Source organism: Eriocheir sinensis, chromosome 8, assembly GCF_024679095.1.
Source record: "Eriocheir sinensis breed Jianghai 21 chromosome 8, ASM2467909v1, whole genome shotgun sequence".
In the NCBI taxonomy this organism is placed as follows: domain Eukaryota; kingdom Metazoa; phylum Arthropoda; class Malacostraca; order Decapoda; family Varunidae; genus Eriocheir; species Eriocheir sinensis.
In genome coordinates, this window is record NC_066516.1 from 3,466,105 (window position 1) to 3,535,031 (window position 68,927).

At 45.3% G+C, this 68,927-nt stretch overlaps 2 protein-coding genes and 2 long non-coding RNA genes across 63 annotated transcripts in view; 3 read left to right on the forward strand and 1 right to left on the reverse strand.

Moving 5' to 3' along the window:
• The window catches only part of LOC126995384 (DDB1- and CUL4-associated factor 10 homolog), a 10,277-nt gene extending 4,089 nt beyond the window's left edge, over window positions 1–6,188 (forward strand). The window contains 3 exon segments of the mRNA XM_050854890.1: window positions 2,724–2,893; window positions 3,237–3,446; window positions 4,891–6,188. Of these exon segments, the coding sequence (XP_050710847.1) occupies window positions 2,724–2,893; window positions 3,237–3,446; window positions 4,891–6,120 (1,610 nt within the window). The 3' untranslated portion in view covers window positions 6,121–6,188.
• Window positions 6,189–38,398: 32,210 nt separating this feature from the next.
• LOC126995386 (uncharacterized) lies at window positions 38,399–39,957 on the reverse strand. 11 transcript variants are annotated; one of them, XR_007750281.1, is made up of 6 exons: window positions 39,837–39,957; window positions 39,701–39,768; window positions 39,022–39,157; window positions 38,818–38,885; window positions 38,614–38,681; window positions 38,423–38,545 (listed from the first exon to the last, which is right to left on the reverse strand). It is a non-coding gene; the product is annotated as an uncharacterized LOC126995386 (long non-coding RNA). The 11 variants fall into 11 exon arrangements; XR_007750276.1 differs by having other exon boundaries at window positions 38,614–38,749; XR_007750284.1 differs by having other exon boundaries at window positions 38,818–38,953.
• On the forward strand, window positions 38,407–41,067 carry LOC126995385 (uncharacterized). Of its 50 annotated transcripts, XR_007750241.1 has the most exons (8): window positions 38,451–38,581; window positions 38,718–38,921; window positions 38,990–39,125; window positions 39,194–39,261; window positions 39,329–39,402; window positions 39,607–39,668; window positions 39,737–39,804; window positions 39,873–41,067. It is a non-coding gene; the product is annotated as an uncharacterized LOC126995385 (long non-coding RNA). The 50 variants fall into 50 exon arrangements; XR_007750243.1 differs by lacking the exons at window positions 39,329–39,402; window positions 39,607–39,668 and adding an exon at window positions 39,471–39,532 and having other exon boundaries at window positions 39,194–39,267; XR_007750228.1 differs by lacking the exon at window positions 39,607–39,668 and having other exon boundaries at window positions 39,329–39,396; window positions 39,669–39,804.
• A 432-nt stretch (window positions 41,068–41,499) lies between these two features.
• Window positions 41,500–60,071, forward strand: LOC126995332 (protocadherin-15-like). Its single transcript, XM_050854811.1, has 5 exons — window positions 41,500–41,527; window positions 42,939–43,367; window positions 43,884–43,969; window positions 57,184–57,346; window positions 58,541–60,071. The coding sequence occupies exons 1-5, from the start codon at window positions 41,500–41,502 to the stop codon at window positions 58,678–58,680; spliced, it is 846 nt and encodes a 281-aa protein (XP_050710768.1). The 3' UTR covers window positions 58,681–60,071.
• Window positions 60,072–68,927: the final 8,856 nt, after the last annotated feature.

The following is a 68,927-nucleotide window of genomic DNA, read 5'->3' on the forward strand; positions in this document are numbered from 1 at the left end:
GCCAGTATTTCTGAATGCATCAGCACCTCAGTTTGCCTTTTTGAAAAGCCTCCCATAGAAGTTGTTGGGATTTTCATGGAGTGTTTTGTGATCCTTGTGACATGACCTCTTCACCATGAACGGGAAAAACACGCATTAAAACCTGGTCAATCTTCTCTATGGCCTTGGAAAATAGTCGTAATGGGAGCCAGGTACAGTGATACCTCGTGATTCGAACGCCTTTCAATTCAAACAATTCCCAATTCGAACACATTTATCAAACAAATTTTGTCCATTAATTCGAATGCGCGTCGCAATTTGAACACAAACAAACGGCTGCAGACGAAGCCACCAGTGTAGCTAGGTCGGTGAATGTGATACCACAGACTCCTGCCTCAAAAACCTCCAACCCGCAATTGCCATTTTTTCCCGTACACTCCCCTGAAAAATAGCCCAATTGCGCGGGACAACAATGTGTATAACAGTAGTACTTACCACTACTTCATGTAAAATGACACCGGTCAGGAAGAAAATTAAGTGACTTAATGCCTGTACCTAAACAAACTAGTGGATGGCTGTACATCAAACCTGACAACATGTGCAAGACACGCTGTTTCCTTAGTAGACAGGAATCATTGAGGTAAGACAGACCTTCTTCATAAAACTGTTTAACTTCATTTGATTGATAAACACAAACAATTTATGGATAATACTGAAGAGATACAGTATTGAAAAGATTGGTTATTATTCTATATTTACAAGTGCCATTTTGCACTTATCTTTTAACATTCTTACTTTACATATGAGTTCAACAAACACTGAAGCACATTCAAGTTTGAAATTTCACACTTCCTTAAGTTTTAAAAGTATACTAGAATATTACAACAACTAGACTTATGATGAAGAATGATAATAAAGAAATATGATGCATGAACTTCATACCTGTTACCCCTCAGAATGTTAATGTCTCTGCCATGTTAGTTTACATCTCAAAGACAGACTAATTCTGGTAGGTCCCAGCAAATATTTAGTGTTTTAAATGTATTTATTTGAGTGATCTGGCCACAGGGCACAACATAAACCCATAAAAATGTAAAAAAAAAATATGAGGATTTTGGGGCCTGCAACGGATTATTTTTTTCTACAATAATTTCAATGGGATAAATTGCTTCCTAATTCGAACATTCTCAATTTGAACAACCCAAATGAACCAATTAAGTTCGAATCACAAGGTACCACTGTACAGGTAACTCTTGATTTACGCGAGTATTGTGTCCTTGAAGAGGTCGCATAAATCAAAAATAATGTAAATCAAACAAGAGGTAGGTTTCTATCAAAAAATAAATATTCACTTCATTCAGTGGAGAGAGAGAGAGAGAGAGAGAGAGAGAGAGAGAGAGGATATCCACTCAGGCACTCAGTCTCAGCCTCACTCGTGTGAGGAAGAAATGAGGGACATCATGAGCTACTGGCTAGTATTGGTACTGGTACCAAGCAGTCTGGTACCGATACCGTACCGTATAGCTAGTACTGTTAGTATCAGTACTGGTACCGGTACCTGCCCACCCCTATTGTTGAGTAGCGTGGCAGCGTGGGTACTGTATCTTTGTTTAAGTGGCGCGCAGGAAGAACTGAGCTCAGCTGTGTGGCTGCAGCGCCTTGTGAATCCAGTTGTGTGAGACATCTGGTGGCCACTCCATAAAATATCGCGTATAAGTGAAACAAACGTGTAAATTAAACAATTATTTGGATTTTGGACCCTGCGTTATTTAAAAAATGCGTAAACCAAACTCGCATAAATCGAGAGTTACCTGTACGTTAAAGAATATGGACCTATGCATTTCTCTTATGTACAGTACTGTCTCCAAGTTTGCGATAAATAGGTCGATGATGCGGGTCGCAAATGTTGAAATCGCAAACTTTGAACCATTATTCTTATGGGGAAAATGGAAAACTGTTGACATCTTGCGCTTGGCCACCCATCCGGGTGGCTAAGCGCATGTGTGCAGATGGCCCCGGCCGTGCGCTGGGCCCGAGCAGCTGATGATGGTGATGGTGGTGATAAGTGTCGGCATCCTGGCCTTTGCATCGGCGCCGCCTGAACGGTGTTTTTGTCGGGGCCCGTGTGTGTGTGGCTGTGTTTTTGTGGGTTTGGGCTTCTCAATTTGCCAATTCTTGTTTTCCACATGTTGCATGGGACCCCTTTCTTTTCTTCCATCTCTTCTTTTTGAAAAAGAAGAGATGGAAGAAAGGAAAGGGGTCCCGCACAACATGTGGAGAGGAGAATTGGCAAATTGAAACCTGGGCCTAATGGGCACAGTCACACACATCGGGCCCCAGTGAAATTGACGTTTGGGTAGTGCCAATCTGGGGCCATGCCGCTGACACTCATCACCGTTGCCATCAGCCAGCCGTCAGCTTCTTTCAGGCCATCGTGCAGCCGGGGCTGCTTGCACACATGCGCCTGGCTGCCCGGATCCCATTCACCATGCTTCCCGTGGCCAATGGAAAGGCCCAGGGGGTGGGTAAGAGCGAGAATGAGAGTCGAGGACCACAACAAGGTGTGAAAAAAACCAGTTTTAGCAGCCTTTTCCTTTTCCTTTTCCGTTTGGGTCATATCACAATTTCAGTTTTCAATAAAACTCGAATTTTTTGGGTCCCTATCGCAAACTCGGTGAATCGCAAACTTGAAACTCGCAATCCTGGAGACTGTACTGGATGTACGTGTGTTTTTGTCCTCCCAGGTACGGAGGAGAGCCTGCTGCCAACGGAGCTCTTCAAGATGCAGGGGCTGATGCGGATGCGACTGAGCCCAGATTGCAGCAAGTTGGTCATGTGCACCACCGGCGGATACATGGTTTTGGTGCACAACCTGAGCCTTGAACACCTCGCCCAGGACCTTCAGGACTTCAAGGTGAGGGAGAGGGAGGGAGAAGGGAAGGAGAGGGAGAGGTGGTGAGGTAGAAAGGTAGAGAGGGAGATGGAAATATTTATAGAGGTGGAGGGTAGGAGAAAGGTGAAGTAGGAAGGTAGAGAGGTAGATGTAAAGTAGAGAGAAAGGAAGGAGAGGCGGAAAGAAAAAAGGAAGAGGAGAGAAAGGTAAGAAGAGAGGAGGTGAGGAAGAAAGAAAGAGAAGGAGATGCAAATGGAGAAAGAGAGAGAGAGAGAGAGAGAGAGAGAGAGAGAGAGAGAATTTTATAAGTTCATTTGTGTTATTTTCTACTAATCCCCTTCCCCCCCATCCTCTCCCCCACCAGCCGAACATGTACCGCCTGATGCAGCTGTCAAACACGCCGCTGCCGCAGGCCGCCATGTTCACCCACCTGTTCTATGCCCAGCGGAACCGCGTGGAGTTCATCTCGGACTTCCCACACTCCAACGAGGCGGAGGTGATCCACTCCCTGCAGGTGCATCCCCAGGGCTGGTGCATCCTGTCCCGCAACACCTCCATGGAGGACTCATCCGAGGTAAGGCCGGGTGCTGTGTGGTGATGGTGGTGATGTTGGGGTGTTGTTGTTTGGTGGTGGTGGTGGTGGTGGTTAAGGGGCATGCCTGGGTCTTTTTACTGATTGCCCTACAGGTTTGAGATGTTGATATATCATTAACCCGTCCGCTGCGATTGACACCGAACTTGCCTTCACTGGTAGCCTGGTAACATATAGTCCCAGGTCTTTCTCTGCCTCTGTGGTGGATAGTGGAATGTTTCCCCATGTGGTATTGGTGTGCTGGATATCCCTTCCCAAGGTGCAGAACTTTACATTTTCCTTCATTGAATTGTAGCAGCCACTTTTGTTCCATTCCTGTATCTCGGTGATGTCTTCTTGTAGGAAATCCGCAGTCAAGGAGTTAATATACTCAGGTAAATTATTTCAAAAATTTTAAAAGTTGTGTGCTATCTTAGCCATTAATTTTCAGTTTATCAATTATAAAAAAAAAATGCCATAGAAAGCACCATTCCATGTGGAGTGGCGTGTAAGTCATAAACAACAACACAGCGGGGGATTTAAATTTTGCTGTAGCCGCCCTGTTTTTAAAATATCACCGAAATCAGCTTCTTCACTGATAGTTCTCACTGTTCTCTATACGCTGAGCGAAGAAATACTTTTTTGTCGATTTAGAAAAATATTCACCAAAATCACAGCCAGGCTTGGCCACTGAGGGGTGTGTTTGTACCTCTGTCTGCCCTGTTCCTCTTTCTGTCTGCTTTGTTCCTCTCTTCCTCTCTCTTTGTTATTCTCTCTGTTCCAATTTGCTCCTCTCTGTCTCCTCCTCTTTCTCCGTTCCTCTTTGTTCATCTCTTCCTTGGTCCTCTTATGTTCATCTGTGCCTTGTTCATCTCTGTTTCTCTCTTGGCTCATCTCTGCCTTGTTCCTCTTTATTCCTCTTGTTCATCTCTTCCTTACTCCTCTTTGTTCATCCCTCTTAGATCATTTTTGCCTTATTCCTCTGCTCTTCTGCTTTTTCCTTCTTTGTTCCTCTTTGCTCCTCTCTTTGCTCATCTGTGTCTAGTTCCTCTCATTGTTCATCTCTTTGTTGTTTCTCTTCGCTCCTCTCTCTCTGCTTTGTACCTCTTACTGTCTGTCATTCTTGTAACATCTCCATGGCAGACTCCTATTGCTGAGTGCTATAGGTGACTTGATGGCTTAGTGCACTGTGCAGACTCATTGCTGAGTGCTGGGTGTAGTGTGTTGAGTCATTGCTGAGTGCTGGGTGTAGTGTGTTGAGTCATTGCTGAGTGCTGGGTGTAGTGTGTTGAGTCATTGCTGAGTGCTGGGTGTAGTGTGTTGAGTCATTGCTGAGTGCTGGGTGTAGTGTGTTGAGTCATTGCTGAGTGCTGGGTGTAGTGTGTTGAGTCATTGCTGAGTGCTGTGTCGCTGAATCAGAGCTGAGGGCCACTGTTATACCTTCCAGTGGAGCTGTGTGCATGACATCCAGGAGCTCGGTGTGACGGCCTGCAAGGACCAGGATGAGGACGAGGACAATGCAGACACTGGTCCTGCCGATGACCTGCTGTCCTACGATGACGTGCCGCCCGCCGCCACCCCCGAGCCTGAAGTGCATGTCGGGAGCAGCGGTGGCGGCGGTGGCGGGGACAGCGGAAACGGTAACGGCAACCTACACCTCTCAGTCACCTTTAGCCCCAGGATGGAGATAACGCTACGCCACAGCCCCAGGGACGAGGTGGATGACGGGGGCGGGGGTGGGGGCGGGGGCGGGGGCGGTGGTGGTGGTGAGGCAGGAGGCAGTGGCGGCGGTGGTGGTGGTGATGGGGGGGTGGCCGGGGGAGGGGCCGGGATAGCTGGGGGTGGTGGGGGTGGTGGCGGCGGAATTGACATCCAGTTCCGCTTCACATCGATGGATGTGTTTGAGGCGCTGGAGCACATCCGGGAGCGGCGGGAGGAGCAGCGGCTGAGGCAGGACCGCCAGCGCCCCGCCCGGGAGGCCGCCGACAGTGGCAGTGGCAGTGGCAGTAGCGGCAGCGGCAGTGGCAGTAGTGGTAGTGGTGGTGGCTCCTCCTCCAGTGGCGGCAGCAACGGCGAGGCATCCTGGGAAGCCCTCCCACGCCTCAACCGCAACATGACCTTCAGCCTCAGGAACAGGCGTGAGGCAGGCCGGGAGGGCAGCGGCCGGGAGAACACGGCTGCGGGGTCCGGCGGTAACAGCGGCGGCAGTGGCGGCAGAACAGCCCCCTCAGCCTCCCTAGACTCCCAGAACGCTTTCTACATCCGCACGGGTTCAGGCAACCACCGCGCCATCTTGCTGCTGCGGCCAGGCCAGAACTACCCGCGTTACTACCGTACGGTGGACCCAAACCACAAGATTGCGCGCAACATCCCGCGCCTCACCCACTACATCGAGGAGCCCAATGTGGGCCGTGGCTTCATCAAGGAGCTCTGCTTCAACTCTGACGGCCGCCTCATCTGCTCGCCCTACGCCCATGGGGTGCGGCTCATGATGTTCGACCGCAACTGCTCGGAGCTGTCCACCTGTGTCCAGGACAAGCCGCAGACGCTCTACGATGTCTCCACCAGCAACTGCCACTCAAACTGCGTGGTCAGCACCAAGTTCTCCCCGACACACTGCCTTCTAGTCTCTGGCTGCCTCAATGGCAAGATCGTCTGGCACCAACCGGTTCTCTAGTGCCGCAGCGAGGGCTGGTGTGCTGTCGTGTATCTCATGATGGGGTGGGCAGGTGTGGGGAGGGGTGGGGTGAGGCTTTGGCTAAGCATCAGTGTGAGGGCCTGGAGGGGGTGAGTCTGGTGTTGGGATGAGTGAGGCGAGCCACCCTGCCAACAATGCTGTGTGCCGCGCCCAGTGACAGGCTGCCAGACACTGTGTGGCTGCAGGAGTGCCTTGCAGCTGTGTGTGTGTGTGTGTGTGTGTGTGTGTGTGTGTGTGTGTGTGTGTGTGTGTGTGTGTGTGTGCCCCTCCATGACCTGGTGACCCCTGTGCCCCGGTATGCCCCGTATCACTGTGCCCCATAGTGGCCCTAGAAAATGAGTGGCCCTTGTAATGCCCCAACAGCCCCGTGTGTGGGCCCCGGAGTGTCCTTACAGCCCCTGTCTGTGGGCCTCACGCTGCCCCAGGAACAGTGTGCCCTGTGAACCCCTGCCCCCGCCGAGAGCTGGACTCAGTCGTGGGGCTGAGCTGTGAGGAGACGCTGACTTCCGACAGGGTGGGGGAGGCAGTGCCCAGGGCCCCGCTGCTGCCCCCACCCCCTGCCTTCTGTGCCCCTCCCTCGGCCTTGGAGGACCCAGCGCTGCCTGCTACTGGCCTTCACTTCAGACCCACAGCAGCAGCAGCAGCATCTATTTTTGTTCCCATTTTTTTTTTTTAAATAACCTTTGCCAATTTCTTTTTCTGAAGTCTTCCTTTATTTCTGTGGGAAGAGGAGGCGATGAGCTGCCGTGGCCCCAAGTGTCTTGCTCAAAGTGATGCTGACCGCAGCAGCAGCAGCACAGCGCCCTTGCTGCTCCCTCGCATGGCAAAGGCCGAGAGAGGGAGAGGACGCTGTGTGTAGGTGTGATGACGCTGTTTGTGTGTGTGGCAAGCCCATGGAAGTTGTGTGTACGCATGTCAAATGTGTGTGTGTGTGTGTGTGTGTGTGTGTGTGTGTGTGTGTGTGTGTGTGTGTGTTGTTCTGTTCAATCGCTGGCAGAGGAGGATAGGCAAAGGAAGTGGTGGTGATGGTGATGAAGATGGTGATGAGTCTGCTGTTGTATCATGTGTGCAGGAACCAAGCTAAATTTTTACACCAATGAACAAGACCAGAAATCATTCATTATACCCAACTTCATTATTACTGTTATCATTACTATCATTATCATTACTATCATTATTATTATTATTATTATTATTATTATTATTATTATTATTATTATTATTATTATTATTATTATTGTCTTCTTTTTTGCAACATCTTTATAGTTTTCTCATGTTAAATTTATTTAATCGACATTGGCATTTTTATTTCCTTTCCTTGGCATTGTGTGGCTTGGCTGGGTCAGGTCAGGTCAGGGTAGCTGGTGACCTCACGCTGGGGGAGTCATGCATAGACTACTGTACTGATTACTATAACATTACTTAAGAACATCTATGTACAGTTTGAGTTACAATTACTACTCTTACCAAACTCCCACCGACTCGTTTCAATTACTATTACAATAACAATTACTATAACAATGGGCAGGAGTAGTAGATAACAAAGTTTTTTTTTTTTTTTTGGGGGGGGGTATGTCTTATTGTGGTGGTGATGTTGGTGGTGATGATCTTGATGTGGCTGGTGGTGGTGGTGATGGCGACATGACTGGTGGCGGTTGTGGTGGTGGTGGTGATGATGATGGTATAACGTGGTGGTGATGATGGTATAACTGGTGGTGGTGATGATGGTATAAATGGTGGTGGTGATGATGGTGGTGATGGTATAAGTGGTAGTAGTGATAGTGGTGGGTTGTAAGTGGATAGTGATTATGACGAGAGAGAGAGAGAGAGAGAGAGAGAGAGAATCAACCATGGCTGAAAAAGTTGAAAAAAAAACAAAAACGTGAATATGATGTAAACGTGAGTTGATTTAAATGGCTAATTACAACAACAAGGTAGCCTACTTAAATTTACAGTAAAGAACTACCATTAAATCTGGATAATCATCATAATGTATCATCGTAGTGGCGGAGAGGAACACACCACGTAGTAGGCTATCTCAGACGCAATCCACCACTCGCATCAACAATTTCCAAAGGCCAAAAATGAGATCAATCGGGTACTTACGAGTGTTCTTTTAGGTTCCTGGGTTCAGACAAAGGGTCAAACCACCAGAAGAACCATAATACTACCCATGGAAATGTCCACAACTACTCCGAGAGCCTTGATAAAAAAATAATGTAGGGTCAGTCCTTACCAAGTTTAGTACATGTTTGACAAGACTTTCGTAGGAGTTTCGAGCATTTCCAGGGGTAGCTTTATGACCCTGGTGGTGGTTAGACCCTTTTTCTGTACCATGAACCTAGAAGAACACTCATTAGAACCCGACTGGTCTCCTTTTTGGCTCTAGGAAATAGTTGATGTGAGCGGTGGAAAGCATCTTGAGAATGCCGACCCAGCAGCCTCGCCCAAGGAAGTTGCGGAGCCTCGGCCGGAGCAAGACACGGCAAAAGGTAAGATCCCATTTGGATTTTGTTTTACTATATAATATATGGTTCTGTAGTCGTCCGTGAGCTATGTAACGCGACGAACGACATATAGACTTATGGCTGAATGAGCTTCTGAGAATAATTATATGCTGTTTGTAGGAGGTAAGGTGAGCTGATGTGTGTTCTAATGGGAGCGTTGTAATGTCCTTCCTCTGTCTGTCAATATGCCTGTCTGTCTCACTGGCTGAGTGGTTATACATCTCAAGGCAAGTACTATAGAGAAGGTATCGTCATACAGGCGAGAGGAAATCACTCGTTGGCAAATCCTATAGCCTTCACGCTTGGCCCCGCCCCATCCTCGTCGTCTGCCCAAACCGACGACTGCACACACCTCACTCTCACCCTGTTTCCTGACCCCAACATTCATTTTTACGAAAAACTGAGACCACCATCATCTTCCTGAGAAAATTCTGCATCACACGAGCATAAAATTGTAACCATAATGTAAAATTACACATACGAAAATCAGAGTTAAATGAAGTAGGGAATACATATTTTCTTGCACTTATTTCCCTTCAACTCCTTAGTACTCTGCTGGTTTTCGTCGCATCACTTTTTTAAGCACAGATCCTAAATCTACATGCTTTTCTGCTTCTGATGGTGAAGGGTACGTCCCGAGGTAAAAATATACATAGGGTCAAAATCGCCTCCGAACATAAGCCGAGTCGTGACGGGGTTAATTCGCATCGGCTTTTGTTTACTCAAGTCAGACTCGCCGCTCACCTCACGCCGTGGCCTTGGGGCTGCGCCGCGCGTGAGCGGCGAGTCTGACAGTCTGACTTTAGTATACAAATGCCGATGCGCATGAACGCTGTCACGGCACGGCTTATGTTCAGAGGCGATTTTGACCTATTTTACCTCAGGACTACAGCAAACTCAGTAAAAAGTGATGCGAAAAACCAACAGAAAGCAGAAAAGCATGCATATACTTGTCTACCCCTCACACAGGCAGACAGGTGCTCTCCCAATTACTTAAGCTGGGCTCGCTATGGAAAACAGTGCTCCCACGAGGCGGACAGCAGACACAAAGACACTCCGGCGGACACACTCCTTTACACACCACAGAGCACACAGCGAGGCACAATTAAATACAGGGCGGACTTTCTTGGGGTTTACTAAGCAATAGCACGTTGTACAATCCTTATAGTCCAAGGGGGAGGCAGTCAAGGCACAAATCACAGGCGATTAAGTCCTAAGGCACAGAGCACAGGCGAGCGCGTCCTTTGTCTTCTCTACGTCTCCTCTTCCTCGCCGCATGGCGTCCCTCTCAGCCCGCCCCTCAGCAGGGCGCAGTGAACCCTCATTACGTCACGTGGCGCCAATTACAATTTAAACTAAGCTAAGCCTTGGCGTAACACTACCCCCTTAAGCGCAGGCGACCCGCCTCGCCAACAACAAAACAAATAAAACATAACTGGGAACTAAACAAATCATTCTGTATCAAAATCTGTAAGCCATCCTGGCCTCCTCCTCTCACGTCTTGGTCGTCGCGGTGGAGGTGAGGGCGAGGAGAGGCAGCAGGCTGGTCCAGGTCACCAGCAGAGCCGGCCTCCAGGTCGGCGTCTCCACCTGCCTCCTCCTCCACATCATCCGCGACCTCGACGTCCACCAGGTCAAAGTTCTGCCGGTCCTCCTCGTCACTACTGGGGTAGTCAGGGTCCTCCTCAGCGCCAGTACCCCAGGAGTAACGGCCCGGCCCATGGTAGCGCCAGAGCCGGTCAACGTGGACGACAGAGGAGCGTTTGCGGCCCCTCCTGATGCGGTAGGTGACGGCGGACAGGACTGCAATCACCGTGTAGGGCCTCCAGGGACTCTGCAGCTTCGGTGATAACCCTTTCTTCCGGCGAGGGTTATGCAGCCACACTCTGTCACCACCGCATACTTCACGTCCGCATGCGGCGATCGTAGTAGTCCTTCATCGCCTGGCCTGCCACTCTGAGCTTGCCGCGCACCTGGTGATGGACCTCGACCAGGTTCTCCTGCAGCGCGGCAGCAGAAGCCAGAGTGACAGTCAGCAGGCCCACGTCCGGCAGCCGCCCGTCGCCAGATCCACGGGTAGCCTGAGCTCGCGGCCAAACATAAGACGTGCGGGTGTATAATCAGTGGCCTCGTGCACAGCGGACCGGTACGCCATCAGCATTGCGGGCAACTTGACGTCCCAGTCCTCATGGTTTGCCCCGCAATACTTGGCCAACTGCTGTGCAGTGTCCGGTTGAACCGCTCCACCATCCCGTCCGACTGCGGGTGGAGTGGCGTCGTTCGGGTCTTCCGCACTCCCAGCAAGTCGCAGCACTCACGGAACACACGGGACTCGAACTCACGGCCCTGGTCTGAGTGCAGTTCTGACGGCACACCGAACCGTGTGAAGCACTCGTTTACTAGGACAATCGCCACTGTTTCAGCCTCGTGGTTCGGGAGCGCATACGCCTCAGTCCACTTCGTGAAGTAGTCCATCACGACGCATACGAAACGGTGCCCCAGGGCGTCATGGGCAGCAGGCCAGCAATATCTGGCAACCCGCTCCATTGGCGCCCCCACGCTGTACAACTGAAGCGGGCCGATTCCGGCGTGTGGGGCCCTTTTCCTTTTCACTAAACGTCTGGGCCCGACACCACTCAGAAACGTCGTTCCGCATACCGACCAGTAAAGCGCTGGCGGAGACGTTTAAGGGTCTTTCTCGCCCAAGTGGCCACTAAGTAACACCGGCGTGCAACTCCGTAACACCTCAGCACGCTTTGCACGGGTACCACCACTACCAGGCGTCTCTGCCCTCCGCCTAACACCTCCCAGCGCTTTACTAGCACTCCCCACCGGTCCAGCCGCAGCGTCTCCCACTGGTCGACGAGGCGCAGGTGGCAGGACTCTCCGCCGACACTTCTCCCACCGGTCGCTCCCCGCTGGCCCTGAGCCAACACTACAGGAGCAAGAGCGGGGTCTGCGCTCTGTGCCTCACGCCACCAGTCGTTGCCTTCAGTGGCGTTGGCAGGCACTGTTAAGCGTCGGCAAACAGGGTCAGGGTCCCGACGCGCCTGGTGTGAGTAGCTTGCCTCACACGGGCTCTGACTCACGGCGTCAGGTCCTTCAGGGACGGAATGTGAGCTACCTGCCTCACACGGGCGTCGAGTCACAGGGTCAGGGTCCTTGCTAGCACAGTGAGAGCAACCTGCCTCACACGGGCGCCAGCTCAAACTATCGGCGTTGCTGTGCACACGACCCGGGCGGTGAACAATCCGGTAGTTGAACTGCTCGAGCCTTCCCAACCACCTCGCCAGCTGACCCTCCGGCGCCTTCAGTGTTTTCAGCCACTGCAGGGCAGCGTGGTCGGTCCGGACGGTGAACTCAGCGCCGTAGAGGTACGGCTGGAAGTGCTCGAGACTTTTTACTACTGCCAGCAGCTCCTTCCTGGTCACGCAGTAGTTGCGTTCAGGCCTACTGAACTTGGCGCTGTAGTAGGCCACCACGTGCTCCCTTCCATCCTTCACCTGCGACAAGACAGCCCCGATGCCCTCCGCACTGGCGTCGGTGTCAAGCAAATGAGGGCTTCGGGTTGGGGTACGGCAGGACCAGCGCCTCCACTGGGGCCCTCTTCAGGCCGTCGAACGCAGCCTGGCACCTCGTCCCACTCGAAAGGCACTCCTTTACAGGTGAGGCGGTGTAGCGCCGCGATGGTGGCGAAGTCCTGCACGAAGCGACGGTAGTAGTGCACAGACCGTAGCTCCTGACCTCAGCTACGTTAGTGGGCCGAGGCCAGTCTGCTACTGCTGCCACTTTCTGCGGGTCTGTGCGCACGCCGTCCTTGCTGACGACATGCCCCAGGAACGGCACCTCGTACTGGAAGAGGAGCACTTCTTGGGGCTGAGCTTGAGGTTAGCCTTCCTCAGGCGTTGCAGGACCTCCTCCAGCCTCCCCAGCTCCTCCTCGAAGGTGCCTCCGTAGACGATGACGTCGTCGGGTAGATGAGGCCGTCCTCCACTGCAGGCCGTCAGCATCCGCTCCATCAGACGTTCAAAACAGCCAGGGGCGTTGCAGAGGCCGAAGGGCATGACATTAAACTGCCACAAGCCCTGCCCGAAGGAAAAGGCTGTCTTCGGCTTGTCCTCTTCGGCCATCTCCACCTGGTGGTAGCCCGACTTCAGGTCGAGCGTGGAGAACCACCTCGCCCCTACCAGCGCGTCCAAGGTGTCGTCGATCCTCGGCAGGGGTGGAATCCTTCACAGTCACGTCATTCAGTGCCCGGTAGTCCACACAGAAGCGTTGTGTGCCGTCCTTCTTTTAACCAGGACTACCGCTGAAGACCACGGACTGTCGGACTTCTCGATCACCCCTGATTTGCCAGGTCGTTGACGTTGCGCTGCATCTTCTCTCGTCGGGCAGGTGCGATACGTCGAGGTGGACACTTGATGGGCGCGCTGGTTCCAGTGTTGATGCTGTGTTTCACCAGCGACGTGCGGCCCAAGTCCAAGTCGCCCCGGCTGAACACGTCTGAGTACTGCGTCAAGGTGTGGCGCACCCTCTCCGCCTGCGACTCCGTCAGGTTAGCGGAGCCCCTGAGCGCCAGGTCTTCAAGGAAGTCAGGCAGCACTCCCTCCGCAGGCGTAGACGCACTCTTCGACGGCTGTTCAGCTCGCTCCACCTCTTCACATGTGCCTAGTCTGGCACCAGCGGGTAGTCGCCGAGCCTCGTCAGAGAAGTTAGCAACGAGTACTGTCACTAACTCCTCCCCCGCTCCCACGAGGCTCCTCCCGACTGCCACACCGTCAGTCAGGTGCAGGTTTTCTGAGGGTTCTACTATGCCTTCCGCGTCGTGCATCACCCTCGACAGTCGACACTGGACTCGTCGCTCCGTCCTGGGGGCAAGGTGCAGTCGCTCGGCCGTCACTACCTCGGCACAACCGACTTCCGGAAGCCAGGGCACCTCTTGTCCGTGCACCCTCATCCGCTTCCGTCCAAAGTCGATACATGCGCCAGTCTGCACCAGGTAGTCAAAACCGAGCAAGCCCTCTTCATCCAGGTCGGCGGCGTACACTGGCAGCCGCTCTTCTGCGCCGCCCACGCCGACACGAGCCACTACAGGCCCTGGGTGCCACGCAATGCCCGTCACGCCGCACAATCTCTGCGGGGCGTCTGGGAGCCGCTCAGCGTCCAGCAACTCAGGGGCGCACCAGGGTCTGTTCAGCCCCGGTGTCGACTGTCAGGCGGCAAGACTTACCGTCTACGTTGCCCTCCACCTGCACCGAACTAGTGGTATGGCGGCATCTTACACAAGTGGGGGCGTGTCGACCTTGGCAGGCTGGGTAGTCGCCCCCTTGTCCAGCCCGCTGCTGTTTCCCGCCTGCGCCACTTGCTTCGGCTTGGGGCAGGCGCTGGAGCGGTGATCAGACTTGCCGCAGTCCTTGCAGCAAGTCTGGAAGTCCCCAGACTTCGGCCGGTCGAGGAACGCGTCTTTCGCCCCTCGGACACCGGTCGCGTCTGTAGCCCTTCTCACCGCAGCCCAGCAGCAGCCACCAAACTCAGGGCTCGTCTCCTCGACGCCGCCCGCTCGAACTTCGCCTTCCGGCCTCGCACGTCGTTCGAGGCTTGGCGTAGTCAGCAGGCAGCTTGACGTCTTGAAACGCCTCGAACTCCATGGCCCTCGCCAAAGCCACCTGCAGGTCACCAGGGTGGGCTTGCTTTACGTAGATCTGCAGCTGGTGGTCCTGCAGAGCATCTACGAAGGCGTCACGGGCGAGGACGGTCGTCATGTCTTCACCAGCAGCCGGATAAGCCCGCCTCACAAGGCCTCCATCTTGCGCCAGTTGTGACAGCGTCTCGCCCTTCTGCCTCGCCCTCTTCTTCAGCTGAGCCCTGTACCCCTCAGCCTGGTGACTGTGCCCAAAGCGGCGCTGCCAGGCTTCCGACAGGCTGGTAAAAGAAGCTTGCTTGGTGGCTGGAAGGTGGCTGAGAATCTCGAGTGCCGGGCCCCGCAGCGCCGTTGCCAGCTGCAGCGCCTTTTCTTCCTCAGTCCACCCTTGAGCTGTTGCAGGCATGACGAACTGAGCAACGTAGGCCTCCCAAGCTACCTTGCCGTCATACTCAGCCGGCTTACGCCTGCAGTGGTCGTGGGAAGGAAACGAACGAGCAGGGTGAAGGCAGGCACTCAGGGGCAGAAAGGAGGCAGGGTAGGGTTTAGGTGAGGAGGCGAGGGTGGCGGGCTGTTTGGCAACAGTGGCGGGCCGCCGCTCTGCCCCGCCACAGCCCACACCAGCCGCTGAACCCCGACCATGACCCCCGGCCGGACACGCCAGGCCCGGAGGCTCAGAGGAATGCACTGCGTGGCCTCAGCGAGGCTTGACACTGCCCCAATCACACAAGGCTCCTCTGCACTTCCTCTGGGGCAGCACACGGCAGCCTGCCTCGCCTCAAACCTCCTGCACCTCACCTCTCCAGTGCCTCTAGGCCCCTCTGTAGCTCAACCCGGACCTCCTCGCAGGCCTGATCGGTATACTGCCGTGCCTCCTGCCGCACAGAAGCCAAACTTGCTTGTAGTGCCTCCTCAAGCCTGCTGGCCTGTGCCTCAGGCGCTCGGCCTGCTCCTGAGCCTGCTCCTCAAGCCTGCTGGCCTGTGCCTCAGGCGCTCAGCCTGCTCACGGGCCTGCTCCTCAAGCCTGCTGGCCTGTGCCTCAGGCGCTCGGCCTGCTGTGCCTGCTTTTGACCTTGAAGCGTTATTTCTTGCCTCAAGCCAGCCAACATTGGGCAATTAACTCCAGCTGGCCAGGCTTAGCGTCTTCATCAGCCTCAAGGTCACCACTACCCCACCACTCGCTCCGCCAGCCACACCGTGCTCGCCGAGGTCCATTGTGCCCAGGCGTCACTCTTTGTCTGCCCGTCCACTCTGGCACAATTTCCACCCCGCTCCTGACACCACTGTTATGCTCCACTTGTCTACCCCTCACAGGCAGACAGGTGCTCTCCCAGTGCCTTAAACTGGGCTCGCTATGGAAAACACAGTGCTCCCACGAGGCGGACAGCAGACACAAAGACACTCCGGCGGACACACTCGCTTTTACACCCACAGAGCACACAGCGAGGCACAATTAAATACAGGGCGGACTTTCTTGGGGTTTACTAAGCAATAGCACGTTGTACAATCCTTATAGTCCAAGGGGGAGGCAGTCAAGGCACAAATCACAGGCGATTAAGTCCTAAGGCACAGAGCACAGGCGAGCGCGTCCTTTGTCTTCTCTCCGTCTCCACTCTTCCTCGCCGCATGGCGTCCCTCTCCAGCCCGCCCCTCAACAGGGGCCAGTGAACCCTCATTACGTCACGTGGCGCCAATTACAATTTAAACTAAGCTAAGCCTTGGCGTAACAATATGTATTCCCTACTTCATTTAACTCTGATTTTCGTATGTGTAATTTTACATTATGGTTACAATTTTATGCTCGTGTGATGCAAAATTTTCTCAGGAAGATGGTCTCAGTTTTTCGTAAAAATGAATGTTGGGGTCAGGAAACAGGGTGAGAGTGAGGTGTGTGAAGTCGTCGGTTTGGGCAGACGACGAGGATGGGGCGTGGCTTAATTAAGCTCGAGGAAGGGGCGGAGCTTATCGAGACGCCAGCCAATCATCGTCCAGAATGAGATGCCGTGAACATTTCTATTTATATTTTTTATTCACCGACAATTGCTTCATAGGGTATATAACGAAAAATCCACATCTTATTTTATTTTATTGTAGTAGTTTATAACATAAAAAACATCCGAGAGGTCCTAATAAAAAAGCTCATTTCAAAATTTGGTTCTTCACGTTCTATGAGAGTGACGATACCTCTCTATACTTGCCTTGATACATCTGTGTAGCCAACTCTCTCTCTCTCTCTCTCTCTCTCTCTCTCTCTCTCTCTCTCTCTCTCCAGCTGACGAACCAAACCCTGTGCCATATTCTTTTAACGTTTCGGGGTCCAAGCACACATATTTGACATGGTTTTCATAGGAGTTTCAGGTATTTCGAAGGGTAGTTTTAAGGCCCTGGTGGTAGTCTGACCTTTCTGCTGTACCAGGAACCTAAAAAACACGGTAAATGTCCAGAGAGTTGCCCATCTCACTGCGGTACTTATCACCCTAACCATGGGTTAGATCTCATAATTCTATGCATTTTGAACCCCATATACATGCCTCGCAAATTGATAGAATCGCTGCTAGCGATTTTTGAAAAGTTAGTGAGTTTTTTGCGGCCGCCTCGGGGCGTCACTGGGAGGACTGGGATACTTTGTTCCCCCGCCTCCAAAATACGATATTACGCCTCCATATTGTACTTAAGGGACGAAATACATGTCCCTTAACCATAATATGAAGGCGGAAAAACTTAAAAGTAAACAAAAAGTGGTAAAGGTAGTGAAAAAGCATATTATACATATGCGCGATGTGTTTTGCCAACGATCCGGTTAGCGATGGTACGCTAGGTTAGCGATGGTACGCTTAGTTAGCCATTAGCCCGCGCATGTGAGACAGGTCCACCACGCGTGGTTATTATTTTTTAGAACACGCACCTTTACCTAATACTATACCGGCCCAAACCTTCACAAAAGCCTTTGGGTATAGGTGCGTGTTCTAAAAAAAATAACCACGCGTGGTGGAGCTACTAACTAAAGCGTACCAAAGCTGACCTAACATCGCTAACTGATCGTTGGCAACGCTGCTCACATCGCGATGGCGTCGCCATGTAAACACATCGCGTATGTATATGCCTTTCACTACCTTTACCGCTTTTCATTACTTTAGTTTTCCGCCTTCATATTATGGTTGAAGGGATGTGGCTGTCCGCAAAACTGGAAATGGAAGCGTAATATCATGTTGGAGGGTAACAAAGTATCCCAGTCCCCCCGTGACGCCGCAGCCGCAAAAACTCACTAACTTTTCAAAAATCGCTAGCAGCGATTCTATCCAATTGCTTTCAAAAAATCGCTAGCAACGATCTATCGTTACGAGGTTCCAAAATGTATAGAATTAGGAGATCTAACCCATGGTAATAGGGCAGTGAGATGGGCTCTGGACATTTACCAAAAACACTCATTAGACAACCCGATTGATCTCCTTTCCCCTCTCTCTTCCTGCCATCATCTCTTCTCTCCCTTCCATTCTTTCACCTTTTCCTTCCTTTCTTCCTACGTCCCATTTTCTTTCACGTAGCTTATACACACACACAGTTATTTCGTTTATTTATTTATATGGTAAGGGGTCTTTCTCCAGCGGCTGTCCACCATTACACTAGCTCTGTTACATATATTAAATTGACCGTCATCTATCACTCCAGAAAGAACTATTTGTCATACGCTCAAAGTACCTACTATGTGTTTATGCGTGTGTGACCATTATTTTATTTCTTCATGTTAAAAGGGTCTTCTGCCACTCCTTGTATTATTAAACTGAACGTAATATATCATCCAGGAGCTATTTGTTATGCGCTCAAAGTAAGTGTGTGTGTGTGTGTGTGTGTGTGTGTGTGTGTGTGTGTGTGTGTGTGTGTGTGTGTGTGTTACTTTTTATCTTATTTCTTTATTTACTAACTAGCGTCTTCCTCCACCGCTTGTCAACTATTCTTTTCCTTGTTACTTGTTGAATTGAACCTCATCTATCACTCAAAAACTATTTCCTATACGCTCTAAGTGACTATTATGGGCTTCACGCTACGCCGGGACACACACACACACACACACACACACACATAGTAATTTCTGTCTCTGGTCCTGCCTCGTCGATAACAGGGCGGGTGATATTGTAGTCATGTTGTGGTGTCAAAGGATGGCCGGGCTCGTCATCACTTATTCACCGGTGCTCGTCATCTGGGTGGTTGGTAAAGCGATGACTGACTGGCTAGCATTTGTTAAGAAATTGCTACTTCTGCTAGGCTACTACTACTACTACTACTACTACTACTACTACTACTACTTCTTCAGCGAATTCATGGACAGCGATATTAGGTGGGGTTAGATACACGGGAGCTTAGGTTCAAAGGAGCTGCCTTATACAGGCCTACCGTCCTCTTGCAGACTCCTAAGTTCTTATGTTCTTATGTACTACTACTACTACTACTACTACTACTACTACTACTACTACTACTACTACTACTACTACTAGCCTACTGCCATCACTACTACTACTACTACTACTACTACTACTACTACTACTACTACTACTACTACTACTACTACTACTACTACCACCATCACTACTACTACTACTACTACTATTACCACTACAGTTTTTCTTAGCACTCAATAACATATTTTAGTATTATACATATTCAAATGCGTATCTTATTGCTTTGCCTGTTTGTTTGCATATTAATAGATGTTTATGCAGATTAAGATATAGCCTGTTTTTTTTCCTTCTTCTCTTTGATAGACCGACCGACAGACAAACAGACAGGCAGTGAGGTATGTTTTGAATTTATACCCTTTTATTTCTCTCTCTCTCTCTCTCTCTCTCTCTCTCTCTCTCTCTCTCTCTCTCTCTCTCTCTCTCTCTCTCTCTCTCTCTCTCTCTCTCTCTCTCTCTCTCTCTAACATGGTATTATGTATTATCCTTTTACTAACATTATTATTATTATTATTATTATTATTATTATTATTATTATTATTATTATTATTATTATTATTATTATTATTAATTTTATTTTTACGGTAAGAGCTCGGAGACCACGTAGAGAAGAACCGCTATAGAATTCTGCACTGTAATTTATCTCTGAAGTATTTATAAGTATTAGAAAAAAAACATAGTGTTCGATAAATAACTTCTATACTATCTCTCTCTCTCTCTCTCTCTCTCTCTCTCTCTCTCTCTCTCTCTCTCTCTCTCTCTAACATGGTATTATGTATTATCCTTTTACTAACATTATTATTATTATTATTATTATTATTATTATTATTATTATTATTATTATTATTATTATTATTATTATTATTATTATTATTATTATTATTATTATTATTATTATTATTATTATTTTTACGGTAAGAGCTCGGAGACCACGTAGAGAAGAACCGCTATAGAATTCTGCACTGTAATTTATCTCTGAAGTATTTATAAGTATTAGAAAAAAAACATAGTGTTCGATAAATAACTTCTATACAGAGGGAAAAGTTAGAGGGATTCTTTTTTCGTCTGTTCGCGTTAGGATATCTCATTCACTTATTTATTATAGTTAGTCTGATCATCTGTTACCATCTCTTTCTGTTTTCTGTTTCTTCCTTTCTTACGTCAACTGCCTTCATGTCCCTACACTACTTCTCTTCTCCATACCCATCAACCTCCTCTTTGGCCTTCCTTTTTTTTTACCTCTTCCCTGGCAGCTCCATCTTCAGCATCCTAGTCCCAGCATCTCTCCTTTGCACATGTCCAAACCACTTCCAGCATCCTATACCCAGCATCTTCTCCTCCATCACACATGTCCAAGCCATCTCCACCATCTACATCATCTCTCCTCTGCCTACATGTCCAAACCACCTCCAGTTTCCTTCCCCTGATATACCCAGCATCTTCTCCATCACACATGTCCAAGCCATCTCCCGCATTTCTTTTCTATTGCACTTGTTCACACCATCTACAGCATCTCTCCTCTGTACATGTCCAAACCACCTCCAGTTTCCTTCTTCTGATATACCCAGCATCTTCTTTCCTTCCTTCATGTTCAATCATCTCCAGCATCTTTCTTCAGATATACCCTGAAGCATCTCTCTTAACCATGACCAGCATCCTTCTCCTGATATACCTAGCATCTTCTTCCCTTCCTTCATGTTCAATCATCTCCAGTATCTTTCTTATGATATACCCTGAAGCATCCCTCTTAATCATCTCCAGCATCCTTCTCCTAATATACCCAGCATCTCCTCTCCTTCATTCATGTCCAAACCACCTCCAGCATCTCTCTCAATCATCTCCAGCTTCCTTCTCCTGATATACCCAGCATCTCTCTTAACCATCTCCAGCTTCCTTCTTCTGATATACCCAGCATCTCTCTTAACCATCTCCAGCTTCCTTCTTCTGATATACCCAGCATCTCTCTTAACCATCTCCAGCTTCCTTCTTCTGATATACCCAGCATCTCTCCTCCTCCACTCATGTTCATACCACCTCCAGCATCTTTCCTCTTCCACTCATGTTCATAAAAAAGATTAAAAGGAAATTCCGATAAAAATAAAGCCTCCGTATCAAATTAATATCCTGAGGTGTCTTGATGCTCCTCCTCTTGAAAAATTCTTAATTGATAGGAAGGAGGACGAGGGGTGACGTGTGTGTGTGTGTGTGTGTGTGTGTGTGTGTGTGTGTGTGTGTGTGTGTGTGTGTAATTCGACACGACCTGATCACGCGCTCGAATCGTGATCGTCAGCCAGTAACTTATCGAAAAAAATACAAACTTTTGCATGCTGCTTTACTTTATATTTTCCTTTCTTTATTTTCCATTCCTTGACAAGCTTTTTCTGAATGATAATAATAACACTTATACTATTTCCTCTCTTCACACAAGTTTTCTGTTTAAAATGTATATACTACTACTACTACTACTACTACTACTACTACTACTACTACTACTACTACTACTACTACTACTACTACTTCTACAGGTTCTGGCCGGCTCATCCATTTTATTATTATTATTATTATTATTATTATTATTATTATTATTATTATTATTATTATTATTATTATTATTATTATTATTATTATTATTATTATTATTATTATTATTATTATTATTATTTGTTACTTATGATTTGTTACGCTTTTTCTCTTTCATTTTCTATCTTTTTTTTTCTTTCTTTCTTTCTTTGAGAGAGAGAGAGAGAGAGAGAGAGCATAGAAAAATTGTATCTCTCTTTTTAGGTCTTTTGAGAGAGGTGTTATAAAAAGGCAGTGGGGTATAGAATTATTCTCTCTCTCTCTCCTTAAAGCCCTCAAATCACTTAAAACAAATAAAAGTCCTGGACCTGATAAAGTATATCCAACTCTGCTGAAAGAAACAAAGTGCGAAATACTCTCCTCCCTCACAACCGTATTCAACATGTCCTTGCGACAAGGCATTGTCCCTTCAGATTGGAAAAAGGCTAACGTGACACCAATTTTTAAGAAAGGAGACAAAAAAGTACCAGGTAATTACAGGCCCATTAGTCTAACTTCGGTTGTAGGTAAGCTACTTGAGGGCATAATTAGAGACAAAATTGTGAGTTACCTTGAAAGCCACTCATTAATTGGGGACTCACAACATGGCTTCCGAAACAAAAGATCCTGCCTATCAAATCTATTAACCTTTTATAACGACCTCTTCACTGTTTATGACGTAACCAAATCACTGGACGTAGTCTATCTTGATTTCCAGAAAGCGTTTGATAAAGTCCCGCATCATAAATTACTTTACAAATTAAAGCAAATAGGTATTGACGGTCAGGTAAACCAATGGATCGCGAATTGGTTGAGCAACAGACAACAAAGAGTAGTGATTGACGGATTTAACTCAGAGTGGGCGCCGGTCACTAGTGGCGTCCCTCAGGGCTCGGTTCTTGGCCCAGTGCTCTTCATTATTTACATCAACGACGTGGATGTTCGACTCAATAACCGCATTAGTAAATTTGCAGACGACACAAAGATTGGTAACTCGGTTCTCACTGACGAAGACAGGCAAAGCCTCCAAGAGGATTTGCACAAAATTTCAACGGTCGGATAGATGGGAGATGCCCTTTAACGTAGACAAGTGCCAGGTCCTTCAAGTTGGAACGAGGAATAAGAAGTTTGATTACGAAATGCGCGGCGTTAAACTCAAAAGCGTTCAATGCGTCAAGGACTTGGGGGTCAAAATAGCGTCAAACCTCAAATTCTCACAGCAATGCATCGATGCAGCAAATAAAGCGAACAGAATGTTGGGCTTCATTAAAAGAAACTTTTTATTTAAGAATAAAGATGTAATACTCCCGCTCTACAACAGTTTAGTCAGACCCAACTTGGAATATGCGGTACAGTGTTGGTCTCCCCACCATGCAAAGGATATTGCTAAATTAGGAGGTGTTCAGCGTCGGGCAGCGAAAATTATCCCTTCCTTGCGCAACAAATCCTACGAAGAAAGGCTTTCTACCCTTAACATGTTCTCTCTTGAGAAACGTCGCCTCCGAGGAAAACTGATCGAATGTTTTAAAATACTTAATGGTTTCACGAATGTAGACAGATCAACATTGTTTATGATCGATGACACTTTGCGCACGAGGAACAATGGCGTAAAACTCAGATGTAGACAAGTAAATTCAGACTGCACCAAATTTTTCTTCACCAACGTTGTAGTGCGAGAATGGAATAAGCTTCCACCATCAGTGGTCCAGTGTAACACGAATGACTCCTTCAAAAATAAGCTCGACCGTCACTTCCTTCAACAATATCAACTAGAGTAGAAATGCAACGTTTTGGAGTCTTCTGATTAATGTAAAATCACTTAGGTTTAAGGACAGACCACCAAGTCTGGACCATGGGGTCTATGTGGTCTGATTTTCTATGTAAATCTATGTAAATCTCTCTCTCTCTCTCTCTCTCTCTCTCTCTCTCTCTCTCTCTCTCTCTCTCTCTCTCTCTCTCTCTCTCTCTCTCTCTCTCTCTCTCTCTCTCTCTCTCTCTCTCTCTCTCTCTCTCTCTCTCTCTCTCTCTCTCTCTCTCTCTCTCTCTCTCTCTCTCTCTCTCTCTCTCTCTCTCTCTCTCCTTTTCTCTTGATGTTTATGTATGTTTATGAATTGCCATGACAACCATTAGTCTAGTCGATACCTTCTCTCTCTCTCTCTCTCTCTCTCTCTCTCTCTCTCTCTCTCTCTCTCTCTCTCTCTCTCTCTCTCTCTCTCTCGCGGGTGGTTTGCTCATCTTTATCGACCCTTCCTTCACACCTCCGTCCATTATTACTTCTTCCTATGCAATCGTTTAAGACCTCCTCCTCCTCTCTTCCTTTTCTGGTCTCATTTTTCACCTACTCATCCGTCAATTTGTTTATTTGTTGTTGTTGTTGTTGTTGTTGTTGTTGTTGTTGTTGTTGTTGTTGTTGTTGTTGTTGTTGTTGTTGTTGTTGTTGTTGTTGTTGTTGTTGTTGCACTTCTTCTCATAGCTCGTCTTTATCTCGATAAGTTATCGAGATAATTAAACTCTGATAACATAATCGGGTTATCGGCCATCTGCTACTTATTTAAATATATATCGGTATCTTCGTTACTTTTGTAACCAAACCAGCGATAATCGCTACTTTTTTCCGCCTCTCAGAAAAAAAAACGTTGTCTCCTCCCTACTGCGCGCATGCTTGGTCCGGGCGCCCGGTGTTGTATGAGAAAACTTTGGGGTATGAAATATCTTCGATGAAGATATTTCATACTTATATCAACATTAACACACTAGGTTATTTTTTTATGTTAGACTCAAAAATCAATATGTCAAAGAGAAAAATCATTTAACTTTGCCGAAAAGATGATTATTTACTGCTTCAAATTTGATATTCCATATTCGTTTGTGAGCATGCCATGGTATTGAAGGCACCCGGTGTTGTGTTATTTGGTGTCCCATCGTCAAAAGGTGGCGCTTTGGTTTACAAACACTGGTCTTTCGTGAACTGCGCATGCTCAGACCAGCAAGCGTAGCACTGTACATACTCACAAAGCTTTTTAACACATTAAGAGTTGCTGGAAGGCTTAATCAGACATACAGTACATCACTCTGTACATAATTATAAATACAACTCGTACAGAGTGTCGTTCTTGCAACAGCGGGGATGGTGGTAGTGGTACTGTATGTCTGATTCAGCCTTCCAGCAACTCTTCATTACGGTTAAAAAGCTTTGTGAGACTGTACAGGTCTACGCTTGCTGGTCTGAACATGCGCAATTCACGAGAGACCAGTGTTTGTAAACAAAAGCGCCAGCTTTTGACAGTGAACATAAATAACACAACTTACCAATTCAAACGTTCTAGTATTACCGTCCATAGGTGCGTGTCAAGGTGTGGTTTTCAGGTTTTATAAGTTTTTTTTTAAATACCGATAATGAAAATTTGAATTCATCTATGTTTTTTATTTGAAATATCTATATAATATCGTTTTCGCCAATCGGACTTATCGCTAGCTAGTATCGGAATTGTGGATTTATATCGGTTATCGGTTATCGGTTATCGCCTATATTTGTGTCTCCAGTTAACGAATATCGGTTATCACCGATAAGGTTTTCCATTATCAGTTATCGGCTATCGGGAATAAGGTTTTCTGTTATCGTGCCCAGCTATGCTTCTTCTTCTTCTTCTTCTTCTTCTTTTTCTTTTTTTTTTCTTCTTCTTCTTCTTCTCCTCTCCTCTTCCTTTTTTCATTCCCTTCTTTCCTTTCTTCATAAATAGGAGCTAGTGGCCACGCGGTGCAAGTGGTTAGTGAACCCGATAAGGTAGCTACTGTTTGTTTTGCTTATATATGCATTACGTCATTGTACTGTCAGTTTTACGATGGTTTGTGTTGTTAGTGACGTGTTTTATGTAGATCGTTTTTGTTATGGTTGTTGTCGTCGTCGTCATCACCATCGTCATCTTTTTTCTTGTTTTTTTTTCATTTTGCTCATGTTTTTGTTCATTTTGTTGTTGTTGTTGTTGTTGTTGTTGTTGAACAGATCTACAGGGGAGAAGAGATAGAAGAATTAACCGACATCAACATAAGTAGGGAGCTCGTGAGTAGACAGATAGATAGACTTAAAGTCACTAAGGCGCCAGGGCCAGATGAACTTTTCCCCAGGGTAATAAAGGAATGCGAAACAGAGATAAGTGGGCAGTTAACAGAAGTATTTAGGAAGTCACTAGACACAGGGGTGGTGCCTGTTTCATGGAGGCAGGCACACGTTATTCCAATATTTAAGAAGGGAAACAAATCTTCTATGGAGAACTATAGGCCGATTAGTTTGACGTCAGTTATAGGTAAAATGATTGAGTCAATAATAGCTGATAGTATTAGGGACCATATAGACAGACATAGTTTAATTCACGACTCACAGCATGGGTTTATTAAAGGTAAGTCGTGTCTCACTAATCTTTTATCCTTTTGCAATAGAGTATACGAGGCAGCTGACAATGATGAGAGCTTTGATGTTGTTTATCTTGATTTTAGTAAGGCCTTCGATAAGGTACCTCACCAGAGACTGTTAAATAAAGTCAGGGCTCATGGGATAGGAGGGAACGTATTTGATTGGATTAAGGCGTGGATTAGCGACAGGAAACGGAGGGTTACCATTAACGGTAAAAAATCCGAATGGGGTAATGTTACCAGTGGGGTTCCTCAAGGTTTAGGCCTGCTTTTATTCATTATCTACATCAGTGACATAGACAATGGGATAACTAGTGACAGGTAAATTTGCAGATGACACCAAAATAAGACGCACTATTAGGACAGGGGAGGATGGTAGAGCACTGCAATAGGATCTCAACAAACTATCAGCTTGGTCAGAAAAATGGCAGATGAATTTTAACATCACCAAGTGTAGCGTACTTAGTGTAGGAACATGCAACCCATTACACGGGTATAGTTTAGACTCCACAGCGATAGACAGGTCTGAGTGTGACAGGGATTTGGGAGTGTTAGTGAACTCTGACCTAAAACTAAGGAAGCAATGTATTAGTGCGAGGAATAGGGCTAACAGGGTATTAGGCTTTATTAACAGGACGGTAACCAACAGGAGTGCAGAGTTCATCCTCAGACTCTACTTAGCGTTAGTTAGGTCACACTTAGATTATGCTGTCCAGTTTTGGTGCCCACACTACAGAATGGACATCAACTTGCTAGAATCAGTTCAGAGGAGGATGACCAAGATGATTCAGGGGCTGAGGAACCTCCCATATCAAAATAAGCTGAAACATCTAAACTTACATTCACTAGAGAGACGAAGAGTGCGGGGAGATCTGATAGAAGCATTCAAATGGGTCAAGGGTTACAACAAAGGCGATATAAGTAAAGTACTGAGAATTAGCCAGCAGGATAGAACTCGCAGTAATGGATTTGAATTAGAAAAGTATAGATTTAGGAGAGATATAGGCAAGCATTGGTTTAGTAATAGGGTGGTGGGGGAATGGAATAGACTCAGCAATCACATAGTTAGTGCAGGGACGATAGCTTGTTTTAAGAGTAGACTGGATAGCTACATGGACAAGGACGACAGGTGGCAGTAAGGCGTGGATGCAGTAAGGTGACGGGGTTATGGATGCGTGCCTAGTACCGCCGGTATAACGAGGATCAAGCCTCTACCTGTAACCCCTGTAACTACACCTCATCCACCGTGAATAGTGGGGGGGATTCTGGAGCTGCCCTGTGTAGGCCACCCGGCCTCTTGCAGTTTCCCTCTGTTCTTATGTTCTTATGTACTACTACTACTACTACTACTACTACTACTACCACCACCACCACCACCTCCACTACCACCACTACCACCACCACTACTACTACTACTACTACTACTGTTTGCTATTTGTTTATTTTTCACGACCTTCATGTCTCCTTTTATATCAGTATTGACGATCAACATATTCATTTAGCTATAGGGAAGAGGAGGAGGAGGAGGAGGAGGAGGAGGAGGAGGAGGAGGTGGTGGAAGATGAATAGAAGGAGAAGGAAGATGATGAATAGGAGGAAGGGGAAGGGACGAGAAAGAGGAGGAGGAGAAATATGCGTAGGAGGAAGAAGAAGGGGTAAGGAATAGAAGGAGGAGAAGGAGGAGGAAGAAGAGGAGTAGGAGGAGGAAGAGGGAGGGAATAGGAGGAGGAGAAGAAGGAGGAGGAGGAGGAATTAGAAAAAAAAACATATAAAAATGACGTATGACGAGGTGTACTACGAGACGAAAAAAGAGAAGGAGGAGGAGGAAGAGGAGGAGGAGGAGGAGGAGACGGAGGAGGAGGAGAAGGAGGAGGATGAGGAGTTGTGAACATTGCTAATATGCTAAACGTTTTGTCAACAATTTTCGTTATGTGGTATCGATTAAGGAGGAGGAGGAGGAGGAGGAGGAGGAGGAGGGAGAACATTAGTTAGAGAAGCAAAAAAAAAACAAGAGGGATGATTGTAAAGTTGAGGAGTAAGAAAAAAGAGGAGAAAAAGGAAGAGGAGGAGGAGGAGGAAGAAGAAGAAGAGGAGGAGGAGGAGGAGGAGGAGGAGGGGGAGGAGGAGGAGGAAGAAGAAGAAGAAGAGGAGGAAGAAAAAAGGAGGAGTATGAGGAGGAGGAAGAAAAAGAGTAGGAGGAGGAGGGAGAGGGGGAGGAGGAGGAGGAGGAGGAGGAGGAGTAGAGTAGGTGAAAACAAATAGAGATGAGTTTAAAAAAAATAGATGGAAAAAGGAAGAAAAATAGAGAGGAGGAAGAGGAGGAGGAGGAGGAGGAAGAAGAAAAAAAAATAAGAAAAGAGAGGAAGTGAAAACAAAGAAGAAGGATGACTTGAAAGATGAAGTGAAAAAATGAAGAAAAAAAGGAGATGAAGGAGGGGTCAGGAGGAGGAGGAAGAGGAGGAGGAGGAAGAAGAGGAGGAAGATAAATAACAGGGATAAGAGGTAATAGGCCGAGGAAGACGTGAAAATGATATGACAAAAGACAATTGAGGAGGAGGAGGAGGAGAAACAGAAAGGAACAGAAAGGAAGAAGAAACAACAGCAGACCTGATGGTCCTTACGAGGCTGTTTGTGACAAGCTACACTAACTACCATATCAAAGGTGGAAGATGAAGAACAGCAAAGGCGGAGGCTCCTACCCACCCCCCATCCCTCCAGCCAAAGCTGGCAGGAAAGGAAAAAGAACCATGCAGCATGGAAAAACTGCATGGAAATTATATAGGAAAGAGGAAAGAACTACCATTACTGTTACCACTAACCGGGTGATAAAAACGGACAAGGACACCAGTATTCGAAAGAACTTAACGTTATTACGACAATGAGTAATATCTTAGTTGCTGGTTGGATTCAAAATACTTGTCTAATCTATTCTTGAGGGCCGTAACTGTTGTACTATCAACGACATCACAGGGTAGAGAATTACCAAAGATTAACGACTCGATTGAAGAAGTGTTTGGCTTCGTGCGACGAGAATCTTTTACCACTTATCTTGAAATTGTTATTTCTTCTTGTTCTATTTGATCGATCAATTGTAAAGTAATCTTTCGCATTAATATCACTGAATCCTTTAAACATTTTAAACACTTCTATTAGATCGCCTCGCATTCTTCGTTTTGATTACCTTAATAAATTTGCTTTTTAAGCCTTTGTTCATAAGATAAATTTCTCAACCTAGGAATCATTTTTGTTACTCTCCATTGAACCCGTTCTAACTTTTCTACGTCGTTTTTGTAATAGGGAGACCAAAACTGTACACAGAGGAGGAGGAGGAGGAGGAGGAGGAGGAGGAAGATAATTTGAGGCGTGGTCGCTGATATTAATAATTCAAAGGTGACGCACATTACCAGGATGAGAGAGAGAGAGAGAGAGAGAGAGAAGAGAGAGAGAAAGAGGAGAGAGAGAGAAAAAAGAGAGAGATGAGAGAGAGAGAGAGAGAGAGTAACAGAAGAAGGAAGAGGAGGAGGAAGAAAAATAATAAGGAAGGAGGAGAGGAGGAGAATAAAAAGAAAAGAAGGTTAATGCGAGAAAAAGAAGATAAGATCAGTGAGGAAAAAAAGTAAAAGAAGAAGGAGGAGGAGGAGGAGGAAGATCAATAAGAAGGAAGAGAGAGTAAGAGAAAGGAGAACAATAATAATAAGGTCAAGAAGAGAAAAACAAGATAAAGTTAATATGAAAAGCAGGAGGAAGAGGAATAAGAGGTAAGAAATAGGAAGAGAAGGAGAGGAAAAGAGGATTTTTTTTCAAGTGCTGTCTATTGCGCCGGTAGGCTCTCTTGAGGGGTCTCTTCGACTACCCCAGCCCGTTAGTGGCGCGGGCGAATTTTATTTATAGTGACTGCCGTGGTATACGACTCTTGCCTGGCCCTTGCTGCCCCCCGGTGCTCCCCTTGACCGAAGTCGCTGAAGTTAGGGTTAACTGAGGATCCGGGCAGCATGTGGGTAATCTTCAGACACTCGGCGATATTTAAAAAAAATCAGCGTGTTTCTGTGGAACTCGAACCTAGGCCCACGGGCTCACCAAGCATGCACGCTGACCACTCGGCGTAGCAAAAGATGAAATTAGAGAGGAAAGAGGAATGAGAGAAGTAGGAAGAGTGATGACGGAATAAGAAAGAGGATAGGGGAAATAAGAGTGGAGAATATATAGGTATTACTTGTCAGTGGTCAGAAAGCTATACTATTATCCCGTTGACATAATTGTAAAGGTATCAGCAGGTAAATTACTAATAATGTGTGTAGGGGGATGCTTACGTGTGTGTGTGTGTGTGTGTGTGTGTGTGTGCGAGAGACAGACGGAAAGCGCGCTGAACACACACACACACACACACACACACACACACGCTAAGGGAGCAGCACCAGTTATTATGTTCGTGATTGTTGGCTCTAGGTATTAATCCAGCGCCCAATTAAGGGGTTTAGTGCACGCCCAAGCAATATTTCAAGCTATTAACACCTGTTCCCGCCCGATATCTAGTTAGTTCAAGGTTAGTTAAGCGCAACACACGCAATAATTTTTTAGTGTAGTCACCTTATTATTTTATTCTTTAATTTCGTTTTTGTAGCAAGTTTATATTGTTCTAAAATTATTCTTTCTGTTAATGAAGCTGTGTTCTCTTTCTATATCGTTATTTTTTTCTACGTTTCTAGACTTCATTCATTCTTTTTAATTATACTCCCTTTCTTCCTCCTCCTTCTCCTGCTCCTCCTCCTCCGCCTCCTCTCCATCCTCCTCCTATTACTACTACTATTACTACTAATACTGCTGCTGCTGCTGCTGTGCTGCTGCTGTTGCTGCTGCTGCTGTTGCTGCTGCTGCTGCTACTACTACTACTACTACTACTACTACTACTACTACTACTGCTATTAATACTACTTATACTATTTTTAAAAAGTTAAAATTAATACGTAATTACTTCTAATCTTCTTGTTCTTGTTCTTGTTTTTCTTCTTCTTCTTCTTCTTCTTCTTCTTCTTCTTCTTCTTCTTCTTCTTCTTCTTCTTCTTATTATTCTTCTTCTTCTTCTTCTTCTTCTTCTTCTTCTTCTTCTTCTTCTTCTTCTTCTTCTTCTTCTTCTTCTTCTTCTTCTTCTTCTTCTTCTTCTTCTTCTTCTTCTTCTTCTTCTTCTTCTTCTTCTTTTTCTTCTTCTTCTTCTTCTTCTTTTTCTCTATTTCTTCTTCTTCTTCTCATCATCATCATCTTCAATCTAACGCAAGAGAGAGAGAGAAGGAAAAACAAAGATAAATACGAAATAAAAAAAATGAAAAAAAAAAAGCGTATTGCGTAACATCGTACAAGAGCACACTATACGACCTTTACCAGAGAGAGAGAGAGAGAGAGAGAGTACTCGCTTCCACCCTCTCTCTCTCCCTCTCTCACTGAGTTCCCAGACGCTCGCGGGAGTGGTGGTTCGCGTACGGTACTATATCGCGTGGCTACCGTGTGACCCCGCGCTGCACCCATTATAGCTTGTGGTGGTTTTGGTGGTGGTGGTGGTGTGGTGAGGGAGAGAGCGAGAGGGAGAAAGGGAGAGAAGAAGAGGAAGAATAAGAATAAGAAGAATAAGACGAGGAGACAGAACTCATCAAAATATCTACAAAAGGAGGAATAACAAAGATAACAACGATAAAACCAAAACAATTGAAGTAGAAGAAGAACAAAGAGTAGAAGGAAAAGGAGAAGAAGGAGGAGAAGAAGAAGAAGAACAGGGACGAGAACAATAAGTAGATGATAAAGAAGGAAAGTAACAATAACCAAAACAATATTAAACCGAGGCAAATGAAATAGAAGACGAGGAGGAACAATAATAATAATAATAATAAGAAGAAGGAAAAAAAGATAAACGGAATAACAAGAACAAAAAAAATAAAAAAAATAAAACAGAGAGAATTGAAGTAGAAGATTAAGAAGAAGAAGAAGAAGAAAAAGAAGAAGAAGAAGAAGAAGAAGAAGAAGAAGAAGAAGAAGAAGAAATAGGACAACAGCAGATAAAGAGAGAGATAAATTAGAAGAAAAAGAAGCAGAAGAAAAATAAGAAATAGACGGAAAACGACAACAACAACAAGAACAACAACAAAAACAAACACAAAAAAGACAAATTAAGGAAAAAAACGACAAAAATAAGAGAAAAAATACGATAGGAGAGAGAGAGAGAGAGAGAGAGAGAGAGAGAGAGAGAGAGAGAGAGAGAGAGAGAGAGAGAGAGAGAGAGAGAGAGTCTGGTGGAGCTAAAAAAGGCAAGATGACGATGATTATGACCTCCTGTTGTTGTTGCTTTTTCTCTCGAACGGGGCACTATGGCGGTTTTAAAATTTTGTCTGAGACTTTATTTTCTTTTATATGTGTGTGTGTGTGTGTGTGTGTGTGTGTGTGTGTGTGTGTGAGAGAGAGAGAGAGAGAGAGAGAGAGAGAGAGAGAGAGAGAGAGAGAGAGAGAGAGAGAGAGAGAGAGAGAGAGAGAGAGAGAGAGAGAGAGAGAGAGAGAGAGAGAGAGAGAGAGAGAGAGAGAGAGAGAGAGAGAGAGAGAGAGAGAGAGAGAGAGAGAGAGAGAGAGAGAGCGGTTAGATAATGAAAAAAAATATATTAGAAAGAAATAAGCCATAGAAAGGTAGAGAAATGAAGGTAATGAAGAGAGAGAGAGAGAGAGAGAGAGAGAGAGAGAGAGAGAGATTCATTATTCCATAGTTATGATGTTTATATAATGTTTTTTGTTCTTATTCCCTTTTCATCATCTTTATCCGCCTCCCACATTCATCATTTTCACTTCTCTTGTCGCTTCAATTTTGTCTTATTCAGCCATGTATCGGAGGTGAGCGCCGAGGCCACGTGCAGCCTATAATGTATGCTCCAAACTTAATTTATTTGCCTATTTAATCGCCACCACCACCACCAGTAACACCACCACCACCACCTGTAACACTACCACCCTCATCGTCGTTCTTTCTCTATCTTCTTTTTCAACAATACGTGTCCCCTTTCCCCCTCTATTCAGTGCTGCCTTATTCACGGCCACCACAACCAGTAACACCACCACTACACCCTCTCCACAGTTCTTACTCTGTTACCAACTTTTTCAACAATATATTTCCCATTTCCTTCCTCTATTCATAGCTACCCTGTTCATCAATCACCACCACCACCAACACCCTCACCACCGTTCTTACTCTATCATTATCTTTTTCAACAATACTTTTCCCATTTCCTTCTCTATTCATTGCTGCCTTATTCCCCTCCCCCCTCTACCACTACCAACAACTTCTCCATCGTTCTTCCTCTCTTATCATTATATTATATATACCCCACCTTCGTGGTGCAATGGTTACCGTGCCTACCTACGAATTCGTGGGTCCGGGTTCGAACCAACAGTTGCACACCGACTGATCGGGTCGGTGTGCAGCTCAGCCAGCTATTCATTCTCCATTTTTGGCTGGGGGATAAATGAGTACCTGGGGACACCTGGGGAAGGTAAACTGTGGTAACCCGGATGTCACACTGACCCTGTGTCCCGGGGTGATGGGTTCTTCCCATTACAAACTCAAAGGCCAATGTGACGGGGATGACCACCGGAGCCACGCGCAGCTCAAGCGAAGGCTCCCAGCCATATCTTTGCTTACTTATCAGGATTTCTTGGGGGGGGGGGGTAGGGGGGGCATTAGTTCTCCAATGTTTTCTATATCGGCCTCATAATATCCCTAAAAGTGCTTATTAATAAAAAAAATTCTACCACCTGCGCATGTTTGCTTTGCTCGCCCCCCCCTCCCCCACCAAACTCATGAACCTATGATGCCCTTTTGCCCCCCAAAATCTGCCCAAATTACGGGCCTAAAATGTGTGCTGGGGCGCCGAAATGTTTGAGAATATGACCCCTTAATCTCACAGTCCAACAGTCATTCTTGGGGAGGGGTTATGCGGGGTTGGAATGGGTTTATGTGGGGTTGGGAAGAGGCTATATGTAGGGTGGTGGAGGGTTTGGGAGGCTTACATGGGGTTGTGGGGTGTTAGAGAAGGTTACGTGGGATTGTGGGGTGTTAGGGAGTTACGTGGGGTTGTGGGGGGTTGGGGAGAGTTATGTGGGGTTGTGGGGGGTTAAGTAGAGTTACGTGGAGTTGTGGGAGGCTTGGGAAGGGTTACGTAGGGTTGTGGGGGGTTGGGTAGGGTTACGTGGGGTTGTGGGGATTAAGCAGAGTTACGTGGGGCTGTGGGGATTAGGGAGTTTTATGTGGGGTTGGGGAGGGTTGCTTGGGGTTGGAGAGGGGTTATGTTGTGTTGGGAAGGGGTTATGTGGGGTTACAAAGAAGTTATTTGGGGTTGGGGAAGGGTTATGTGAGATTGGGAGGGGTTGGGATTGTGGTGGGTTGGGAAGGGGTTAAGTGGGGCTGTGGGGGGGTTGGGATGGGTTATGTAGGGTTGTTGGGGGTTGGGGAAAAGTTATGTGGGGTTGGGAGGGGTTGGGGTGGTGGGGAGGGATTAGTTGGGTTAGGGGAGGGGTTATATATGAAACTGTGGGGTTTGGGGAGGTTCTATATGACTTATGTGGGGTAGGGGAGGGGTTATGTAGGGGTTGGGGAGGTTCGAGAGGAGTTATGTGGGGTTGAAGGGGAGTTATACGGGGTTGAGAGGTTATGATCGGCTTATGGAAGGTTTTCAGCAGCGACCCCTGGCATCAAGCATGGAATCGGCGTTTATGTTCATTATAGTTGTTGTGGGCAGTAAAATATAATAATAGCAATGTGCGTAGGTGTGCTTTGAGGGGTTATGTGGGGTTTGGGGGGCTATGTGGAGTTGAAGGGGGGTTATGAGGGGTTGGGAAGTGCCTACACCGACGACTCGAGGCAACTTAGAGCACTGTGAAAGACCCCATTACCCCACTGCGCCCGGTAGGTGCTGCCCCCTGTGGACAAACACGCGGGGAAAGACGGAGGTAGGCGAGAACGCTTTGTACGAATTAACGTACGAGGTGACATGGAGTAACCGCATCATCTATTTCCTTCGCGCAGGCCTGGGGGGTTCCCTGCTGTTTCTTGTTCGTTATGGGCGTGATATAGTGGTTTCCTTAGACTTGAGGAAGCTGCGGGCATAGGAGAGTGGGTGGTTGGTCTTCCCCGAGCCATAGAATAAATACGTAGAATATTTTGACATGTGCAATGCGTCCCCGCGCCTCCGAGATGGCCCGCCCACCGCCTCCGTGCAGCTAGCGGGTTGGGGCTTATTCAGTGGCGGATCTAGAAATTTTTTTTGGGGGGGAGCACTAGTCAATCGGCTCGCAACCAAAATTTCTCGGTTGAATAGAGATTTTGGGTTCTATTCCCGGGCAGAGTGAGAGTTGAAATGGGCTTTCTCTCTTTACACCCCAGCCCCTGCGCCTCCCTAGCTGAGTGGTTGCTGTGACCGCCTACCTCTCCACGGGGCACCGGTTCGAGTCCGATTAGAGTTCAAGTCCGATTAGGTGCCTTCGGCACAGCCCACCCAGCTATTGCTCCTGTTCATCCTTCCTTTCGGGGTGGTCGATAAAGCGGTACCTGGGGAAACTTGGGGAAGGTAAATTGTGGGAATCCTGACGGCATGGGGCCAAGTGTCCCCGGGCTAGTGGATACGAATCCACCACAGGCTCAAAAAGTCAAGGAGGTGGAAATGACCACGGATGCAACGCGCAGCAATATCTCATGTTCCCCACTTTACCTACGAGTATTACTTAATTAGGAAGACATTGTAGGCTAGTTTCTGGGTTACTAATTTTTCCCATCCCAGCCTGTCCTCCATATTGTACTTCTAAAATGTTAGGTTACAAGAGGAGCTTCATTACCTTTATTTGTGAGATGAATGTGGAAGAGAGGCTGGAGGAGGAGAAAATATTTGCTCTTGAGTTTACTTACACTTGATGATGACATTTGAGAAGCACATCCGTTCCATGTCTTCCACTTGCACAGAAGACAGGCTTACTTTGTTAGGCCTTTAAAATATTTGCTTGTGACTCAACTGTAATCAAATCTTTTTATGCATTCATTTTCCCCCACTTTGAGTATTGTGCTCCTGTTTGGATGTCTGTTGCCAATTGCAATTTAAAGTTACTTGACAGAACTATCAATTCAATTAAATTTGTTTCTCTGGCACTTAATAATTCTTGATCTTGATCATCGGCGTCAAGTTGGTGCCCTTAGCATTTTATTTAAAGTTTTTTAAGAATAATCGGCATCCCTTACTTTTTTTTTTTACAGAAAGGAGTCAGTTCAAGAGCATAAAAAAAGGAAACAATAATGAAAAAAAAAAAAAAAGCCCGCTACTCACTGCTCCTAAAGAGTTAGAGGAGTGGCCGAAAGATAGGTCAATTTCGGGAGGAGAGGTGTCCTGATACCCTCCTCTTGAAAGAGTTCAAGTCGTAGGCAGGAGGAAATACAGATGAAGGAAGATTGTTCCAGATTTTACCAGCGTGAGGGATAAAAGAGTGAAGATGCTGGTTAACTCGTGCGTAAGGGATTTGGACAGTAAAGGGATGAGCTTGAGTAGAAAGTCGCGTGTGGCGAGGCCACGGGAGGTGGGGGAGGCATGCAGTTAGCAAGTTCAGAAGAGCAGTCAACGTGAAAATATCGATAGAAGATAGAAAGAGAGGCAACATGGCGGCGGAATTTAAAAGGTAGAAGACTATCAGTAAGAGGAGGAGAGCTGATGAGACGAAGAGCCTTAGACTCCACTCTGTCCAAGAGAGCTGTGTGAGTGGAGCCCCCCCATACGTGGGATGCATACTCCATAAAACGATACATAACGCCCAACTTCGAGGAAGCTGATTTAGTGAAAGAGGAGATGTGAAGTTTCCAGTTGAGATTTTGAGATAAGGATAGACCGAGGATGTTTAGTGTTTCTTCTTTTCTTCCTTGTTTTCATTCACTTCAACTTATGTTTTACTTTTTCTCCTCCTCTTCGCCTTCTTGCTGTCTCTTTTTCCTTTACTTCTTCTTAACTTACTTTACATCTTTCTTCGTCCTTATGTTCATCCCCTTATGCTTTCCTCTCTTTCTCCTCCTCCTCCTCTTTATTTTTTTCCATTTTCACTCTTCTTTTTCCTCTGCATATCCTCTTTATCTCTTTCTTTTCCAATATTTTAATTTTTTTCGTCTTCTACTTCTCTCCTCCTCCTTCTCTTCCTCTTCCTCCTCCTCCTCCTCCGCCTCCTCCTCCTCCTCCTCCACTCTTCACATTAATTGGCTCTTCCCTTCAGCTAAAATATTACATCTTTCCTTAATACTTATCGTCATGAATATTCCACATTTTATAGGGTGGACTAACACCTCCTCACTCTTATCTCCAACTCCACATCAGCATCCACCCCTTCTTCTCTTCTTCATCTTCTTTCTTTCCTCTTATTCTTCGACTTCTCCTCCTCCTCCTCCTCCTCCTGTTTCCATGTTTCCCTTTCTCTCATTATTATTATTATCGTTTGCATATTCCTCCTTCTCTCCTTACTCATCCACTTCCTCTTCCTCCTCCTCCTCCTCTCCAGATCCTTCTCTTCGGCCCATATTCACCCACATTTGATAAGGGGTTCGTATCTAACTAACTAATCAACCATCTAACTATCTATCTAGCTAACTAACTGCTTGACTGTCCACTAAACTAACTATTAAGCTACCTAATTTAAGAACTGTCTAGCTATGGAACTTGCTGTCTAATTTCCTCCCTCTCTCCCGCACTCTGAAATCAATATATATTCATAATTTTCGCGAAGAGAGACGAAAGTATATATATGTAAAAGAAAATGTTCGAGGTGTCTGTGTGTGTGTGTGTGAGAGAGAGAGAGAGAGAGAGAGAGAGAGAGAGAGAGAGAGAGAGAGAGAGAGAGAGAGAGAGAGAGAGAGAGAGAGAGAGAGAGAGAGAGAGAGAGAGAGAGAGAGAGAGAGAGAGAGAAGAATGAAAAGAAAGTGAGAAATAGAATGAAATATAGAAGAGAAAAATAAATAAACAGACGACCCTTCATAAGTGGGACGCCAATGGAAATGTTAGGAAACTTTAGTGGGCCGCCGCCGTCATATGAATGTAATGAACCTGAAAGGTATTAATTGGTGAACTAATTCTTATTAAATAAAAGCAAACAGTCAATCAATCAGAAAAGGAAAATATAATAAAAAGGAAATATCGAAAGTAAGATGAGAGGGAAACGGACGCTGCGCCGCGAGCCGTCGCGAGGATTCCCTTGAATGCTTGTGTGCGTCCCTGAGGCCCGTCGGCCTTCCATCCCAGAACCGATATACGCGGTGATCAGCGACTTTTCGGTACTTATGATTGATTTCATAATCTAGTCTGGTAGTTTTAAGAAGCGAGTTCTTGCATTCGCCCTCCTCGCCTCGGCGGGGCGGGGCAGCGCCAGCGAGCCCAAGGTCTCCCTGGCGAGCGTGGCAGGAGTGGAGGGTTCCCGGCAGGGCACCAATGCGTCCCCCGGGGCCCCGAAGGAGGTGCCCGAGATCTTCCGGCTACAAAGCCGAGCAGTGGGGTTCCATAGCCGTGGTAGGCGATATGCCTAAGAGAGCAAACTCCGAACAACAAACCCGGGCAGGTGGAGGTCGTTAGCCGTGGTAGGCATTTCACCTAGGAGAGCAAACTCTAAACAAACCCGGGCAGGTGGGACTCGTTAGCTATGGTAGGCAATTCACCTAGGAGAGCAAACTCCGAACAACAAACCCGGCCAGGTGGAGGTCGTTAGCCGTGGTAGGCAGTTCACCTAGGAGAGCAAACTCCGAACAACAAACCCGGCCAGGTGGAGGTCGTTAGCCGTGGTAGGCAGTTCACCTAGGAGAGCAAACTCCGAACAACAAACCCGGCCAGGTGGAGGTCGTCAGCCGTGGTAGGCAGTTCACCTAGGAGAGCAAACTCCAAACAACAAACCCGGCCAGGTGGAGGTCGTTAGCCGTGGTAGGCAGTTCGCCTAGGAGAGAAAACTCCGAACAACAAACCCGGCCAGGTGGAGGTCGTTAGCCGTGGTAGGCAGTTCGCCTAGGAGAGTAAACTCCGAACAACAAACCCGGCCAGGTGGAGGTCGTTAGCCATGGTAGGCAGTTCACCTAGGAGAGCAAACTCCAAACAACAAACCCGGCCAGGTGGAGGTCGTTAGCCGTGGTAGGCAGTTCACCTAGGAGAGCAAACTCCAAACAACAAACCCGGCCAGGTGGAGGTCGTCAGCCGTGGTAGGCAGTTCGCCTAGGAGAGCAAACTCCAAACAACAAACCCGGCCAGGTGGAGGTCGTTAGCCATGGTAGGCAGTTCACCTAGGAGAGCAAACTCCAAACAACAAACCCGGCCAGGTGGAGGTCGTTAGCCGTGGTAGGCAGTTCACCTAGGAGAGCAAACTCCAAACAACAAACCCGGCCAGGTGGAGGTCGTTAGCCATGGTAGGCAGTTCGCCTAGGAGAGCAAACTCCAAACAACAAACCCGGCCAGGTGGAGGTCGTTAGCCATGGTAGGCAGTTCACCTAGGAGAGCAAACTCCAAACAACAAACCCGGCCAGGTGGAGGTCGTTAGCCGTGGTAGGCAGTTCACCTGGAGAGCAAACTCCAAACAACAAACCCGGCCAGGTGGAGGTCGTTAGCCGTGGTAGGCAGTTCGCCTAGGAGAGTAAACTCCGAACAACAAACCCGGCCAGGTGGAGGTCGTTAGCCATGGTAGGCAATTCACCTAGGAGAGCAAACTCCAAACAACAAACCCGGCCAAGTGGAGGTCGTTAGCCATGGTAGGCAGTTCACCTAGGAGAGCAAACTCCAAACAACAAACCCGGCCAGGTGGAGGTCGTTAGCCATGGTAGGCAATTCACCTAGGAGAGCAAACTCCAAACAACAAACCCGGCCAAGTGGAGGTCGTTAGCCGTGGTAGGCAGTTCACCTAGGAGAGCAAACTCCAAACAACAAACCCGGCCAGGTGGAGGTCGTCAGCCGTGGTAGGCAGTTCACCTAGGAGAGCAAACTCCGAACAACAAACCCGGCCAGGTGGAGGTCGTTAGCCGTGGTAGGCAGTTCACCTAGGAGAGCAAACTCCGAACAACAAACCCGGCCAGGTGGAGGTCGTCAGCCGTGGTAGGCAGTTCACCTAGGAGAGCAAACTCCAAACAACAAACCCGGCCAGGTGGAGGTCGTTAGCCGTGGTAGGCAGTTCACCTAGGAGAGCAAACTCCAAACAACAAACCCGGCCAGGTGGAGGTCGTTAGCCGTGGTAGGCAGTTCGCCTAGGAGAGTAAACTCCGAACAACAAACCCGGCCAGGTGGAGGTCGTTAGCCATGGTAGGCAGTTCGCCTAGGAGAGCAAACTCCGAAAAACAAACCCGGGCTTGTGGTGCCCGTTAAGTGTCGTAGACAATCCACGTTTTGGGAACAACAAAGAAAATGAAAATGAAAAAGAACAACAGAAAAGAGGAAAATATAGAAACGAAACATCGAGAAAAAAACACACACATCATCCACCATTAGGCCCTAACTAACATCATCAAAATTATGGGTGGGTCTTTTCTGGGGAGAAAGAGGCTTATCCACACCAAAGAACATCAAAAAGGGATGATATAGAAAAGAACACCGAAAAATATAGAAAAGAAAAAAAAGATCAGAACAAAACATCGAAAAAGAAAAGTAACAGCAATAATTGAAAAAACATCAATAAAAGAAAACTACAAAGAAACATCATCCACCTTTCGGCCCTGACTAACATCACCAAAATTATGGGTGGGTCTTTTCTGGGGAGAAAAAGGCTCATCCAGACCAAAGAACATCAAAAGGGATGGTATAGAAAAGAACACCGAAAAATATAGAAAAGAAAAAGAACAGAAAAAACCTCGAAAAAGAAAAGTAACAGCAATAAAAGAACAACACCACGAAAAGAAAAATACAAAGAAACATCATCCGCCTTTCGGCCCTGACTAACATCACCAAAATTATGGGTGGGTCTCTTCTGGGAGGAAAGAGGCTCATTCAGACCATCAAAGAACATCAACAAAAGGATGACATTGAAAAGAACATCAAGAAAGAAAGAAAAAGAGAAAAAGAACAGAAAAAATATAGAAAAAGAAAAATATCAAGAAAAAAAAAAAACAAGAAAAATACAAGGAACATCATCCACCTTTTGGCCCTCAGTAACATCACCAAAATTATGGGTGGGTCTCTTCTGGGAGGAAAGCGGCGCACCCAGACCATCGAAGAACATCAACAAAAGGATGATAGAGAAAAGAACATCAAGAAAGAAAGAAAAAGAGAAAAAAAACAGAAAAAAATACCGAAAAAGAAAAAGAAAGAAAAAGAAAGACCTATAATTGTAAATATTCTTCAACTTATTAATCTAATAATCAAATTAATTTCTCCAAATAAATTTAAAGTAAGGGGAGCAGCCATATTTCCCACTCTAAATAAAAATCACCACTTGATTCTGTTATTATTATTATTATTATTATTATTATTATTATTATTATTATTATTAATATTATTATTATTATTATTATTATTATTATTATTATTATTATTATTATTATTATTATCATTAATTCCGTTATTAAAAATTATAATATTTCTTTTTGGGGGAGCACGTGACCAGGTGCCCTCCTCTGGATCCGCTACTGGACTTATTTGCATGTTAGGGACGTGATTCAATAGTTTTCTTAGACGTGAGGAAGCAGTAGACATAGAAGAGTTGGTAGATGTCTTCCCACAGCCCCAGGACAGCCCTTTAAGAAATAAATAGACGTGTAGACAGCCTCCGAGGCTCCGAGATGCCCCGCCCACCGCCTCCCCAGCGAAGTTGAACTTATTTTTTCTTTTAAGCTCAGCTATAAGTTAAACTTGAGATTCAGTGGAGCTTTTAAGTTAAAGATTGTGATTAATTGTAAATTCGGGCCCTGGCCTTTCTACATGTTAGGAGCGTGATACAGGGCTTTCCTTAAACGTGAGGAAACTTTAGGCATAGAGGCTGATAGAGCAGTAAGTAGTGGTCTTCCCATAACCACAGAACCGCTCTTAAAGAAATAAATAGACGCGTCCCGCCTCATCTCTCTGCTAAGTCGCTTCTTCCACGTATCTCCCCACATCCTGTCCTGCTTGGGAGTTACCAGTCTGCTCTATTCGGCACGTTGTATTCTTGGGTTTCTGGCTAAACATTGTCCCACTCACACCAATAACGGTTTCCAATCAAACAATGTATGATAAATTTAACTATTAATATAGGTTATACGGGCGGAAAGGAATGATATAGGCTCCGAAACCTCATTTGAGTGTCGCGTTTTGAAGTAGTCGTTCATCTGTCCTTTCCCTCCTTTGCCCCTTCGCATAATATTTCTATGGGTGTGATATTTCTTTCCTAAGGCCGAAAAGGAGATCAACTGAGTTTAAATAGGTGTGTTTTGGGGTTCATGGTACAGAAGAAGGGTCAAACTATCATCAGGGTCATAAAACTACCCCTGAAAATGCCTCAAACTCTTACGAAAGCCTTGTCAAACGCAGGGTCGTAATAATTTCTTGGGGCTAGGGGTTTTATAGCTACCCCCAAATATTTCCTATATCGACATCATAACGCCCCTAAAAGTGCCCCCCTTCCCCCCACCTCATGGACATATGGGGTCGTATTACAAGACATTTCGCCGTCCAAGAACACATATTTAACAAGGCTTTCGTAAGAGTGGTGGGCATTTCCAGGGGTAGTTTTATGACCCTGGTGGTAGTGTGAGTCTTCTTCTGTACCGTGAACCTAAAGAAACACCTATTTGACAAGGCTTTCGTGGGAGTTGTGGGCATTTCCAGGGGTAGTTTTATGACCCTGGTGGTAGTGTGAGTCTTCTTCTGTACCGTGAACCTAAAGAAACACCTATTTGACAAGGCTTTCGTGGGAGTTGTGGGCATTTCCAGGGGTAGTTTTATGACCCTGGTGGTAGTGTGAGTCCTCTTCTGTACCATGAACCTGAAAAAAACACCCATTGGAACCTGACTGACCCCCGCTTTGACCTTTAGAAATGACTGATGTGAGGAGCGAGTGTCTTATAATACCAACAATGATGCCCTAGCTCTAGCCCCCTCAAAAGCTGCCAAAATTACGGGCCTGCCGATTTCCACCTCTATCTTCTCAGTTCCACCACAACCATCACCGCCACTACCACGAGCAACACCACCAGCATTCTCATTCTCCCTAATCATCATCACCTTCTTCGACCTCCTATAGCAACCTTTTCCACCTTCACCTTCTCATCACCATCACCACTATCACCACTAACACCATACCATACCATACCACCACCACCACCATTCTTACTCCCTCATCATCATCACCGTCTTCATCCTCCCACCTTCACCTCCTCATCACCATCACCACCACTATTACCGCTATCACCACATAACATACCACCCCCACCCTCTCTTATCCCTTCCACTTCTAGCCCCCCTCACCTCCCCCCTCCTCGTCATCCACGCCCCCAGACTGTCGGTTTCTGCGCGGCGGTGGGCCTCTGCTTCGCTCTCATCAACGTGGACACGGTGAAGGAGGCGCTGGCCGGCTCCTACGTGAACTACTGCAACGCGGTCAGCCTCAACATGACTGAGGAGCGGCTGAAGATGGTGGAGAGTGTCATCAGCATAGAGGGATTCATAGGCAGTGAGTACAGAGATTTGCATAGATTTACATAGATATTCAGACCATTCAGAGCAGACATAGGGATGGATAGAGGGAGTCATTGGGAGTAAGTTGAGAGATTTATATAGGTTTACAGAGATTTTAAAGCCATATATAGGGATAGGGAGATTTATTGGGAGAGAGAGAGAGAGAGAGAGAGAGAGAGAGAGAGAGAGAGAGAGAGAGAGAGAGAGAGAGAGAGAGAGAGAGAGAGAGAGAGAGAGAGAGAGAGAGAGAGAGAGAGAGAGAGAGAGAGAGAGAGAGAGAGAGAGAGAGAGAGAGAGAGAGAGAGAGAGAGAGAGAGAGAGAGAGAGAGAGAGAGAGAGAGAGAGAGAGAGAGAGAGAGAGAGAGAGAGAGAGAGAGAGAGAGAGAGAGAGAGAGAGGAAATAAAGATGTGTAATAAAAAGGAGAGTGTGTATGTTATAGTTGGTAAGGGCAGTCATTATCACCATCACAACTACCACTACTACTGCTACTACCTACTACTACTATTGCAGATATGAACACCATCCTGATCGTGTGCCTCGTCTTCTACATCGTATACTCCTTCGCCGCCTTGTTCCTCACCTACGGAGCCTGCACGGTAAGACGAGAGACCCCTCTTTGTCATCTTCCTCCTCGTCTTTCTCTTTTTCTCATCAGTGTCTTCCTCTGCCTTTTCCTTCCTCTTCTTTTTTCTCTTTCTCCAATTCTTTCTATACAGTCTTCTTTCTCCTCGTTTTCCTTTTCCTCCTCCTTCTCCTTCCTCCTCTTCTTTTTTCTCTACCTCCAATTCTTTCTATATAGTCTTCTTTCTCCTCGTTTTCTACGAAAAGCAAATAGCGTGTGACATCAAAACAAACTCAAAAATATTCTTCACATACATCAGATCGAAAAAGAAAGTAAAATCCAATATTGGTCCCCTGACAGATGAGACTGGATCTGTAACTCAGGACAGTAAACGGATGGTCAGAATCCTCAACAGTAACTTCGCATCCGTATTCACAGTCGAGGACATCGAAACCATTCCCGAGAGCCCTGACCCGTCGAGTGAGATCACGCCCCTGGAAACTGACACAATATGCGACCAAGAAGTTAAAAAGTATTTGGACAAACTCGACACGAACAAGTCAACAGGACCTGACGGTTTGTCACCACGGTTATTAAAAGAGCTTAAACAACAAATACTTCAGCCACTCACTAGCATATTCAACCAGTCTGTTAAATTGAACAAGGTCCCGGAAGACTGGAAGATGGCGAACGTAACACCGATTTTCAAAAAAGGAGACAAAAGCGTTGCATTAAACTACAGGCCCATAAGTTTGACATCAGTGGCAGGAAAAATACTCGAAAAGATTATTAGAGACAAACTTGCCAAGTTTCTAGAAGACAATAGTGTAATCTCCGACACCCAGCATGGCTTCAGAAACAAGCGCTCCTGCCTAACAAATTTATTAGACTTCTTCCAAGGTATATATAATAACTGGGATGCCCACATCCCCAGTGATGTTATATACCTGGACTTTCAGAAAGCCTTCGACAAGGTACCGCACGAGCGACTCCTTAAGAAACTGCACTCGGCGGGCATTGGAGCCAATCTGATCGCGTGGATAAGAGATTGGCTCACCAGCAGAAAACAACGAGTGCTACTTAACGGACAGCCTTCCGAGTGGCTCCCATTCACTAGTGGAGTGCCTCAAGGGTCAGTGCTGGGACCCATTCCCTTCATCATATATATCAACGACCTCGAATCAGGATTGAAATCGACAATATCGAAATTTGCTGATGACACCAAGGTGGGTGGAAAGGCCCTCACAAAGACCGACTGCGAAATCATTCAGAAAGACCTCAATCACATTATCGAATGGTCGGAAAAATGGCAAATGTCCCTTAATGTTGACAAATGCAAAGTCATGCACATTGGGTCCAGAAATATTAACCACACATACATCATGAATGGGAAACCTCTTGGGGTCACTATCAGCAGTGACCTGAAAACGCGAATCACTGTAAAAAAGCCTACAACAAAGCCAACACTATGCTCGGGTTCATAGCGAGGAACTTCGAGTGTAAAACGCCAGACGTGATGCTATCATTGAATAATTCCATGGTAAGACCGCACCTCGAGAATGCAGTACAGTTCTGGTCTCCTAATTACAGAAAGGACATTGCTTTACTGGAAAGGATTCAACGACGCGCCACAAAGATGATTCCAACCTTAAGGGCTCAACCGTACGAGGAACGACTCAAGCGACTCAATCTCTTTACATTGGAGAAAAGGCGCCTGCGAGGGTATATGCTTCAAGTCTTCAAGTATCTGAAAAACTTCAATAACGTCGATTACCCCAAATTCTTTGAACTGCAAACCTACCTAAGAACTAGAAATAACGGCTTACCCATTCAGTCGAGTCGATGTAACACAGACATCGGAAGGAGTTTCTTTTCAAACCGAGTCATTCGTCACTGGAATAATCTTCCTTCAGAAGTAGTAAATGCGAATACCATCAACTCCTTCAAATATAGAATCGACCGTCACCTCGCTGCGTCAGGAGTGAACTGAATATTGAGGTACATATTTTCAGACAGATTGCAGCAAGACCTCAACCTATATTCATATAATTCTCCCCCACAACCTAGATTGCAAGTAGCGTAAGTCAACAATAGAGTACAGCAACAGTTAATGTCCGCATGACAGGTGGAGTGAGGTGTGGGTGCAGTAAGGTGACAGGTTACTGGTGCCGTGCCTAGTACCGCCGGTAAAACGAGGATCAAGCCTCTACCTGTGCCCCTGAACCTACACCTCACCCACCGTGTGTATTGGGGGGGATTCTGGGGCTGCCCTATGTAGGCCACTCGTCCTCTCCCAGTCTTCGTGTATTTCTATGTCTTGTATCTGTTCCTCAATATCGAGGTGCTTTTCATCTGCTCCTCAATGTCGAGGTGCTTTCATCTGCTCCCCAGGCCCCAAGTGGCTGTCGAGCAGATTAAATCACCAAAGCGGGCAACCACGTAATGAGCCAATAGGCTTTCTGTTGCTTGCATTTCCATGTTTCCATGTTTCTCTTTCCTCCTCTTCTTTTTTACTCTACCTCCAATTCCTTCTATTTTTTTTTTTTTTTTAATGTCTTGGCCTATTGCGCCGGTAGGTTTCTTCCCGGTGGATCCTGATGGTCGGTCCAAGGCTTCTTCCCGGTGGGGCCTGATGGTCGGCCCAGCCCGTTCTGGCGCAGGCGAGTGTTTATAGTGGCGCCATCTTGCACTGGCTCATGCTGCCCTCCCGGAGCTCATCTTTAATCCTAAGATCTAGAGTCCGGGTTGATAGGTGGTCTTCTAGACAGCATGTGGGTAGTTTTAAGCCACTCGGCGGCGGCTGAAAAATCCCAGCTTGGTGGCACCGGTCGGGGATTGAACTCGCGTCCTCCTGAACGCGGGGCCGTCTCGCTATCTGTTCAGCCACCGCCTCCCTTTCTCTTCGTCCTCTTTCTCCTCCTCCCCCTCCTTCTTCTCCTTCTTCCTTTTCTTTTTCTCTTTCTCCATTCTTTCTATATAGTCTTCTTTCTCCTCGTCCTCTTCTTCCTCTTCCTCCTCCCTCCTCCTTTTCTTTTTTGTCTTTTTCCATTTCTTTCTATATAATCTTTCTCCTCGTTCTTCTCGGCGTCCTCCTCCTCCTCCTCCTCCCTGTGTTTGGGGGTATAAGAATTCCACCACCGTGTTCCCTGCGTGTCGTAAAAGGCGACTAAAAGGGACTTCTTTCTTTCTCTCTGAACTATTACCTTTTTTGTTTTTCCTTCCTATGGGTAGTGTATCCAAGGGTTGCCACCCTCCCTTACACTTTTGAGGACACATCCTTTCCTTTCTCTCCATTCTACAGGTATTCTACCCAGCCTCTAGTCTCAGTCTTCCTCCGATGTTTCTCTCACTATCCCGGGAGGTTCTCGTCACTTCGGAGTCTTCGCGGCGGTGTTCTTTTTTTCTGCGGAAGTCCTCGGAGCACACCTGGTGACAGGTGCCTTGGGCCAGGGCCCGCAAGGCTTGTGCTTGAAGGGGGACACATGTTGTGATGCTCTTGGGTGGCTGACTCCTTTCTCTCTACCCAGTGTGGGTGATGGGTAACCACGCCGGCCCCAGTCTTTTTGGGACAAAGCTCAAGGACAAATTCGACCGGGTTGACAAGGTTGTAGCTTCAAATCCGAAGGCTCATCACTCATAATGGCCAATTTCTGTTTTTTTCTGGCCCTGCGGAGGTCTCCATACCTTTATTTTCCTGGGGGACTGGGAAACCGCAGTATCTCTTTTCTATGCATTTAACTTTTTAAATTGTATTATGGTGACACCCTTAAGTTTTACAGTAACTGTGCTATATTTGCTTTTATTGTCAGTCAAGAAATTGCTAATTCAAAATGCCGTCCAACCTGAGAGATTGCGAAGTATGTTGCTGGAGGTTCGCTCCTCAGTATTTTAGAAACTCCTCTGCTTGTCGCCTTTGTGTTAGCGACCGTAAGTACGACGATTTGAAAATGAAATATGACATTCTAGAAAAACAACACGAATACCTGAAGGAGTTTGTTGCGGCTATCATAGTTGTGCCGCAGGCTAGCGACACTGGCCCTGCTTTGCCCAACCCGACCGTACCGACCTATGCCCAAGTCACGAGAAATCCGAGTACCGAAGCACCTGATGACGGTTTCATTCCTGAAAGGAATGGAGCCAGGCCTTATACGCCAAGAAAAATGTTGCAACTTACGACCTTCAATCGATTTGATATTTTACAGGAGAAAGTTGATGAAGAACACGAAACCCGGTTAATTGGCGATTCAATGATCAGAGGTCAGTTAACAGAATTTTGCGGTCGTGCTTCATATGAGAAACGTAAGCGCATGTGTTTCCCCGCTATAGATGTAGATGGCATCACTGCGGCGCGCGACGATGTTATGACCGGCTCAGACCAAAACTCACTGTTCATCATCCATGTCGGAACGAATGACGTAAAGGCCAATTAGTCCGAGAGCTAGCTACGGGTGATTTTACCCCAACGAGCCCAGAAGATATAATGCTCTAACTTGGTTAAGTTTATCACCGACAATTGAAAAAGGTTTGTCAGCTGCTTCAACTCGGGTGGGTGTTGCCCCCAGGGGGTGCCAAAATACCCCTTTTTGAGGTTGATTTTACTTTTCAAACTATACACTTCAAACTTTGTATATAAAACTATGTATTTATTCTTAATAATATGGCGATATAACTCACAGAATATTTAAGGGGGATGAAGGGGTCAGCTGCCCTTAAAAAGACCCTAAAAGTGTTGGATTTTACCCCAAAAGCTACACGAATCATATTCACTCAGTATAATGATAAAATGCAGTAGATATGAATCTACTAATAACTGACACTATTTCTCAGTGGTAAAAGGGGGTCAGCTGACCTCCAAATTTTGCCCTTGGAGGTCACCTGACCACATCTTACCACCTGATAATGTTGTCAGTTTTAGTCTCATTATCAATTTGGACAGATTAACTCTGTGCTACTGCATTTTGGTACGTGTAGCTCTTGGGGTAAGACATTTTTACCCAAGGGCCAAAATCAGACCTAATTTGGAGGCAGCTGACCCCTTTACCACCGAGAAATAGTGTCAGTTATTAGTAGATTCATATCTACTGCATTTATCATTATACTGAGTGAATATGATTCATGTAGCTTTTGGGGTAAAATCCAACACTTTTAGGGTCTTTTAGGGCAGCTGACCCTTCATCCCCTTAAATATTCTGTGAGTTATATCATATTATTAAGAATAAATACATAGTTTTATATACAAAGTTTGAAGTGTATAGTTTGAAAAGTAAAATCAACCTCAAAAGGTATTTTGGCACCTGGGGCAACACCCACCCAGTTGAAGCAGCTGACAAACCTTTTTCAATTGTCGGTGATAAACTTAACCAAGTTAGAGCATTATATCTTCTGGGCTCGTTGGGGTAAAATCACCCGTAGCTAGCTCTCGGACTAAATCGTTCAGAAGAATTAATGGAAAAATATCGTAGACTGATCCGACAATTCAAGGAAAACAACAACAACAACATAATGATATCTGGTATCCTCCCGCGGATGAGAGAAAGTAACGCTTTTTACAGTAAAGCCTTCAGGACAAACAACCGACTAAAGTCATTATGTGCTCAAGAAAATGTCGAGTTTGTGAACTTTTGGAATAACTTTTATACTGCAAATGACTTGTACGAACGCGATGGTGTGCACCTAAATCCCGTCGGGGCGGTTAGACTTGGAAGACTTCTTAGTGAGCAGGTGTCACTTTTCAGAGCAAAAAGAAAAAAACCAGCGAACCCCGATAGAGAACGCCACGTAAACAATCAAAGGACCATCAACCAATCCCACCATGACCATATGAAAGCGTGTTACGCAAACGCCCGCAGCATTCGAAATAATTTCATAGATCTGGAAGAACTTCCTGCAACGGAAAACTTCCACATTATCGCCGTCGCGGAGTCATGGTTGAATACAAATAACAGAGATTTTTTGGGGGGAATTTAACTTACCCGGCAATTCAATTTTTCTTTGCGACAGAGAAAACAAAGTTGGTGGTGGTGTCATCTTATATATTCGTGCTGGTTTAAATGCACGTGTTATCAATGTAGAAAGAATAAATAATATAGACACCGTTTTCGTAGAAAAAAAAAAAAACGTTCAAGTAAATTAATTATTGGCATTGTTTATAGACCTCCAAACCAAGCAACTGAAATAGACAGAAAACTGTTCGAACAAATTTCTGACTTATTATATGAAATCAATTTGCAGCTGTAATTATGGAAGACTTTAACTTACCAGTAAAGAGTTGGGGAGACACGTTAGCTATATACTCAGGTCACGATCTATAGGGTACAGTAACTTATTAGAAAGTGCGCTTTATCAGCATGAACATAAACCAACTCGCGAAAATAACATCCTCGATCTTGTTTTCACAACTAAAGAAAGCCTAGTTAAAGAACTGAACTTATTCAGCTTATCAAAGCGCAGGCTAAGAGGTGACCTTATAGAAGTGTTCAAAATGTGCAAGGGATTCGACAACGTTACTGTTTATGATTATTTTAGTCTCTCAAGTGTAACAAGAAACAATGGATACAAAATAACGAGGAGGCGTTTCAACTCAAATGAATCAAAGCACTTCTTCTTCAACCGTGTCATCAATGTATGGAATGGTCTGCCTCAAAACGTCGTCGAAAGCGAAACTATTTGCACGTTCAAAAACCGACTAGACAAATATTTAGAAGCTAACCCGAACATCCGTTATTTTGCTCCGGTCTAACAGAAAGCAGTGTTAGCTTAGTTGTCGTGTATGATCTTCCTTCTGTCCATGTAAAATTCCATTGTAGTTTTTCTATACTACATGGTATTCTTCCTTTTTTTGCCAGCTTCGGCTGGAGGGACTTGAGGGAGGGGAGGAGCCTTCGCCTTTGCTGTCCTGTGTCTCTGACTCGTAGATTAGAGTAGATGGTAGCAACAACAAACAACCCAGTTAGGACCAATAGGTTTGTTGCTGTTTGCTTTTCCTTTGTACTCTTCCTCCTCCCAGTTCTCCTCCAATATTCTCTTTCTTAGCCTCTTTTTTCTCCTTTTCTTTCTCCCTTTAAAGTTGCCTCTACATAATTTAAGTGTTCTTAGTAATGTTTGAAGGGGAACAAAGGTGTTGGGTACAAGTACATTAGTTATGGTAATTACGTCTTGGCGTGGCCGTCTGTTTGGGCTTGAGAGGTAGAAGGCAAATGAAAGGCAGGACATAAATATGAGTGTGAATGAATAAATAGTGTGTTACTGGTTCCACTATTTAACTACTACTTTTCTGCTACTGCTACTACTACTATTACTACTTCTGTTACTGCTACTACTACTACTACTTTTTTTTAAAAAACCTACTACGGGCCACCAACTATAAGATTTGCTATGTGAGCGGTATATTTTATCATCTCCTTTCACAAAGCAATTCATTATTACCCGCCAATGACTGTGGCCGACAACCATCTTTATTTAATATTACAAACTTTACTAAACATTTTATTTTTAAGCTAACAGAGCTTGTGGTTGATACGACTATCAACCACCGTCGCCTCAAAGTCCAGGTCAGCAATGCGGGTGGTTTTGGGTGCAGGTGACCTGGTTCCTCTCAGGCAGACCAAGGCTGACCTCAGGAGGGAGAAGGACAGCCTGCATCTCATCCAGGCGACCACACTGCTTCTTGGCTGTTATTTCTTATCCGCCAGTGTTTCGGCGAGTCTTGCGTAAAGCTCTGCGCCCTTGGTCCCATCCCTCCTGCCGTCGTGAATACTACCGGGGTGAAGGAGCCCTGGTCCACATTCTGTATTCTTTCTTCATATGCTCTGTTCTTCTCTTGTTCGTTTCTTCTGTGGGCTGCATCAAGGGTCAGGTCTCTGTGGCAATGGGCCATGGGATCAAAGATCCTTATATCAAAGTATGCCCTTTGTCCACGAGTCCAAAACCCTCTGGCGCTAACATCCACTCGTGCTTCGTTCGAAACATTAGCGGTGCGTCTGGCGAGGTGTTCGCCTTGCAGAGGGAGCAGCATGGGTTCCACAGTCACGTCGTGGCAGACTTCTTTCAGCATCTGAGCTGTTACGTCTCTTACTTCATCATGTATCATGCAGACGAAACCTCCTCTCTTGCATGTCATGGCATGATTTTGGTTGAAGGGTGAGCCACAGTTACACATGTTTGGGAGCCCATCCACTGGCCAGCCATACCTGAGGGCAAGGGCATCAGTGAATTCTTTTCTGTTTAAGTTGAAGCCTTTTGCCCTGATAGGTAGTGTGGTTAGCCAGTTTGAAGCGCCCACTTCCTGTGCAATATCTGTCCTCCTCCTTGTGTCTTCTGGGAGTTCTCTCATTAGGTCACTCAGAGTGTCTCTCTGTTTTCCTTCTCTGTTTATGGAGATTTCATTCCTTAGTGACCTAATATCTTGAGGGTTGTCTTCACCCCTTTCATTTTGATTGGTAATATATCCGGTCAAGGAGGCTGTGATTCGGATTGAGTTCCCGAATTCAGACTCAGCCAGATTTGCGGTTGGTGATGCCGAGCCCACCCATTCTTGGCGGCAACTCAGCAATCTTCTCTCCTGGTAACTGGGACATCTCCAATTTGCTATAGCGGGTATGAAGGTGTTTCTGATAGGATCTTAAATATGTTTTATTAACGGAGATACTTCAGGAACTGTCCTCATGAGGTAGTTCCTTTTATTGACACCGTACGTAAATGCTGCGTAGGCTGCCTGCAGTTCTGTTTGGCGATCTCGCTCAGTCTCTGCAGTTCGGACTCCCAGCGCTTTACAGCCGTTTTCACATATTCGGTTCTGTTTTCAGCTGTTCCAATGGCTGCCCCAGGTGTCTTTCTCCAGTCACTGACAGTTTCACGTTACTGCCCTGGAATGCTGTTTGGCCCGATCGTATGCCTCTGGTTTTACAATCACCACAGACTTCGTGGCGTTGGTAAGGTACCCTAAATTAGGGCCATGTTCAATGACTAGGTCCCACAATTTCCTGAGGTCTGCAGAATTACCTACACCGGTGAGGTAATCCGCATACGCCACCTGTTTGACGTTGGTGTTTTCATGGCGGATGATGTCCTGCAGCTTCATCATTCCCAGGGCAAACATTGCCCCGGGTGGTGCCCTCTGAGGATTGTATGGCCACCGGGTCTCCAAGTCGTTGGTCATTATGACTGCTGATGAACAGTCTGGCAGGTTCCTTGTATGTATTTTCAATATATTGGGCGAATATAGGGCACTTGATTTTGATGTTGTGCAGTGCTGTTTCCCTATTGATGTTGTTGAACGCATTTGCAGCGTCCACCATCAGCACCGCCTCGCATTCTGGGTCTTCGAACATTCTCCTGACAGCGTGAATGGCCGCTTCACACCCAGCCTGCTGACCCGCACACACTTGGAGGTTTCACACAGCCTTACTCACTTCGTCAGTCACCAACTCCATGACAGCCTAGCCTCTGATCCACCTGAGCACCTCCCCTATCCCGATGGGGCGACAGCCTGTTTTTTATCCAGCGGGATGAGCCGGCAGGCCATCAAAGGCTCGAGGTGTTGGCAATTCTCTGACGCCAATTTTCTTGCTAGGGCGGCTATTGCGTCGCGAAGATCCACAGCTGGATTACCAAAGATGTTCTTACTGAGGAGGTGTTTCCACCCTTGGGCATCCAAGCCTGATGGTCCAGCCGCTCCCTGCGTGTGAAGGGCGTGCTTCAGATCACGTCACCGCTAATATGGTCGAAGACAACTCGATGCGGTGGGGTGTAGTCTCCAAGGAACTTCATTTCTGGGTGTGCAGGTCTAGCATCTGGATGCTTGTCCTTGAGGATCTGGCGTGTCTCTTCCGTCATGGGAAGGACTCCCGCTGCCTCATCTTCTATTGACAGTGATCTAGTTGCCATGGCCACTTTGCCTTGTCTCATCTTGTCAGCAAAGTTTCTAGCCCTGTCGTTACTGTCCTTCTTGCGACTGTTACGTCTGCCTAGTCTCTCCTGCAGTGTTTTAGCCTCGTCAAGTAGCTTCCGGACGTCCCCTTTCCTCCACAGCTCCATTCTTCTTTGTACCGCCTTCACGTCCTCAGATTGTTTCGACTTTTTGTGAGTCCGTTGGCATATGAGGTGCGGTAGTATGGCCAGAATCTTTAAAGCGTAGGGGGCGATTTGCGTGGAGTTGTTGTACGCTCTAATGAGGTAGGTTTTCTCCTCTATCAAGGTTTTGGTGGCGTTACATCTCGGGGCCTCAAATACGTTATTGGGAGAAAACGTTACCACATGATTGTAAGCGTCTCGCTCCCACCCCTCTGTCTCCTCGAGTGTCCACCTCTGCCAGAAGCGGAGCTCGCGCGAGGCATCCTCACCCTGGTCACCTTGCCCTTGTCTCTCGCCACCTGCACCCGCTCCACCTGATATCTCCAGCGCCTTCATTGGCCTGTCCACCCAGCACCACTTGTGGTTGCTCCCCATTTCCCACATCCTGCCGTTGATTGTTTGGGTTTCGACAATCTCCACCTCTCTTACAGTTCACACAGGGCTGGCCTCGTCTTACGCACGAGCATTGAACACAGTTTTGATTTCGAGACGAACAAATGCAACATTGAGGGGGCTCCATTTCGGTGCCATTATGCATGCTAGTGTATCTTAGTTGCTATTTGTGGTGATGAATAGAGCAATAGTAGTAGACCCCACTTTTACTCTTGTCTCCCCCCATATACCTACACACAGACATACACTTACATATGCTTACTCTACCTTTACGATAATATTAGAATGATTGTTTATTTTTCCACTACCATTGCTCCTCGCCAACACTTTACAATTTTACTAATGCACCTGACCCTACACATTAAAGTTGAGTAGTAGTAGTAGTAGTGATATCATTACCAGCAGTTCGCCGAGTCAGATACTCTGTGTTTTAGGCTGCGTTTACACCAAGCACGTCGCGTCCCGTCACGTCACGTCACGTCACGTCAGGTGAAAAATAGAACCAGCTCTATATATGACTTGACGCGACGCGACGCGGCGTGACGTGACGTGACTGGACGGAACCGGTGTAAACGCATTTTTCAAATATCCATACAAATCAGTGTTAAACTGGGGTGGCGATTCATGACTTGACGTGACGTGACGTGACGTGACGGGACGCGACGTGCTTGGTGTAAACGCAGCCTTATGGACCTCAGGCGGGGGTGGGAAGTTACTGGGCAGCGGGGCGGGGTTAGCAGGGACCCGGGAAGTGAGGGGATGTGCGTGGGTAGCGTTAGGGGTGGGGGTGGGGGCTGTTACTGTTTGCCCTCGGTCTTGAAAACTGACCCACCTCCGCCCATCCCGACACGCCTGCCAGAACTCACCACTCCCCTATAAATCACTGACATTTAATCTATTTGACATACTGAGAAAATATATTGGATGATGTACATGGAAAAACTATAACTTGCTCTCTTCTCTCTCCTCTCTCTCTCCCTCTCTACTCTCACTCCCCTCCCCTCCTCCTCTACCTCTCTCCCCTCTTCTCCACTCTCTTTCCCTCCTTTCCCTCTCTCCCTCTTTCCCTCCCTCTTTCCCTCAGCTCTGCCTTCCAATTTTCCACCTTCCGGCCGTCCGCCACAGAGTCGAGCGTCGCTCACAAGCACCGAGGGGACGTGGGCCACTTGACCCAATATTTATCGTTACACCGATGTTTCTCACACTGCCGGCCAGCACACGGCCTCTCTCAAAAGCAGTAATTCATAATTAACACCTGCATCGTCAATGGCACCAGATTGCACTATATTTCGTTACGTTCACTGCACGTTCACGCGTACGAACTACTACTACTACTACTACTACTACTTCTACTGTTACTGCTGCTGCTGCTGGTGCTGCTACTACTACTACTACTACTACTACTGTTACTGCTGCTGTTGCTGCTGCTACTACTACTACCACCACTACTACTACTACTACTACTACTACTACTACTACTACTACTACTATTACTACTACGAGCCTCCATCTATTAGAGTTGCGTTGTGAGCGGTATATTCTCTCATATCCTTTCACAAAGCAATTCATTGGCCCCACCCCGCCAATGACTGTGGCCGACAACCATCTTTATTTAATATTACAAACTTTACTAAACATTTTATTTTTAAGCTAACAGAGCTTGTGGTTGATACGACTATCAACCACCGTCGCCTCAAAGTCCAGGTCAGCAATGCGGGTGGTTTTGGGTGCAGGTGACCTGGTTCCTCTCAGGCAGACCAAGGCTGACCTCAGGAGGGAGAAGGACAGCCTGCATCTCATCCAGGCGACCACACTGCTTCTTGGCTGTTGTTTCTTATCCGCCAGTGTTTCGGCGAGTCTTGCGTAGAAGCTCTGCGCCCTTGGTCCCATCCCTCCTGCCGTCGTGAATACTACCGGGGTGAAGGAGCCCTGGTCCACATTCTGTATTCTTTCTTCATATGCTCTGTTCTTCTCTTGTTCGTTTCTTCTGTGGGCTGCATCAAGGGTCAGGTCTCTGTGGCAATGGGCCATGGGATCAAAGATCCTTATGTCAAAATATGCCCTTGTCCACGAGTCCAAAATCCTCTGACGCTAACATCCACTCGTGCTTCGTTCGAAACATTAGCGGTTCGTCTGGCGAGGTGTTCGCCTTGCAGATGGAGCAACATGGGTTCTACAGTCACGTCGTGGCAGACTTCTTTCAGCATCTGAGCTGTTACGTCTCTTACTTCATCATGTCTCATGCAGACGAAACCTCCTCTCTTGCATGTCATGGCATGATTTTGGTTGAAGAGTGAGCCACAGTTACACATGTTTGGGAGCCCATCCACTGGCCAGCCATACCTGAGGGCAAGGGCATCAGTGAATTCTTTTTTGTTTAAGTTGAAGCCTTTTACCCTGATAGGTAGTGTGGTTAGCCAGTTTGAAGCGCCCACTTCCTGTGCAATATCTGTCCTCCTCCTTGTGTCTTCTGGGAGTTCTCTCATTAGGTCACTCAGAGTGTCTCTCTGTTTTCCTTCTCTGTTTATGGAGATTTCATTCCTTAGTGACCTAATATCTTGAGGGTTGTCTTCTCCCCTTTCATTTTACTTATTCATATTACTACTACTACTACTACTACTACTACTACTACTACTACTATTACTGCTACTGTTACTACTGCTGTTGCTGCTACTACTACTACTACAACTACTACTATTACTACCTCTACAACTACTTCCCTTCACCTCCAAACCTAACCTTCTCCTTCACCACCACCACTACTACCACCACGCCCTCCCACAGAACATCCGGTCGTTGTTGCTGCCGTGGTTGGCCGTGGAGGTCGTCCCCTTTGGCGTGCAGGTGGGGGCGGTCGTCGTCCTCTTCGTGTACGGCAGGGACGACCCCACGCTGTCCAGGGGCGGTGTCTACATCGTGGCGGGGCTCATTAACATCGTGGCCTTTGGTGAGTTGACGACCACCTTGATACGACCCGCTTTTGTATTGGTATGACCCTCCTCCTATAGTTTTATTTAGGTATGGTATCTCATGTGTGGTGTCTCTTTAGGTATGGTACGGTATCTCTTTAGGTATGATACCGTATCTCTGTTTTGGTACGACCCCACCTTTTAATTATCTTCAGGTATGACCCCCCTTGTCTTTTTGTGGTATAATTTTATTTACAGTACAAGTTTCTTTCGTATCTTCTTGCCTTCTCTCGCCTAATGCGCACACTTTCGTCAATCCCTTCAATATCAATAATCCATAATTCCTCTTTTCAATGCACGATAAAGAATAACCGGTGGTCCATCGAAAGTAGGTTATTTACATCAACGCCTGCTTTGTAAACATACATGGACGAACCTCAAATCCACTGTTGGAGGTCTTCGCCTATTGGTCAACTGCCAGGCGGGGAGTGTCGGCTGGCGTCGCCCAAAGTCGATATTCCTATAGTTCCCATTGTTCTTATATAGGTATTTGTGTCGCCCTTCTTGTACGCGCGGCAGAGGTGATCATCGTGGTGTAGAGAGGAGCATTGAAGCCCTGATTGTTAATTTATTGATAGTTGTAGTTAGTTTTAATTAATTATGTGATAATTTACATGATCTCGGGGTTTGCAGTGTGGGAGGGTGTTGGATGGGAAGGATGGTGGAGAGAGAAGCATTAGAGGCCCTCAAGAGTGGTCTTCAGGTCCAAGTTATTAATTTACTGATAGTGTTAGCGTACAAGGTGTTGGAGGGCATGTTAATAGGGGCCGAGAGGAGCATTGGTTTTCAAGCCATTCATTGATATATTAGTTAATTTTGTGACACGTAGCATAACCTAAAGGAATGCAGTGCGGCAGGGTGTTCGAATCTGTTAGAAGGTGTAGTGAGGTTGCTCCGTCCTTGCTCGCCGCTGACTCCGTCACTCCGTCACGCCGTGGGCCGTATTACTAAACACTTCTTCGCTCTAGTACACATATTTGACAAGGCTTTCGTAGGAGTTGTGGGCATTTCCAGGAGTAGTTTTATGACCCTGGTGGTAGTTTGGCTCTTCTCTGTACCGTGAACATAAAGAAACACTCATTAGAACCCAATCGATCCCCTCTTTGACCTTTAGAAATACTGATGTGAGAAGCGAAAGTGTCTTATAATACCGAGCCCTTCTCTGGTTGCAGTGTTCCACGTGTACTGGTGGCTGTGTCCCGTGGCGCTGTACCAGGCCCTGGGCGAGGAGGACGGCGGCAGGACCACCATGGTACAGCCGCTGGTTCACCCCTCGCACCCCATGTACCCCGCCGTCTTCATGAAGTACTAGGCGGAGGAATGAGGAGGAGGATGAAGAAGGTCGATGTAGAAGGATAGAGGAGAGAGAAAGATGAGATGATGAAAAGATAATGAGGAAAGGCATATTTAATGGGAGAGTTTATTAATGTTTAATTAATAATATGTTTAATTAAATGTAGTGTTCTGATGATGGTGATAGTGGTGGTGATGATAGTGGTGTTGATGGTTATTATATTGTAAAAGTGTTACTACTACTACTACTACTACTACTACTATTACTACGCCTATGGAATAGAAGGGAGGAAAATATGCAATAATTGTAATTGTTAGTGTGTTCTGGAAAAAGTGCAATATTTATTTGTTTTCATTAGATGTCTCAAAGCGGATTGGCCCGCGGTGTTATGGACTCGCTCAGCACGAGTATATGGCGTTGTCGATGCCTGTGAAGAAAGAAGATCTAAAATTTTAAATCGCTTTTGCCCCCTGTCTTGCCCTATGGCTGAGACATGGACACTGAATTGCGACTTGAAGAGGTGGACGGATGCCTTTTGTAATAAGTGCCTTCGCAGAATCATGGGATATCGCTGGAGCGACTTTGTGTCAAACCTGCGACTACTCCATGAATCTGATTCGAGGCTTATTACCCGCATAGTCTGTGAATACCAACTCCGGCTATACGGGGATGTGGCACGCTGCCCAGAAGCCGACCCTTCTTTTCGGGCTGTGGAAGAGGCCAAGGGTACGCCCACAGAGTTCGTGGCATGAGCAGGTCGATAGATCCTGCCGGGAGGTATTTAATTTAGGATGGGAAGGGGGCAGTATAAAGAAGAAAGTAATATGTTTATTTTATGTGTTGAGGGATGTCCACACTCCACAGTGCCTTATTGTGCAGAAACCAGTGTATACATTTCTATGAGGTGTTGTTTTAGGTCATTTAGGCCAGAATTTAGCGTGATAGACAACCCCTAGTTAATGGGTTAGCAAAATGTTGTTGTATCTCGTAGCTTAAGTAACCTTCTTGGATGAACTTAAAAAAAAAAGAACTATGGGACGAAATGAGATGTTGTCATGTATTAGATACTTTATTATCAGCCTTTATTGTGCTGAGTAACCTGATTATAGTTTTAAAATAATAAAACAGAGAGAAAAGGTAAAAGATAGGACAGAAGGAGACATAGGCAAGCATTAGATATTTAGTCATAAGTTTATGTTGTGCCTAATAAGTTTTTGCAATAGAGCAAGCAAGATAATATGTAGGACACGAATGAAGCAGTTTACGATGCTTTGGCAGAAGATAGAAAAAAAAAATGGATAAAATATTAGACAATGATACTTAGCCAGGCATTAGATATTTTATTATAAGCTTACAAGCCTTACATTGTGCCTCATAGTCTAATAAGTGATTTAGAAACAATAAATAGAAAAAAAAATATAGGACAATAAGATGTGATCAAACATTAGAGCTTTTATAAAAAGCTTCCATTGTATTACGTTGCATAATATCAGTTTTTTGCAATAAGAAAGAAAAGGATATAGGAAAGTAGTAAGTTTGTTTTCATTTTATCACTGTGAAGAAAAGTATTGGAGAGAACACGATTTATATATATATATATATATATATATATATATATATATATATATATATATATATATATATATATATATATATATATATATATATATATATATATATATATATATATATATATATATATATATATATAGGCGGTGGCTGAGTCGTCAAAGTAACGGCCTCGTGTTCAGGAGGACGCGAGTTCAATCCGCCTTGGTGCCACCAAGCTGGGATTTTCAGCCGCCGCCGAGTGGCTTAAAACTCCCCACATGCTGTCCAGAAGACCACCTATCAACCCGGACTCTAGATTCTAGGATCAAAGATTAGCTCTGGGAGGGCAGCATGAGCCAATGCAAGATGGCGCCACTATAAACACTCGCCTGCGCCAGAACGGGCTGGGCCGACCATCAGGCCCTACCGGGAAGAAGCCTTGGACCGACCGTCAGGATCCACCGGGAAGAAGCCTACCGGCGCAACAGGCTGCAATGTAAACAAAAAAAATATATATATATATATATATATATATATATATATATATATATATATATATATATATATATATATATATATATATATATATATATATATATATATATATATATATATATATATATATATATATATATATATATATATATATATATATATATATATGGGCAGGATTTCAAACGTGATAGTCAGTTCAATGTTTCTCTTTCGAAATAGTCCTATTCTCTTTTGTCAATTTGGTGATGACTTCACCGTCATCTTTTGATCGAGATTTCTTTCTTAACCTTCTTCAGTTTCGGCGGAGTTAGTAGTTTTCTGCTGGAGGATATATATATATATATATTTTTTTTTCTTTCTCTTTTTTCTTTCTTTCATTCTTTTTTCCTTATTTTGCTTCTTACGTTCTTTCTCTTTCTTTCTTTTTGTTTGTTTGTTTTGTTTCGTCCTTTCATTACTTTCTTTCTTTCTTTTCCTTCCTTCCTCTCTTTCTTTCTTTCTATCTCTCATCCTCCCTTCTTTTATTCCCATTTAACTTTCTTCCTTCCTTCGTTCGTTCGTTCCTTCCTTCCATCGTTCCTTTTTCTTTCCTTTTTTTTTTTTTTTCTCTCCCTTCATTTCATATTCCATTCTTTCTATCTCTCTTCCTTCCTTCATTCGTTCGTTTTTGTTTCCTTTTTCTCTCTCCCTTCCTTCCATCCTTCCATTCTTTCTATCTCTCTTCCTTCCTTCCATCGTTCCTTTTTCTCTTTCCTTTTTTTTTCTCTCTCCCTTCCTTCCATTCTTTCTATCTCTCTTCCTTCCTTCCATCGTTCCTTTTTCTCTTTCCTTTTTTTTTCTCTCTCCCTTCCTTCCATTCTTTCTATCTCTCTTCCTTCCTTCGTTCCTTCCTTCCTATCCTTATTTTTGCATAGCCCTCCGCTGTTTCCACAAAGCCTAAATGAACAACTAAATAAATACATAAATGACTGTTGTATTTATTATTGTATCTATCAATCAATCTATAGGCCGTTCCTGTCACACAAAAAAAACACCCGTAAAAGGATTAGCTGTGTTTTAATTGCTACGTTTCCTGTGTGTGTGCGTGTGTGTGTGTGTGTGTGTGTGTGTGTGTGTACGGCCTAGTGGTAACGGTCGTAAAATTAAGTTCATGAGATTAGAGGATTATTATTTATTTTATTTTAAGCGAGTGGTTTTAATAATTGGATAGTTGTAACGTGTTTTTATTTTATTTTAAGTAAGTCTTTGAACGGCATCAGATACATAACAGGATGGGACATAATTATATAACGGGACATTTAAAAACAGGGCAGGACGATAAAAAACAGGACAAGGCTTATAAAACAGGATAAAACATAGGCTATAACAGGACATAATTACGAAACAGGGCATTTTAAAACATGACAGGACGATATAAAACAGGATAAAACATAGGCTATAACAGGACATAATTACGAAACGGCATTTTAAAACATGACAGGACGATATAAAACAGGACAAGACTTATAAAACAGGATAAAACATAGGCTTTAACAGGGCATAATTATCAAACAGGATATATATATAGAAGAAAACATATATAACGAAACATACAAAACAGAATAAAAAAGGACTAAGAAAAAAAAAAGGACAGGACATTTAAGTAAGTAATCATAGGTACACATGATATTAGGCTATTCCCTTGATCATATATAAGCCTGCATTATTTATGAATCTATATAATGGTATCACTGTGAATATTGTGGAAAAATATCTTGGAATAAACTGATGTAAGTTGTTTTCTCTCATTGATAGCCTAGTCAGTTTAGTTTAAGGAGAATATTTTGTTTTAAGATATATGCTATACCTCCATTATATTGGAATTACTGTATCTGGTAGCTCGAATAAACTATATCTTAATAATTCACTTGTCATGACCTTTCCAGCTACGTTAGGAAAGAAAGACATAGATATTAAGAGAAAGAAATTATAAAATACGACTTAATAGATATTTCAATACAGCAACAATCTGGCCTTTTATCCCATCATTCTGTTCATCATTACTGTTATATATGGACACTTGAAAACATACAAATGCCAAAAAAAAAAAAAAAAAAAAGATTAGTATGTAGAGTGGAGCCATTTGGAACCAACACCTCAGCTGAGCCAACGTTGCCAGATTGTCGTACTCAGTTTCTCATATTTCCCGACTTCCATCCCAAAAAACTGTTTCCTGGGCCACAATAACGAGATTTATTTGCAGTTATTGTTGAAATAGTTTATTCTTCCTGTTTTCTGGTGATATTTATGGGGGAGAAGCTGGTAAATGTGATGCTCCGAGTACGATAATCTGCTGGCAACGGTGCTCAGATCGCGCGCACGGTATCTTTTATCGCAGTGACATGTCGTTCCTCGTACTTTATCGTTATTTTCTCGTGCATAGTGACGTCCGTGGTCTTGTGAGCTTCAGCACGGGAACATAAGAAAGGCGTCGTCATGAGGGTGAGTAATGAGGGTCGGGAGAAGAGTGATAACGTAATAATTAGATAAAAAAGAAGTGGATGTCGGAAAGTGTCAGGAAGGGATGGCGGGAAAGGAGCGGAGAGCAGACGACGCCAATGTTCTTTCATTATTTTCCTGATTTTCTTGATTTCCTGGTTGTTTATGGCCTTGTGGGGTATCAGCGTGGGAACATAAGAAAGGCGTGGTTATGAGGGTGAGTAATGAGGGCCAGGAAAAGAGTTAAAACATGTAATAATTAGGTATAGAAAAACTAGTTGTCGGAGGTGTCTACGCAAGGGATGTCGGCGTTGGAGCGGAGAGCAGACGACGCCAATATTCTTTCATTATTTTCTTGATTTTCTTGATTTCCTGGTTGTTTATGGCCTTGTGGGGGTCAGCACGGAGCCATGAGGAAGGTGTGGTCATGAGGGTGAGTAATGAGAGCCAGGGAAAGAGTAATAACATGTAATAATTGGGTTTCAATGGTTGGGTATCGGAGGTGCCTGAGCAAGCGATGTCGACGGCGGGAAAGGAGCGGAGAGCAGACGACGCCAATTTTCTTTCATTATTTTCTTGATTTTTTATTATTTTATTTCCTGGTTGTTGATGGGCTTGTGTTTTGTCAATGCGGGGCCATGAGGGAGGCGTGGTTATGAGGATGAGTAATGAGGGCCAGGAGAACACTAATAACACGTAATAAATGGGTATAAAAAAACCTGGGTATCGGGAGGTGGAGGGAGGGATGGCGAAGGCTAGGCGAGGGGGCGGAGAGCAGACGACGCCAATATTCTTTCATTATTTTCTTGATTTCCTCGTTTTCCTGGGTGTTTATGGCCTTGTGGGGTGTCAGCGTGGGAACATAAGAAAGGCGTCGTCATGAGGGTGAGTTATGAGAGCCAAGAGAGGAGTAATAACATGTAGGTAATAATTGAATATAAAAAAAAAACTGGGTATCGGAGGTGTCCCCGCAAAAGATGTCGGCGGTGGAGCCGTGGAGGAGCGAAGAGCAGACGACACACCGCAATAGCCTTTAATTACTTTCTTAATTATTTTGATTTTCTGATTGTTTTTTAAGTTTGGAGTGGATGAATAATGAACTGTATGAATGGGGTTACATGTGTGAAGGGAACTGTGCATGTGGAGTGGCGAGATATGGCTGTTTTGCTTGTGTGAAGTTGTCAAGAGTTAGTAGAGGGTAAGGACATCGCGCCGCTCAACTCCTACTCCATGGGTGGTGTGAAAAATCAAAATCTAATTATAACAAGTCTGTTCACGCGCAGGAGAGGTGAGTAGGTCCGATGACAGAAAATGGAGTAATTGATGGTTGCGTTGTATTTTTTTATATTTTGTCCACTGTAGCTATGCTATCTTTTCAGTCATACTGTTTTTCCTTTATTAACTGCATGTATACCATTCTTATTTAAAAAAAATTCATATAAGTAGTAAGATTAAATTGTTAATTTTCTCTGTTCTTCTTGTCCTTATAGTTTACTTAGTTAATAATACTGGTGAAGGGGGGTGGCCAATTTACACTACTATATTAGTAAATTACAGTTTAATATAATCATTGTATATATTTGGACTGAAGTAAGTACTTACTTAGTGATTTTTAATAATTAACTGAGGAAAGGAGAAGACAGGAATGCGATAAATCAACTAAGCATCTTACACATTACAATGCAGTTTGGCATTTAATTAAATAGTTTAGCAATGGAATACAAACTTCTATTTTCATGCCAGAATCTTTATTGTAGACTTTCCTGCCTACATACTATTAGTGGACTATTTACCATTTATATGGCTACATTACAACTTGTGAAGTTGATGCACAGAGTGATAGGCTAATAACATGGAGTACGATATGTAAGTGGGTAGGCGGTGGCCGAAGTGATAGCGTACTGGACCCACATTCGCCGCGTGATGGACGACGCGGGTTCGAATCCTCACGCTACCACTCGGATTTTTCAGTCACCGCCGAGTGGCTTAAAACTACCCACATGCTGTCCTGAAGACCACCCATCAACCCAAGATGGCGCCACTATAAACACTCGCCTGCGCCAGAACGGGCTGGGCCGACCATCAGGCCCCACCTGGAAGAAGCCTTGGGCCGACCATCAGGCCCCACCGGGAAGATGCCTACCGGCGCAATAGGCAACAACATAAAAAAAAAAAAAAAAAAAAAAAAAAATGAGTAACAGTGAAACTTTGACATCTTTAATTAGCAAATTAGCACCAAAATGTTATAGAGTGATGCCCATACTGAATAATTCAGCCAGATTTACAGTTGTTGACACTTACAGAGGGTAACGGACATTTCATTTGAAGGCAGCGTGAAGTCCTGCGCGAATCCGACGGGAAGTGACTAGACTTCTTATAATTAGATTTTGTGAAAAATAAGTCAGAACGTGGGAATTTATAAGAGAGAGTGAGATAGTTAGGGAGGGAGAGAGATGAAGTGGCAAGTAGCAGGCTGTTATAAAAAAAAAAAAGTCCATCGACTCTAACTTGAGTCTTGTGGCTTGGCCCGTGGAAACCTCCATTCTTTACAGATCTAGCGATGACCTGCACATGGCGATCTGTCTCACTGTTAGTCTGTACAGTCGACGATAGAGAGTAGTGTCACGGTTTTCAGAATGTTTAGCCTGGTGGAGGTATCTGGCACCTATACCACGGTGACGCATTCACTGGTGATGTTAGTGACGCGTTTCAGTGTGTACCGTGTGTGTGTGACCGTGAAATTATAATATTGTTTAATATTATATTATATTATAATATAATGTAGTTAGAAATATACCAGATTACATGACTTCAATTTAGAAATGCGATAATGAATGTCTTTTACATGATGATGAAGATGATGACGAGGTAAAACATCACGAACAGTCTGAAACACTTTTTCTTATTAAACTTTGAAAATACCGTGTGCAATGCTGTCCTTCACAGAGGCAGGCAGTGACTAATGCTCCTTACCATCAAACAGCAAATAGGCTTGAGGGTCTGTTTAACTCGCAGCCTTAATTCCCGTCACTATAAAGCCTCAAAGACAATTCAGATCATCAAAAATCTAAAATTATTTCTCCGTGAAGATTACGTAATATCTAAGTATAAATACGTGTGTGTGTGTGTGTGTGTGTGTGTGTGTGTGTGTGTGTGTGTGTGTGTCGCTGACTAGCTGACCCCTTGTCGCTGATGGACATGTCTCCTGTCCCCACCCTGCCTCTCGCCCTCTCTCTCTCTCTCTCTCTCTCTCTCTCTCTCTCCTATTTTTTTAGGTATTAAAAATTATACGTTTCCACAGCCACTGACGTGACAGCTCAACTGCAGTGCCTGCGAACATAAGGGCTGTAATAGAATACCGCTGCTCCAGCCAAGGCCCGTGGTCGACGACGCCATCATGTGAACGTTTATAGCCTATTATTACGTATAAATTTTTTTTTATAAAGAATAAGATCTCGGCTGTCAGGAATTTTTTGTTTTTAGTCAAAAGGCATAACACTCTCCCCTAATATGTGCAGTATATTTTTAAATGTATCATAGTTTGATAAACAACTTAAGAGTTGCTCTTGACTAAATTTGAACGAAACTAAAAGCTCGTGTCAAAATGTTGCAACAGAGCCTAAAGAAAAAAATATTTATTAAGCGTTAGCGACGGGCACTTTTGATAAATATCTATCTTAAAATTATGTAGAGTGCACCTGTGACCACCAATCACCACAACAGTACGATTTCGATAGGATATAATAATTTTCATGTCGCGTGGAGGGGTTGCCAGATGTCGCTTTCTGAACGAAATTTACTGGAGAGTGTGTCGTTACTCTATAGCCGACTGTACGTTATCTATTTATGGAATATATATATATATATATATATATATATATATATATATATATATATATATATATATATATATATATATATATATATATATATTCATAATACGACTGCATGGTGTTATGAATGGCTTGGGATTAGAGGGGAAGACAACGACTGAATCGCGCCCAAGGGCTCAAGTTAAAATCGATAGACTATAGCTTGAGGCAGCCACACCTAAAGTGACTTGATAAAATGGAAAGACAATAGCAACTTACTAAAGCCTTGATGAGCGCTAAGCCGTTCAACCTTTACGGCCTTGTATGTCCTCTAGTTATTGGTTCACTAGCAAAGTACATAAAGAGATAAGAGAATCGTAACTGAATGACGTGGAGAGAACTAGTGGTGTTACCCATTAGATGTAAACTACCATACGCCGCTCAACCTTTCCTATGCCCCACCTGATGTTGTTTCTCATTCACCAGCAAAACAAAGGGAGAGAGAAAGAGACATAATCGTATGAAGTGGAGAGAACTGCTGTTACTTATTAGAAGATAACTATCATACGCTCACTATTTGACTCATTACAAAAGAAAACAAGGGAGATGAGAGACGTAATCGCACGAAGTGAACTATTGTTGCTCACTAGAAGGAAATAATCATACGTATTTATTAAAGATAGAGGCGTAAGAATGAAATAGCCTACAAGAAAACTACTATGCGCTCACTATACTATTTGGCTCACTAGCAAAGAAAGCGAGGGATAGAGACGTAATCCTTTGAAGTGAACTGCTGTGTCTTACTAGAGGGAAATTATCATAGGTGTTTATTCAATGAGTTAGGGGATTAATTAAGAGTGACATAGCTTACAGCATCATTCTACAAGCTGACTCTACAAGCTGAGTTAGTGAGTGAAACCCTCTCAGTGTGTGTCGGTAGAAAGGTTCGTCCGCGTGAACAGCGACCCCCTGCGATGCGAGAGGATGGGGTCAGTTTGAAGGTGAGCCTGAGAGAAAGGAGGAGAACCGCGGTCATGTGATAATCAGTTCGTCACTTTCCATACCTTATCCGGCAGTGTTCCAGCGTCCCTCGTGTCCACTCATCGTTTGAACAGGTATAGCTCTATGTATATATGTGTATGTATGAAAGTGTGCGAGGGTGATGGTCATGTTTCAAGGTCAGTGATAAGTTTGGGGGTGGTGTTGCTTCTTCATTTTCCATACTTCTATACTCGATCAGTGTTCGTACATCCTCCGTCAGTGTGTCCCAGCGCCAAACGTGTCCACTCATCCTATGACATGGTATATATGTATGTGTGTACGTATAACTGTATGTATGTGTGTAAATTATGGCCAATAAAAGCCTATCTGTCTTTATTTATATGTTAATGTATGAGCGTATATATGCACATAATTATGCCTGTGTGTGTATATATATCAATTTTAGAAATACGTGCTTTTCAAGTGAGGCTTGTAATAGGAAACCAGCGTACTCTAGACCATGTGCATATTGGTAGGGTGTAAATAGTAAAAGAAAGATAAATGATGGTTAGAAAAAGTGATAGTAAACACGATAGTGAGAGTGAAGGTATTAAAATGAGCATAATCTTTATTATATATTATTTTTGAGAAAGAATAACAATGTACGTAATAATAGGATAATTTAGTAATACCGTACTAGCATTATTAATTAAAGCCCCATCATTAAGCAGTAGTAAACAAGGGTAATTTTCTATAGCCAAGAGAGAGAAGGAAAGTTTGACACACACACACACACACACACACACACACAACTTTAACCGCCATCACCCTCCCCACCACCACCATCACCACTTCCAATAATTATATAATTATAGTGTGTGGGAGGGCGGCGAGGTGAGGAACGAACAGTAGGATAGAACAAGCAGAACAGAACAGACGAACATGAGG

Coding starts and splice junctions, on each gene's coding strand:
- LOC126995332 (XM_050854811.1), top strand. CDS start 41,500: ATGCCCCGCCCACCGCCTCCCCAGCGAA. Junction 41,528..42,938: donor CCCACCGCCTCCCCAGCGAA/GTTGAACTTATT, acceptor GACCTCCTATAG/CAACCTTTTCCACCTTCACC. Junction 43,970..57,183: donor TCACCTACGGAGCCTGCACG/GTAAGACGAGAG, acceptor GCCCTCCCACAG/AACATCCGGTCGTTGTTGCT.